The sequence below is a fragment of the Lolium rigidum genome, chromosome 4, assembly GCF_022539505.1.
Source record: "Lolium rigidum isolate FL_2022 chromosome 4, APGP_CSIRO_Lrig_0.1, whole genome shotgun sequence".
NCBI classification, from domain to species: Eukaryota; Viridiplantae; Streptophyta; class Magnoliopsida; order Poales; family Poaceae; genus Lolium; species Lolium rigidum.
In genome coordinates this window covers 200,849,343-200,919,490 of record NC_061511.1, presented here as the reverse complement: position 1 = coordinate 200,919,490, position 70,148 = coordinate 200,849,343, and the positions used below count along the sequence as shown (strand labels likewise).

At 46.0% G+C, this 70,148-nt stretch overlaps 1 protein-coding gene, 1 long non-coding RNA gene and 2 pseudogenes across 2 annotated transcripts; 3 read left to right on the top strand and 1 right to left on the bottom strand.

Moving 5' to 3' along the window:
* The first annotated feature begins 7,961 nt into the window (after window positions 1-7,961).
* Window positions 7,962-8,677, top strand: LOC124707241 (annotated as a pseudogene).
* An 18,409-nt stretch (window positions 8,678-27,086) lies between these two features.
* On the top strand, window positions 27,087-27,814 carry LOC124707312 (annotated as a pseudogene).
* A 1,788-nt stretch (window positions 27,815-29,602) lies between these two features.
* On the top strand, window positions 29,603-31,747 carry LOC124650160. Its single transcript, XM_047189714.1, has 3 exons — window positions 29,603-29,983; window positions 30,104-30,372; window positions 30,901-31,747. The coding sequence occupies exons 1-3, from the start codon at window positions 29,731-29,733 to the stop codon at window positions 31,684-31,686; spliced, it is 1,308 nt and encodes a 435-aa protein (XP_047045670.1). The 5' UTR covers window positions 29,603-29,730; the 3' UTR covers window positions 31,687-31,747.
* A 2,006-nt stretch (window positions 31,748-33,753) lies between these two features.
* On the bottom strand, window positions 33,754-36,508 carry LOC124706854. Its single transcript, XR_007004607.1, has 3 exons — window positions 35,676-36,508; window positions 35,483-35,581; window positions 33,754-33,840 (listed from the first exon to the last, which is right to left on the bottom strand). It is a non-coding gene; the product is annotated as an uncharacterized LOC124706854 (long non-coding RNA).
* Window positions 36,509-70,148: the final 33,640 nt, after the last annotated feature.

Sequence of the window (70,148 nt, the reverse complement as noted above, 5' to 3'; positions counted from 1 at the left end):
GTGGCCCCACTTTCTTAGCTCTTCGGTCTTCTGGAAGCTTCGTACAAAAATAGGACCCCGGGCGAAGATTTCGTCCAATTCCGAGAATATTTCCTTACTAGGATTTCGAAACCAAAAACAGCAGTAAAACAAAGAACCGGCTCTTCGGCATCTTGTTAATAGGTTAGTTCCAGAAAATGCATAAATATGACATATAATGTGCATAAAACATGTAGGTATCATCAATAAAGTAGCATGGAACATAAGAAATTATCGATACGTTGGAGACGTATCAAGCAGCAGGCAGAAATAAAATCGGCACAAACAGTAAAGGTTTTCCTTACCAATTCCACTTACTAATAGCGCTTCACTCCCCGGCAACGGCGCCAGAAAATAGTCTTGATGACCCACAAGTATAGGGGGTGTATCGTAGTATCTTCGATAAGTAAGAATGTCGATCCCAACGAGGAGCAGAAGGTGTTGACAAGCAGTTTCGATGAAGGATTCACTGTAAATGTTCACAGACAAGTATTCAAGGGGTTTTGATGTAACAGACGAATAAAGTACGAGTAAGTAAAGTGCGAGAGAAATAATTGCAGCGAGTGGTCCAATCTTTTTTAGCACAAAGGACAAGCCGGTTTGTTTACTTATAATGACCAAACGTTCTTGAGGACACACGGGGATTTTAGTCTAGTGCTTTCGCTTCATACAGCTAATTAATCTTCATTGTTTTGATAAGTGTTGTGTGGGTGAACCTATGCTAATGCACCGCCCTTCCTAGGACTAATACATACTTGTGATTATACCCCTTGCAAGCATCCGCAACTACAAGAAAGTAATTAAGATAAATCTAACCACAGCCTTAAACTCTGAGATCCTGCGATCCCTCTTGCATCGATATACCAACGGGGGCTCAGGTTTCTGTCACTCCGGCAACCCCGCAATTAGCAACCGAATACAAGATGCACTCCCCTAGGCCCATAAATGGTGAAGTATCGTGTAGTCGACGTTCACACGACACCACTAGAAGAATGACACCACAACTTAAATATCATAACATTGAATATTACTCAACCATAGTTCACTACTAACATTTAGACTTCACCCATGTCCTCAAGAACTAAACAAACTACTCACGAGACATCATATGGAATACAATCAGAGGTGATATGATGATGAATAACAATCTGAACATAAACCTTGTTTCAATGGTTTCACTCAATAGCATCAATAACAAGTAGAAATCAACACCGGGAGAGTTTCCCCTATCAAACAATCAAGATCCAACCCAAATCATTACAGCGGTGACGAGGTGCAGCGGTGGTGATGGCGGTGCAGATGGTGGAGATGATGATGATGATGATGGAGATGATGTCCAGCTCGATGATGATGGCGATGGCGTCGATTTCCCCCTCCGGGAGGGAATTTCCCGGCGGATTCCTGCCCGCCGGAGAGCTCTTTCTCTCTCGGTGTTCTCCGCCCCGCAGAGGCGGCTGTAACTCTTCCTGAGGTACCCTCTGTGGCTTAGGTTTTCGGGACGAAGGATTTCGCGAAGAAAAGGAGGCGAAAGGGGCTGTGGGGCCCCCACACCACAAGGTGGCGCGGCCAGGCCATGGGCCGCGCCGCCCTATGGTCTGGGCCCACCTTGGGTCCAGCTGGCTCCCCCTTCTGGCTTCCTTCGTCATCTGGAAAAATAGGATTTTTGGTATAATTTCCTTCCGCAGTTGATCTTCCGAAATATTGCGTTCTGACGGTGCTTTTTCCAGCAGAATCCTGGCTCCGGTGCTTGATCCTCCAATAATCATGAAATATGCAAAATAGATGAAATAACATAAGTATTGTGTCCCAATATGAAATATATCAATGAATGACAGCAAATTATGATATAAAATAGTGATGCAAATTGGACGTATCATTGGGGAATCCATCGTGGGACCCCCACCTCTCCAAACGTGACGTACCTTCTTGCAAAGGAAGGGAACACGGGAATAAACTTTTGTCTTTGCGTGCTATCGGTTATCCCTAACCGAACTCTTTACTTGTGATATAACTGCCTGTGAGAGCCTTCGTGCTCGAGTTACTTGTATCATCATATAGGGTGCCTCACCTAGGTTGCATTAGGCTCACCTTTACATTCCACAAAACTTAACATTGCAAAGAAAGAATTAAAACATGTAGAAACCTATTCACCCCCCCCTCTAGGTCTAACATCTCTGAACTTTTAGATCTTAAGCCAACTATAAGTACCAATATTCCTATAATTTGGATGATGTCGTATGAGTCTACTTAGTTTCAGGTATAATTGTAGTACTTGAGACTAGCTCTGATTGAGAACATCACTTGTTAAGCTTAGCTGATGCCGATAATATTTAGGTGAACCAACACTACATATTACAAATTGGGTCTAGTAGGTAGCATAATACAATGCTAGATGGTTCATTTTAATTGTTCTTAGACTATTGTTTTCGATAATATCGGTTAGATATAGGTGACACCTCATGTTTCCTTCTCCAATGTGAGTAAAGCTTCAATGCCCAAGATATTAATTTGTACAACACTAATACTCTTCACAGCCTCGTGAATTTCATGATTTGAATGCACGAAGATTTATTTCTTAATTTAGTGCTTTGGTTCATTATGTCATCCTTTTGCGTTTGTTTGTCTTCCATAGAAAAATTCTTGTATTTTGTTGTTCTAGGGTTCCTTGTTATAAGGGGCACATTAGAACTTTGCCATGTGTAGTCGATCATTGGCACTACTTTTGGTTTATTCAAAATAATTCCGGAGTAATGATGAGAACTAACTCATCAAGCTTGCATAGCTTTGATTTCTTGGTGTTTCCAATTAATATACATGAAGATAATGTAATAAGCTGGGTTCTCCATTGTCATGTAAATTTGTATGCTATTTTGTTAATAGTATTTATTGGCAAGCTTTATTCAAGTTTTTTAACCAATCTACCATTTTTCTGGAGGGTTTCTGTGATATTAGAAACTTCTCATCGTATTTGGCATGCGTACATTGATCAGCCAGTGATGCTCAGCATGAAGCATACAACATATACTTCTGTAGACCCTGATTATTATGAAATAAATAATTTGCTTGTGCCTAACTAATGGGATTATTATCTTTCTGTTGCTGCAATGAGATTCATATTTACAAATTTGAAATATGATGTGCCGTAATCCACATTTTGTTATTTCCATACTGCCTATTGGAACCATAAGCATGTTTTCAAAGGAGGACGGGCTCAAATCCACACTTACCTGAATCGATAGACCTCATCTAAATAATCGTAAGGGTAATAGATATTTTCCTGTTTGCAATGTGCTTATGGTCCAATCAATAGAAAAATAGCTTGATGTGATGACATAAAAACAAAATTAGATACATCAAATTATGGGCGAGGTATATGCCAATGAGTGTTACTGTGTTAGTGATGGTTCGGTTGCATTATCTTGTCTGATTTTATTCCTAAGGAGCCATATACATGGGGCAGAATGCTGTGAACAAGGAAGATAGAATGAATCTGGGAGAAAGAGATAATGCATCAGGCACATCAAATTTCACAATCTGGTCAGCTAAAGATAAGCCCACAGCAGTTGTGGAAGGAAATTAGGCTGGAATGTTTTTCCAACATCGATCATTCCAAGTGGGCGTTGTTTTACTCATTGCATCAACATTACATAGAGTAGATATTTTATTCATCTTAGATGGGGCATATCCTAAACATACTTCCTGATTGAAGTCTTCTTTAATGATGTCACTGGTGTGTACTTCGCTTCCTACAGCGTGATGGACATATATGCATGTTCCATCCGGAGACTGGATTCTCTCTCCTTTGATGTCGGATGTTGCAGTTATTCCCACTGTATGCACCATGTGCCCATCAGGAACATGACTTGTAGTTGTGCATGGACGAGCATCGATGATCGTCTTCTCACCAAAATAAAAATGAAATGCTCGAGGGACACCGTTTTAGACCTATATATCAACCGTGAGGGCTTCATCAATCAATTGTTCGTCTACGAATGCCCCCGGTACTGCTGCAGCTCGGTCATATGGTAAATGAACATGGTTGATGTCCTCTGCACCGCGAGCACACACCGAGCAGTGAATGTTCCCTTCCAGCTGAATTCCTTTTCCCAGTGCCGCTCATCCCTAAGGTATGATCATGCCAAAATAGCAATTGCAGTTTGTTTTTATCACTATGAAACTTGGATGAACCGGTAAAGGTTATACTTTGCATATTTGTTTGCTAGCTGGCTACATGGGTCATGTCACCACTCATATCTCTAATATTGTTGTCCTGTAAAGACGAGGAAGCTATATATGATGGCAGACTAGTAGGTGTAGCTTTACTCATTGTAATAGAATTATTGGAAAAGTCGTTGTTTTGATTTCCAATAAAATACCATGTGGGCGACAAGGGACTTGTGTCATTTCACACGCACATTGGGCGACAATTCATGGGTATACAAAAATAAACACAAAACTGACATGCAAAAACAAAACAAGATGAAAAAGTCACACCTTCCTCCCTCGCTCACATGTGTCGAGTCACCTCCTCATTCCAAAACGATTGATTGGTTGCAAAAAACTGGAAAGGGGAATAGTAGGGGAGCAACCATGGTTAAACCCTAGGTATTCTTTGTGATCGAGCTGCGGTTTTGATTATGTAAGTATGAGTTGAAATCAGCATGCGGTTTGTGTTGGCATCTCCATGTAACCTCAAGCATATTGGAGAATCTTCGAAAACCTAATCACAATTTATGTTAACCTTGCAGTCCATATGACTAGGGATGATGATCCTTGGTGAGAATTTGATATGCTAAAGCCGACTATTCCATGGACGTCAATTCGGTAAAGAACTCCTCTATTGGGGCATTGAGTGTAATATTTATATCTGCTTATTGTGATATTTGAGAAGAAATTGCTCCATCTTTTTACTGCAGTAAACATTTTCTGATGTCACAATCTCCGAACAGAAGGCAACATATGAGACATAGATGGTGTATTGTGTTAGAACTCTGCCTAGGGGTTAGCCAAGGTGTGAGGTAAAAAAAAATTGTACAGTAGGTTTTCCCACTATAATTATTAAAATTTTCAAATAAAATGTATGGTACAAACGGAGCTAGAGAGCCTTGAAAAAAAGCTAAAGCAAAACCACATGTATGTTAAATATACTATAAGAAAGGTCACCTAGTCCTTCATGCCAACATAAGCTTTCCTCTTGCCCTTGTGTAAAATCAAGGACATCTCCTCTATAAATTTCATCTTACTGCGATAAAGATTAGGAGGCAGACCCTTGAAGATAAAATCATTATGGTTGATCCAGATCACCCAAGTTATCAACATGATGATCTCTAAAGAGAAGGGCTGCCCAATAGCTTGCTTTGGGCTAACAATAAGTTCATGTAACCGAACTTGATGAGCAGCTACAGCTGCAAGATGCCAAGTAGGGCACATATATTGCCAACACATAACTACAAATGGGTATTGGAAAAATAAGTTGTTCCTTATCTGGAGGATGAGGAATTACACATAGCGTAAGTGTAATCAGGCAGAAAGAAATTCTTCATATGAAGTAATTCTTTAGTATTGAACATGTTCTGAAGAAGGAGCCAAAAGAAATTTTATGCTTTTGCTGACATCATGTTTTTCTATCTGTTTGTGTTTGCAGTAAACAAGCTGTTTAGGGTTCAAGGAGACCATGTAGACTAGCCACTTGACAGGTATGTCCCTTGGTTCAGATTGCCCTCCAATCTGTTTTATTTTATTTCCTTTTGCTAGTTTTTGATCGAACGAGAAGTTAGATAGTTCTAAATCAAGCATTGTTAGACTTGCATCATGATTTGTGCACATGAATATGCAATTGCACATCTTTTTTTATTTGTGGATGAATGGCACATGAAATAAGTCGACCGAGAATTAAGTTAATTTGAGGTCGACCCAGAACTAATCACGTCATATTTATGCTGACGACCTTTTAGTTTGCATATTTTAAATGACTATATTTTTGACAGGAAAGTTGACCTCCCCTTGTGGGTTTTTGCAGCGGCGAAAGCCACGCAGCTCAGAGAGCAAGCAGCTGCTTGTTCCATCTAGAGATCTCCTCTTCAGGACCAGCAGCACCTTCCGAAATATAACCAGGCAGTGGTGGATCCAGAGGGTAGACCACCTACAGCTTTCTACATAGCCTATATATCATAAAAAGTATAATTACATGGAAAACTACAATGTTAAACCACCATGACATGTTGAGCTGGATCCGCAGTTGTAACCAGGTAGTTACAACAGGAGCCAATTTTACTTTGACACACTAACAGGCGTTGCAGTCTCCGGGTGCAATATTTTGGAGCCCATCCAACTTTGCAGCTACCACAATCTTCTCCGATGGGGCATGGATTCAGTGTCAAGATCATCGTCCTACTCCCAAACTAGGCTAGCTCTGATCAGAGTTTAGTTACCTCCAGAAGCTTAGCCAGGGCCCAGTCAGATAATTTTTTTCAGAGATGTTCTCTGTTTTCACAGCGTTGCTCAGTGCAAGCTCATCTTTGTAAAATGTTGCGAAGTTAATAACAAGCTGGACCTGAAACTCATCATCACAGTCGTCGTCACTGACTCACTGTCGTCTAAAAACGTTATATCGTAATCGCTCATTGTTGGTGCGTTCGTCGGTGGCCAGAAACTCCAACCTCTTTGCTAAATTCTGCCAGAGCTCTGACAGCATCTCCACTCGCGTCCCCCAAACCGCGCCGGATTGAACGTTTGGGGGACGTGTTTCGTTTGTGCCGCGTTTGGAGGACGTCGCTTCCCAGTCGCGTCCCCAAACGCCGCCCCCAAACATTTAAAATACTTCTTATAGATAGAATAAAACTATTTACTAATATTCAAATCAGTTCAACATAAACAAATTACATATAAAACTTTGAAAAAACATAATTAAATTACATATAAATTATTTTAAACTACTTCTTTTTCTTCGATGATGGCCCCGCCTCGTCGTCGTCATCACGGTGGCGCTTCCTGCTCGTCACCTCTTCCGAAGAGGCGGTGTCGGCCGACGCGTCCGAGTCCTCCTCGTTGTCGCCGGTGCGCGCCGGCTGCGCCTTGGCCTTGGCCTTGGCCTTGGCGGTATTGGCCTTCGCGTCCGCCTCCGACTTCGCACGGGCCACCGCCGCCTCATCTGACCCTTCTTCCTCCGCGTCCTCCTCCACGCCCAGCCATTCCTCCGCGCTGTCAGGTGGCGGGAGGGAATCGTCGCCGCTGCTGGGCGTCCGAGCTCTCTCCCACCAATGGCGCCATCCAGCAGTCTTTTCCTCGCTGGAGGTGTCGGACGGGAGCTCGGAGATGTAGCTCATCATCGCTGGAGGTGTCGGATGCGGCCGGTGAAGATCCAAAAGCGCCGACATACGGGTCTTATTGAGCGCGGATGAACGGCGGCGCAGAAGTCGAAAAGAGCAGCGGTTGCTCTTCCGAGGAGTCCCGACTCCATTCCGGCGGTTGCCGCGTCGTCGACACGGTTGCCAATGCGACGGTTCCGCTTCCCGGCAACTGCACCGTCGCTACGTAGGCGGCGGCTGAGCGTCCGAGCCGCTGACGGGTCGGCCCCGCGTCGGTTCGCCTCGCTTTTCGTTGTGTCCGGCGTGCCCGGAGCGTCCCCTGTGGGACGGGGACGGGCTCGGGGCGCCGGACACCGTATCGGGCCGCGCCGGACAAAAATAGGCTTTGGGGGACGCGGCTGGAACGCATTTTTTGTCCGGCGCGCCCCAAATCCCTTTGGGGGACACGACTGGAGATGCTGTGAGACCTCCAAGTAAACTGCCTCGCCATTTCTCGTCCGGTATAAGAGAAAACACACGATGACACGAGCGCTCGTCGAGTTCTGCGTTGCCGCCGCCGCTGACACCGAGCATTAAAAGCCGCACGCAGCTCCATTCTCGCACACCAACCAACCCACCACCGATCTGCAGTCCACAATGTGCACCCTGGAACAGCGGGGCCGCGTGTTCGTGCTCACCCTTACGGGCGACGGGGAGCACCGACTGGGCATCCCGCTCATGGCCTCTATGCTGTCCTGGTGCCCAGGCCGCCCAGGATGGCACGGGGGCGGCCCTGGTGACCGTCGCCGAGGGGCGCTTCTTCTCCAACGGGCTCGACGTCGGGTGGGTGGGCACCTCCCGCGCGCGGCTCGCGGAGCTCATCGACGCGCTCCGCCCCGTCGCCGCCGACCTCCTCGCGCTGCCCGTCGCTGCCGACGAGCTCATCGACCGTCGCCGCCGTCATGGGCCACGCCTCCGCGGGCGTGTTCCTCCTCGCGCTCTGCCACGGCTACCGCATCATGCGCGCCGACCGCGGCTTGCATTACATGAGCGAGGTCGACCTCGGCATCCCCCTCCCGCGCCAAGATCACTGACGCGCAGGCGCTCCGCGACGTCGTGCTACGGGGCACCCGGATTAGGGCCCCGCAGGCTAAGAAGATGGGCATCGTCGATGTCGTGTGCGCCGGCGCGCCGGAGACGGCCGCGGAGGCACTCAAGCTCGCCCAGCAGCTCGCAGCCAGGAAGTGGGACGGCGCGGTGTAGTACTGTAGTCCTCCATACGGATATCCATGTTCCCTGACGCGTGCATGTCCGTTGGGATCATCGAGGAGAGCGATAAGGAGAAGGCCAGGAACTTTGCTTCCAAGCTCTGACGAGGAGAACATTATCTCAGTCTCCGCAGAGCCTCGGTGTGCAGCCATCCAGTGGCAAAAAATGCTACTGTTGGAGGGAGTAGCAACTGCAAGTGTACACCACACCAAATTTTGAGTGCAATTCGGGAAATTATATGTTTACAATTTTCTGAATTTTTTTGGGCGGGCGCGTGCCAAATCGAAGTCCTGGGCGGACACACTACACGACAGATGTTAAACCGTGCGTCCTCGGCTAGCTAATAATTAACACGTGTCGTTTTTTAAAAACTGTAACTTTTAAACCGTGCGGCCGAAATTACAATCTGTTTTCACTTCTAGAATCCTCGTGACGAGAGCTTCGAAACTACACCACATTTTCATATGTTTCGATGAACTTTTTAACAAGCAACTTTGATGCGCGACGAAGCAACTTTGTTGTGCAACAAAACAATTTTGCTGTGCGGCAAATCAAATTTGGTGTGCAACGAAAACACTTGATTCACAACGATGGTAGGCTTCACACACCTGCAGCAACAACTCCTAATGCACCAGAAAAAATGATACGAGCAACTCTAGGTCGTTGGCCGCACCCATGATACGAGCGGGTGAGAGGCGGCGACCATGAAGGCCTTCACGCCGCTGCTCCCGCCGCGGTCCTTCAGGCCAGACTGATTCAGAGCTGGGGCTGCCTCGGACATGGGTAACACTGCAGTAGATGGTAGTAGTAGTCCACCCTCCGCCCATGTCGACCATCGCCAGCCTTCCTCCATGAGCTCCGTCTGCGGCTGCCAGGTATGTGCCTCCAAAAGAATAGGCAACATGTGCGACCAGTTCAAGGCCCAGCGGGTGCAGCCAGAGGCCATCCAATTCTGCCACATCTCCCACATCAGGGCGACCTTGCCATCCAGACCATCGCGCCATGCCACACCGTGGCGTTTATTTCAGGTCAGCAGCTTCGGGGGAGGTAATCTCAAGCCTGCTTTGCAACTTTGCTGCCCAGCAGAGCAACTTCAGAATCCGACGGAGCAACTTTGCTGCCCAACAGATCAACTCTGGGACCCGACAAAGCAACTTTGGAACCCGACAGGGCAACTTTGCTGCCCATCAGATCAACTTTGGAACCCGATGGAGAAACTTTGCTGCCCAGTAGAGGAACCCGACAGAGCAACTTTGCTGCCGGACCGAGCAACTTTGGTGCTTGCGGACATTTTTGGTGTCCGACAGAATAACTTCGGTGCCTTAGTGTGCAACTCTAGTGACAATGCCCAACTGGCAATTTTGATGTCCGACTACACTACTTTGACGCACCGAAGTTGGTTACTTTTTATTTGTCAAGTTGCCTACCACTGCAATGAAGGTACCTAAAACTGCACTAAAGTTTCTTATTATTGTTAACTTGCTGGTTGCTTTTGTGATTATTTTCTAAGTTGTGTATCATTTTTGTATAGTTGCATGCCATTGCAATCTATCGTTATTTGTGAACATGCGAAGTTGCATTTAGTTGTTGTAACGATGTGAACTGTTGTTACGAAGTTGTCTACCATTGTTTTAAATCTTTTTTCCTCACGTACCAAAATTGCTTAGTCGCTCACCTAAGTTGTTTTGAAGCGCACCAAAGTTGCTTCTTAATTTTTTTTCTTGAAATATATGCAAGCGAGATCTAGTTTTGAAGATCTTGTCACGAGGATTCCAAATGTGAAAACGAATCATAATTTCGATACACGGTTTAAAAGTTATAGCTTTTTGAAATAGATCTACAATATCTAGCTGGCCTACGCGTTTCATGCACGTTTAGAAAAGAAAAAACATACGTGCAAAGCAGCAAATTAACTATGGAATCTTTCCGTTTTTATCAGGAGACAAAAACTTTCCTAATATAGAGGGTATGTTGGGCACTCAAACGAGCACATGACCGCCCGGTAGATGCGTCCTTACAATTTTTTTTTAAAAAAAATATTTTTGTAAAACTTGCGCTCTGGAGTACCTCAGCCTGACACAAAGTACAAGTTGACACGGTAAAATCCATGTGAGCCCTGTCAACTTTGATTTGTTGAGGGGGTTTTTCAAAAAAATCGCCGTTGATGTTAGATCATGCGGCTCAAAGGGCGTCGCGCGCTGCAGTGCAGAAGTTCACACGTTCACGGGTGATTTTGGTCAGGTTTTTTCCCGTTACTCCCGCTTGCTCTTCAGCCATCTTATCTAGGGAAGAATTTAAATTAACGATGTTTCAAGTTCTCCCGTTTTAGGCTGTTGTTTTGCTCAACTCTTCTGGTTTTATGTTGTTCTAGGCTAGGTTTAGAAATTTTGTGAACACTTCTGGTGTTTGCTATACATATCCAGGTTTTATGGAGTACTAACCTATTGGTTAACAGCTAGCTAATTAATTACTTTCTCTGTTTCATAATGTATGATTTTATTACAACATAATTTCATTTTGAATTATAGGACGGAGAAAGTAGCTTGCATTGACCTTTAGCTTAGTTAGCTGCAACGCCCGCACCCAACGAGCAGAATGCATTCATGACCGATGTTTATGTTCATGTTTTGCTAGTTTTTGGTCGATCGAGAATTGGCTTAGTTCTGTGTTAGTTGCAACCAACTGGAAACTTCCAATTAACACAAATAATAAGAAAAATGAAACGGCTAGGAACATTTTTCCCCAGTTGCAACTCGCTTGCAAGCAACTAACATGACACATGAACCACGATGCAAATTTAACGGTCATGGAGTCGATCAAGCTCTAAGCTAATTCTCGGTCGACCAAGAACTAACAAAACCTGAAAACCATTATTAAAATACTAGATCCCAAAGTGTGGCTACAGGAACATTGATCAAACAAATGATATAGTGGCTATCACGGTAAAGGGTTAATAGATTGATATTAGTTTGAGTCTGTTTAGAAGTTTTGAAGGGTTGCCTTTTAATTGAAAGCCTCAGGACCTCGATTGAATTGGGGGTTTCTTTTACTTTTGGTGACCTCAAGATTCATGCCGAACGCTTTTGGTGACTTCAATGAATGTTGATTTAATCATGGTTGGATGGTAATAGAATCAAGGATTTGAAAAACAAATTGTACCATTAGCGCCATAAAAGTGAGGATAATAATATATTTGTCGAGAGAATAAGAGCCATATTGTCTCCGGTAATTCAAGTGATTTATATAGAAGAAATCCAGCTCATATAAGTTTTATCATATTTCCTGATCCCTGTATTCCCAGACAACAACGCTTCGTTAGAAAACCAAAAAAAAAAGTTGTAAGAACAAACATAAACCAGACAAACCATTACCTAAAAGAAAGGACTGGGGTAGAGCTAGCAACAGCATTCGGTGCATCACCCGGCGAAATTGAAGCGAGGGGCGGGCAGAAAAGAATCGGCCAACGAAAAACAGGGACCCAAGAATCTCGGCGATACACACTTTTCTTCCATAGAGGAAGAGTCAGCGAGGGACCATATCCATCCACAAAACACAGGAAACTCGAAAGAAGTCCAAATAACCCCCTAAGTACTAGCCTTGGGACGTTAAACCCCCTCAAGTTTAGATTGGGGCAATTAACCCCCCTAACTATAGAATACCGGGCAAATGACCCCCTCTGGCCAACGATGGCTGTTTTGGTGCCCGTGGACTAGCGGTTTTCCGTGGTCGTGATGGCGGTTTCCCGGCACGTGGACGAGGCGCGTTGTCCCGCGCCCGCCGAACCTCTCGTTGGCCGCTCTCGCACGATCCTTCCGTGGCAGCTGTTGAGGCCATCGGACCCAGGCTGCTGGTGTTGTTGTATGAGGCAGGGAGCGGGCAAGGAGCAGACGGGCGCGCTCGGCGTAGCCCTGGAGCTGCTCGACTCGGCGGATGCTGGTGCTGCGTGCGCGCGCGTAGCGCAAGGTGCTAACCGGCGTGGTGCTGTATTGAACCAAGAGAAGTAGGGCACGGCTCGACGGCTGGCTGGCTCGCGCGATGTGTGTGTGCACCAAGGGAACAAGGGAGCGACTGATACGTCTCCAACGTATCGATAATTTCTTATGTTCCATGCTACTTTATTGATGATACCTACATGTTTTATGCACATTATATGTCATATTTATGCATTTTCTGGAACTAACCTATTAACAAGATGCCGAAGAGCCAGTTGCTGTTTTCTGCTGTTTTTGGTTTCAGAAATCCTAGTAAGGAAATATTCTCGGAATTGGACAAAACTTTCGCCCAGGGTCCTATTTTTGCACGAAGCTTCCAGAAGACCGAAGAGTCAACAAAGTGGGGCCACGAGGCAGCCAGGGGACAGGGCGGCGCGGCCCAGGCCCTGGCCGCGCGGCCCTGTCATCTGGGCACCTCGTGTGGCCCCCTGACCTACCCTTCCGCCTACTTAAAGCCTCCGTCGCGAAACCCCCAGTACCGAGAGCCACGATATGGAAAACCTTCCAGAGACGCCGCCGCCGCGAATCCCATCTCGGGGGATTCAGGAGATCGCCTCCGGCACCCTGCCGGAGAGGGGATTCATCTCCCGGAGGACTCTTCATCGCCATGATCGCCTCCGGAGTGATGAGTGAGTAGTTCACCCCTGGACCATGGGTCCATAGCAGTAGCTAGATGGTCGTCTTCTCCTTGTTGTGCTTCATTGTTGGATCTTGTGAGCTGCCTAACATGATCAAGATCATCTATCTGTAATACTATATGTTGCGTTTGTCGGGATCCGATGGATAGAGAATACTATGTTATGGTGATTATCAATCTATTGTTTATGTGTTGTTTATGATCTTGCATGCTCTCCGTTATTAGTAGAGGCTCTGGCCAAGTTTGTACTCTTAACTCCAAGAGGGAGTATTTATGCTCGATAGTGGGTTCATGCCTCCATTGAATCCGGGACGAGTGACGTAAAGTTCTAAGGTTGTGGATGTGCTGTTGCCACTAGGGATAAAACATTGATGCTATGTCTAAGGATGTAGTTGTTGATTACATTACGCACCATACTTAATGCAATTGTCCGTTGCTTAGCAACTTAATACCGAATGGGGTTCGGACGATAACCCGAAGGTGGACTTTTTAGGCATAGATGCAGTTGGATGGCGGTCTATGTACTTTGTCGTAATGCCCAATTAAATCTCACTATATTTATCATATCATGTATATGCATTGTTATGCCCTTCTCTATTTGTCAATTGCCCGACTGTAATTTGTTCACCCAACATGCTTTTATCTTATGGGAGAGACACCTCTAGTGAACCGTGGACCCCGGTCCTATTCTTTACATAGCATACAATTTACTGCAATACTTGTGTTTTACTATTTTCTTGCAAACATCTTCCACTCGATACGTTTAATCCTTTGTTACAGCAAGCCGGTGAGATTGACAACCTCACTGTTTCGTTGGGGCAAAGTACTTTGGTTTTGTTGTGCAGATTCCACGTTGGCGCCGGAATCCCTGTTGTTGCGCCGCATCACATTTCGCCACCATCAACCTTCAACGTGCTTCTTGACTCCTACTGGTCCGATTAAACCTTGGTTTCTTACCGAGGGAAACTTGCCACTCGTGCGCATCATACCTTCCTCTTGGGGTTCCCAACGGACGTGTACATCTACGCGCATCAAGCAAATTTCTCGGCGCCGTTGCCGGGGAGATCAAGACACGCTGCAAGGGGAGTCTCCACTTCTCAATCTCTTTACTTTGTTTTTGTCTTGCTTTATTTTATTTACTACTTTGTTTGCTGCACCTAAACAAAACACAAAAAAATTAGTTGCTAGTTTTACTTTATTTACTGTCTTGCTCTCTATATCAAAAACACAAAAAAATTAGTTACTCGTCTTTACTTTATTTACCTAGTTTACTTTTTGTTTATTTCATCATGCTTAATCCTAAGTTTACTTTGGAAGAGATACCGGTAGGACGAGGGTGTATCATTGGAAGAGATAATATAGAGGAATTTTTCACCTATGTTAGTATGGATGAAGATTTTAAAGATATACCATTGTTAAAAACTGCCCCTACTTATGAAAGTGATGCTGCCTGTCTAATACACATGTTGGAAACTAGATTTGTTAATCTCAATCCCATAATACAACATATGTTTCTTACACTTACGGATATAGAGATGGGAGAAAAGAGAAATTTTGTTTTAAAAATCCTTGCTAGAGAATTTGAAGATATAGCTAAAGAAGCTAGAAAAGTTTTTATCGAGCATAAGAGGCTTGGTTTCTTTCCTGATTTTAAACAAATACTTGAAAAGATGGATATGGATAGAATTAAGTATACTAGTAATGTTAATGATGGTAGGGAAATTAAAGCGCCAACACCTAGTAAGCTACTAGGGATGCATGAAGCTTTGGAAAATAATTATGCTTGGCTTGTTCCTGAAAATTTGTTTGATGAGAATAGTAAGCCTAGGAGTAATGAGAGAGGAGTTACTTATATAGACCAGATACAATGCATTGCTGAGAAAGCTCCCAACTCTGAAGGTAATAATGTTGATGCTTCTACTCTCGATGTTACTTGATTTGCACTTTCTGCGCCTAGCTGAAAGGCGTTAAAGAAAAGCGCTTATGGGAGACAACCCATGTTTTTACTACAGCAATTTTTTGTTTTGTTGAATCTTGGAAGTTTTTTACTACTGTAGCAACCTCTCCTTATCATGTTTATGTGCCAAGTAAAGTTTCTATGTCAAAGTTGATGTTATATTTGAGATCGCTGCGCAGAAACAGCATTGCTGTCTGTCACGAATCTGGGCACAGTTCTCTGTAGAAATTCGAAAAAATCTGCCAATTTACGAGCGTGATCCTCAGATATGTACGCAACTTTCATTAGTTTTGAGTTTTTCCATTTGAGCAAGTCTGGTGCCAGCTTTAAATTCGTCTTTACGGACTGTTCTGTTTTTGACAGATTCTGCCTTTTATTTCGCATTGCCTCTTTTGCTATGTTGGATTTATTTCTTTGATCCATTAATGTCCAGTAGCATTATGCAATGTCCAGAAGTGAAAATAATGATTGTGTCACCTCTGAATGTGTGAATTATTAATTATGCACTAACCCTCTAATGAGTTTGCTTGAAGTTTGGTGTGAAGGAAGTTTTCAAGGGTCAAGAGAGGAGAATGATATACTATGATCAAGAGGAGTGAAAGCTCTAAGCTTGGGGATGCCCCGTGGTTCACCCCTGCATATTTTAAGAAGACTCAAGCGTCTAAGCTTGGGGATGCCCAAGGCATCCCCTTCTTCATCGACAACATCATCAGGTTCCTCCCCCGAAACTATATTTTTATTCAATCACATCTTGTGTTCTTTACTTGGAGCGTCGGTTTGTTTTTGTTTTTGTTTTTGTTTGAATAAAATGGATCCTAGCATTCACTTTGTGGGAGAGAGACACGCTCCGCTGTTGCATATGGACAAATATGTCCTTAGGCTTTACTCATAATGTTCAAGGCGAAGTTTCTTCTTCGTTAAATTGTTATATGGTTGGAATTGAAAAATGCTACATGTAGTAATTCTAAAATGTCTTGGATAATGGGATACTTGGCAATTGTTGTGCTCATGTTTAAGCTCTTGCATCATATGCTTTGCACCCATTAATGAAGAAATACATAGAGCTTGCTAAAATTTGCTTTGCATATTTGGTCTCTCTAAGGTCTAGATAATATCTAGTATTGAGTTTTGAACAACAAGGAAGACGGTGTAGAGTCTTATAATGTTTACAATATGTCTTTTATGTGAGTCTTGCTGCACCTGTTCATCCTTGAGTTTGCTTCAAATAACCTTGCTAGCCTAAACCTTGTATCGAGAGGGAATACTTCTCATGCATCCAAAATCCTTGAGCCAACTACTATGCCATTTGTGTCCACCATACCTACCTACTACATGGTATTTCTCCGCCATTCCAAAGTAAATTTCTTGAGTGCTACCTTTAAAATTCCATCATTCACCTTTGCAATATATAGCTCATGGGACAAAATAGCCTTAAAAACTATCGTAGTATTGAATATGTACTTATGCACTTTATCTTTTATTAAGTTGCTTGTTGTGCGATAACCATGCTTACGGGGAACGCCATCAACTATTGTTGAATATCATGTGAGTTGCTATGCATGTCCGTCTTGTCTGAAGGTCTATCATTTTAGTGGTTGGAGCATGCAAAATTGTTAGAGAAGAACATTGGGTCGCTAACTAAAGCCATGAATCATGGTGGAAGTTTCAGTTTTGGACATATATCCTCAATCTCATATGAGAATAATAATCATTGCTACATGCTTGTGCATTTAAGAGGAGTCCATTATCTGTTGTCCATGTTGTCCCGGTATGGATGTCTAAGTTGAGAATAATCAAAAGCGAGAAATCCGAAATGTGAGCTTTCTCCTTAGACCTTTGTACAGGCGGCATGGAGGTACCCCTTTGTGACACTTGGTTGAAACATGGCATGCAAAGATCCGGTAGTCCAAGCTAAGTAGGACGAGGTGCGGACACTATTAGTATACTATGCATGAGGCTTGCAACTTGTAAGATATAATTTACATAACTCATATGCTTTATTACTACCGTTGACAAAATTGTTTCATGTTTTCAAAATAAAAGCTCTAGCACAAATACAGCAATCGATGCTTTCCTCTTTGAAGGACCATTCTTTTACTTTTATTGTTGAGTCGGTTTACCTATCTCCCTCCACCTTAAGAAGCAAACACTTGTGTGAACCGTGCATTGATTCCTACATACTTGCATATTGCACTTGTTATATTACTTTATGTTGACAATATCCATGAGATATACATGTTATAAGTTGAAAGCAACTGCTGAAACTTCATCTTCCTTTGTGTTGCTTCAACACCTTTACTTTGATTTATTGCTTTATGAGTTAACTCTTATGCAAGACTTATTGATGCTTGTCTTGAAGTACTATTCATGAAAAGTCTTTGTCATATGATTCACTTGTTTACTCATGTCATTACCTTTGTTTTGATCGCTGCATTCATTACATATGTTTACAAATAGTATGATCAAGATTATGATGGCATGTCACTTCAGAAATTATCTTTGTTATCGTTTTACCTGCTCGGGACGAGCGTGAACTAAGCTTGGGGATGCTGATACGTCTCCAACGTATCGATAATTTCTTATGTTCCATGCTACTTTATTGATGATACCTACATGTTTTATGCACATTATATGTCATATTTATGCATTTTCCGGAACTAACCTATTAACAAGATGCCGAAGAGCCGAGTTGTTGTTTTCTCGCTGTTTTTGGTTTCAGAAATCCTAGTAAGGAAATATTCTCGGAATTGGACGAAACTTTCGCCCGGGGTCCTATTTTTGCACGAAGCTTCCGAAGACCGAAGAGTCAACGAAGTGGGGCCACGAGGCAGCCAGGGGACAGGGCGGCGCGGCCGGGCCCCGGCCGCGCGGCCCTGTCATCCGGGCACCTCGTGTGGCCCCCCGACCTACCCTTCCGCCTACTTAAAGCCTCCGTCGCGAAACCCCCAGCACCGAGAGCCACGATACGGAAAACCTTCCGCAGACGCCGCCGCCGCGAATCCCATCTCGGGGATTCGGTAGATCGCCTCCGGCACCCTGCCGGAGAGGGGATTCATCTCCCGGAGGACTCTTCATCGCCATGATCGCCTCCGGAGTGATGAGTGAGTAGTTCACCCCTGGACCATGGGTCCATAGCGAGTAGCTAGATGGTCGTCTTCTCCTTGTTGTGCTTCATTGTTGGATCTTGTGAGCTGCCTAACATGATCAAGATCATCTATCTGTAATACTATATGTTGCGTTTGTCGGGATCCGATGGATAGAGAATACTATGTTATGGTGATTATCAATCTATTGTTTATGTGTTGTTTATGATCTTGCATGCTCTCCGTTATTAGTAGAGGCTCTGGCCAAGTTTGTACTCTTAACTCCAATAGGGAGTATTTATGCTCGATAGTGGGTTCATGCCTCCATTGAATCGCGGGACGAGTGACGGAAAGTTCTAAGGTTGTGGATGTGCTGTTGCCACTAGGGATAAAACATTGATGCTATGTCTAAGGATGTAGTTGTTGATTACATTACGCACCATACTTAATGCAATTGTCTCGTTGCTTAGCAACTTAATACCGAATGGGGTTCGGACGATAACTTCGAAGGTGGACTTTTTAGGCATAGATGCAGTTGGATGGCGGTCTATGTACTTTGTCGTAATGCCCAATTAAATCTCACTATATTTATCATATCATGTATATGCATTGTTATGCCCTTCTCTATTTGTCAATTGCCCGACTGTAATTTGTTCACGCAACATGCTTTTATCTTATGGGAGAGACACCTCTAGTGAACTGTGGACCCCGGTCCTATTCTTTACATAGCATACAATTTACTGCAATACTTGTGTTTTACTATTTTCTTGCAAACATCTTCCACTCGATACGTTTAATCCTTTGTTACAGCAAGCCGGTGAGATTGACAACCTCACTGTTTCGTTGGGGCAAAGTACTTTGGTTTTGTTGTGCGATTCCACGTTGGCGCCGGAATCCCTGTTGTTGTGCCGCATCACATTTCGCCACCATCAACCTTCAACGTGCTTCTTGACTCCTACTGGTCCGATTAAACCTTGGTTTCTTACTGAGGGAAACTTGCCACTGTGCGCATCATACCTTCCTCTTGGGGTTCCCAACGGACGTGTACATCTACGCGCATCAGCGACGACGATCCGTAGGATCACTCGCCCACGTAGCATCCGAATAGCACTGGAGCCGGAGAGAGCTGGAACAGGGAAAGAAAAGGCGACGAGTGATCGTGCCACGAAGATAACGAAGAACACGGAGGAGATGACTATAGTGAACAGTGGTAGGAGCGGAGACAAACTGACTCAGAATATGAACATGATAAGAAATATCAGGACGAGTGACAGCAAGATAAGCAAGACTCCCAACAAGATGGCGATAACGGGTGGGATCAGGAAGAGGATCACCATCGCAGGACGAAGCTTAACATTAAGCTCCATAGGAGTATCGACCGTGCGCTCATCCCCAAGAGCAGCACGAGCAAGAAGATCTTGAATGTACTTTTCCCGAGAGATAGAAAAGCCATCAGAAGTGGAGGAAACCTCAATGCCAAGAAAATAGCGAAGAGGACCAAGATCAGTCATAAGAAACTGATCACGAAGACGAGCCTTGACGAAGGCAATATACTCAGGATCATCACCAGTAATGATCATATCATCAACATAGAGAAGAAGAAGAGTATGTCCACGAGAAGAAGTGTGAACGAAAAGTGCTGGATCATGAAGACTAGGAGAGAAACCAGCCGCAGTCACCACAGAGGCGAAGCGCTCAAACCAGGCACGAGGGGCCTGTTTGAGACCATAGAGAGAACGTCGAAGACGACAAACCATCCCATCGGGAACAGAATACCCAGGAGGAGGCTGCATGTAAACCTCCTCACTCAACTCGCCATTAAGAAAAGCATTCTGAACATCAAGCCGGGAGACGGACCAGCGGCGAACGAAGCAACAAGCAAGAAGGGTACGCACAGTAGTCATATAAGCCACAGGGGCAAAAGTCTCATCATAGTCACGGCCGTGCTCCCGCTGAAAACCACGAGCCACAAGACGCGCTTTATAGCGCTCAAGAGATCCATCGGAGCGAGTCTTAATTTTATAGACCCACTTACACGTGATGGGACGAACACCGAAGGGGGAGAAACAAGATCCCAAGTGCCGCATGCGCTCAAGCGCAGCGATCTCCTCAGCCATGGCAAGCTGCCATTCAGGATGACGCTCGGCATCCCGATAAGAAGTCGGCTCGGAAACGACAGAGAGACCATACTGACTAGGAGAGTAACGAACTGGAGCACGACGCTGACGAACAGGCCGTGAAGGGGGAAGCTCATCTGCAGAAGACAAGGCATCAGAAGAAGAGGAAGAAGGGACAACATCGGAAGGAGCCGAAGCCGGAGAACGAGGAGTACTAGGTGGACTAGACGAACGAGAGGATGGCGCCGAAGGGGGCGCATCAGAAGTAGGAGGGAGGAGAGGAGGGACAGCAGGGGGTGCATCCAGAAAAAGAAGAAAAGAGATATCATCCACCGGGTAAGTACCCGAGGTGGGGCGAGGATAGAAGGGACGCGTCTCATCAAACGCGACGTCACGAGAGATGCGCATCCGACGACCAACGGGGTCCCAACAGCGATAGCCCTTATGCTCATCACTGTATCCGAGAAAAACACACTCAACAGACTGAGCGGTCAGTTTGGTGCGTTCACGAGGAGGCAGAAGGACATAGCAGACGCAACCAAATGAACGGAGAGTCGAGTAGTCTGGAGAAACACCAGAGAGACGCTCGAGAGGAATGCCACCCTGTAGAGCAGCGGAAGGCTGAATGTTAATGAGGTGGGCCGACGTAGCAATAGCCTCAGCCCAGAAATGTGGCGGAAGAGAAGAAGCAATCATCATAGCACGGGTGGTCTCAAGAAGATGACGATGCTTACGCTCGGCGACGCCATTTTGAGCATGCGCGCCGGGACAAGAAAACTGAGCGAGGGTGCCCTCCTCAGCAAGGACACCACGAAGGTGCTGGGAGATATACTCACCAGCAGAATCAGCACGAAACACGCGGATGGGTGAGGAATACTGAGTGGGGACCATGGCCGCAAAACGCTGATAAATAGATAGCACCTCACTGCGAGAGTGCATGAAAAACACCCAGCTGTACCGTGAAAAATCATCAATGAATAAGATATAATATCGATGGCCCCCTTTCGAAGCGAAGGGAGCCGGACCCCAAACATCTGAATGGACTAAATCGAACGGTCGCTGAGAGACAGAAACACTAGTAGGATAAGGAAGCTGAATCTGTTTGCCTAACCTACAGCCCTGACAGTGTAACGACCCATCGCCAGAGACAGACCCCAGAAGGCCACGATGAACCAAAGACGACAGGCGAGAGTCATAAAGGTGACCAAGACGATGATGCCACTGTTGAAAAGAGCCGGTGACAGAGGCAACAACCGGAGGAGAACTAGCAGATGGAGTGACAGCAGAAGGAACACGAAGCCAGTCTAACTCCCAAAGCCCCGGAGACTTACGGCTACGAGGGCCAGCTCCAACCAGGGCATGTGTGCGACGATCCTGAACCGCACAAGACTCAGCATCAAGAATGACGCGACAACCAGAATCGGTGAGCTGGCTAGAGAGAAAAGGTTCATCTGAAGGCGAGGAACATGAGAAACATCAGGGACGGAGAAAGAGGGAGTAGAAAGGGTGCCTCTACTAGAAACAGGAATAGAGGTACCATCTGCCCGTGACAACACGGACAGGAGAAATAAGAGACCGAAGAGCAGACAGTAATAGAAGACTCGGAGGTCATATGAAAGGAAGCTCCGGGATCCAGATACCACGGGGACGTACTCGACCGTGTAGAACCGGTGGTCGCGCAGCGCCGAAGAGCCGACCACAGTAACCAGCGAGCGCCCGGCGAGGAAGAGTCCGTAGTAGCGAGCGGACCACGAAGACCCCCGAGAATGTCCCGGTCGGAGAGTGCAACCGCAGAAGATCCTGAAGAGCCAGCCTGCTGACGATCCTGGAACTGCTGACGTAAACTGGGATCCCGCGTCCAACAGGTGGAGGAAGTGTGGCCAACCTTGCCACAGTAGGTGCAATGAGGACGAGGGCGGAGACTCGCACCGCGGGGCTGCTGACGTAAACTGGAATCCCAAGCATCAAGTAGGCGGTGAAGCTGCGCTATCTCATGCGCAGAGAGGGGCGCAACTGGAGAGGTCGACGTACAATCAGGTGCCGACGAGGAGCTATCACCCACACGCACAGAAGCCACCAAAGGGGGCGACGGAGAGCAACACGCCGATGAAGACAGAGTCGGCAAAGCGCGGTCATAACCACGTGAATAGGCCGCGAAAGTCGATGTAGAGCGGCAGGCCGACGTAGACGGAGTCGACGAAGCGCGGCCATAACCGCGGGAAGAGGCCACAAAAGTCGATGTAGAGCGGCGGGCCGAGGGAGACAAAATCAGCGAAGCGCGGCCAGAGCCGCGGGAAGAGGCCGCGAAAGTCGGTATAGAGCAGCGAGCCGACATAGACGGAGTCGGTGAAGCGCGGGCAGAGCCGCATGAAGAGGCCGCAAACGGCGACGAAGAATGACTAGCCGTCATACACGGAGGCAGCGGACAAATACCAAGGACCGAAGGGAGGCCCAAAGATAAGGCGGGATCAGCGGAAGAAGACATCGGATAACAACAGCCGACGACGGTATTTTTTTGTTTTGCTTTTTTTTTCTTTTTCTTTTTTTGCTTTTTTTTCAGATCAGGTCAACAGAGAACAACACGGACAGAACAGAGCCTCCAGGAGAGAACAGAGCCGAAGAACAGAACAGATCGGGCCGGGCCTGCAGGAGGCGTGCAGCAGCCGGATGCGTGGGGCGGAGGCTGTGAATCGGGAGCAAGCCTCCGGATGAGGATGCGAGCCGGATCCGCCGGATCCTGGTGCTGCAAGGGCGAAGATCGATGGAGCCAAAGGAGCGAAGAAGATCGAGGCCAGGCAGTCCTGGCGCTGGCGTCGGGTCAGCGAGCTGGAGATCGATGCCAGTGCTCGCGAGCGTCGTCGGTTCCAGGCGGAGAACGCGCGCGTCGAGGCCCAGATCGGCGCCTTACACTGCTGAGCTCGGCAAGGTGGACGGCGAAGAACTGGAGATCAGATCGAGGACGGGGGTCGGACGGACGGGCGACGGACGGATGAACAAGCAACGTCGGCCGGGGAAGAGGATCAATTTTGCTCTGATACCATGTTAGGATAATATGCTTGTTGTATTATCAGGGGACCAAACGCCACAATATATAGTACATGTACATGTGCACATATGCAGAAAGCCCCCTAACATATGAGGAAACTACAATAGGCAGATATATACATCTAATAATCTAACAGTAGCGTGGTGCTGCTCAGTGAAGTGATGGATCGATGTTAGCTTCCTGAATCGATGGATGCCTTGGCCAGCTGGTCTGGTGATGCAAAACCAAGACAAAGGATGCGGCAGGGAGCACGACAGGAAACAGAGAAGGTCAGCGGCGGTAGAAAACAATGGAGGATTAAGCCAGAGACGGCGACCCAAAACAGGAGGCGCGCCCGTGTGCTTGACATGCCGGAGTGGTCCGCAGATACGCGACGTGCTCGTGCCCAGTGCTTGTGTGGAACAATGTCGGAGATGCGCGAGCTTGGCACAGTGGCCATGCGCCATGGCATGCAAACTCGGGTCGCGACCACTGCCAAACTCGGGACGGAGACGACGTTTCCAAGGCGGAGAAGAAGGGGAGATGGGCGGAACCGAGAAGGAGGCGGTAGCTCGCCGAGAGGTCGATGGCGAGCCGGCAGTGGCCGGAGTGGACGGAGACATCGGCGTGCTGACGGTGCGCCTGGCCGGCGCCCGGGAAGGAGACCTTGACGATGAAGACGATCCCGAGCGTCACAGACTCTGATCGTCAGCACGGACGGAGAGCTTGATGCGGCGCTCCCTTCCCCGTGATCGGATGGGGACAAGGACGACGGAGGCATCGGGTCTGCGAAGTTTTTCCGGCCATGCGCTCTTGGTGGTTTTGGTTCAGTGGTGACCGGTGGGAATCTGAGAGAGGAAAGTGGCAAAGGCCACCACACAGGTTGGACAAATGCAAGGCAACGAACGAAAGCCACTCCTCCGGAGATTGAGGAAAGCTTGTTAGGAGCAAGTTTTTCCGGCGTGCGCGACGCAGACGTCCAGGCCGGCGGCAAAACCACTGGTCCGCACCAAAACAGCTACCAAAACAGCCTTAGGGCTTGTTTGGTACTAGAGTTTTACTGGGATTAGCAGAGATAATTCGCTTCAAACTTTAAATCCCCACTTATCCCCAATGCATGTTTGGTGCTAGAGTATGAGCGAGTTTAATCCCCACTTATCCCCACTTTCCCCCAAAATTTAGTATAATTTTTTCAATCCCAATACTCTACCCCTACCTAGTGGATTGGGGATGGGGTTTTGTGGGGATTGGGTGAATCTCTGCTATCCAATACTCTAGAATATTATCCCCACTAATCCCCACTAAAACACTAGTACCAAACAAGGCCTTAGGGGGTAATTTTCCTGGTATTTCATACTTATGGGGGTTAAGTGCTCCAATCCAAACTTAGGGGGTTTAACATCCCAAACCCAATAGTTAGGGGGGTTATCTAGACTTCTTTCCAGGAAACTCCATGTGTGGCGAGGTCAATCAGAGTGATGAGCACGTTGTCACGTTTCCTTACTTCCTAAATCGGGAGAGTGCTAGGCAGAACTCGTCAGCGAAGAGTCTCCCGTACTATGAGCCTTGCCTTTAGGCTTGTAAACCGAGATGATGCCTAGGCTCCTCTGGCCATGGACGCCCTCCCTCAAGATCCAACAGTCGAGCACGCGGAGCCGCCACCGCTTGCCAGCAGGAACAACTCGCCACCGAGACGGAGGCAAGAGGCGGTCGGAGGTCCATCCTATGCCCAGAGGAGCCAAGCAGCATGTGCCACTACAGCACTATTCGAAGTGATTAGTGCAAGCATGAGCCGAGGAGTAAAGCGCGTCATAGGGAGAAATATAAGTTCTGCAATGAATCATACTGACCCAGTTGAACAACCTTTCCCAATACCGCTCATTCCTATGACTTGATCATCCTACAAAGCAACTGCAACTTTGTTTTTGTCGCTTGTAGATATGAAGTTTGGGTGAACAGATTAAAAAAAAATAGCTTGCATATCTCTTTGCTTGGTTGCACGAGTGATGTCAAATCTCTAGTATATGTAAATAGGAAAAGGGTATGATACCAGACTAGTAGGTGTGGCTTTACTGTTGCACCAACATTTGTTTGGTGCAAACATTATCTCAAACTGAAATTTTGCAGCCCTAGCAAGTTACCACGCATGTGAGAGAAAGGTATGTTTCCTCTTGAATGTTAGCACAAACTTTCATCATCTCTCGTCCAGTAACGACTACGGGTGATTATCACTTTTACAAACTAATTCCTTACATGGTGCTTACACTGAAATTCCTTGCTTTAAAGAAAATAATAAAAAGAGTTAGAAAATGAGGGGCTCCTTTTGGGATAGCAGAGTGTTTGCTTATTTCAATTTTTCTGTTACAATGTGGACTGGAATCCTATATTTCAGTAACAAGTCATCGCCCAGATTCTTTCTTGAAGAAAGATAATTTTTTGCTTGAATTTATTTTTTGGAGAAAAGTTTCTGTTAAATGTTAAAAAGCAACATCAGCTTTGTGCCGTCTTACTAAGGATTTTCGCTTCCTCTCACCTTTAGGCAAATGCCTTAGTGTGGTACTTACATCACAATTTATATTCGTATTATTTGAAATAAATAGTCTGCTTTGTTGGTATCTTGCTTTGTTCAATGACATTCACCTATACAAAATTGACATATGGCATTCCTAAGTGCAACCATAGGCACGCATTTCTCTTGCTCGCGAAAAAAAAGAAAAGACTGATATGTAATTCGCCTTTTGTTTTTTTATAACTTTCATAATACTTGAGACTCGTAAACGACTGTGTGCATCTTAGCTATGCAGAGACCGGGTGTAATTGCTTCACAAAAGTAATAAAATGCTCATGATCGACAACTTGAGAGGTATGTCCCTTGGACCAGATTGCCCTCCAGTCTGTTTTATTTTATTTCATTTTGCTAGTTTTAGATCGATAGAGAAGTAAGATAGTTCTAAATCAAGCACTCTAAGACTTGCATCATGATTTGTGCACATGGATGTGCAATTGCATATCTTTTTTTATTTGTGGATGAATTGCACATGAAATAAGTCGACTGAGAATTAAGTTAATTTGAGGTGGACCACCCTCAGATAACCAGGCCGTGGTGGATCCACAGGGTGGACCACCCTCAGATTTCTACATAGCCTATATATCAAGGAAAAAATATAATTAAATGAAAAATTATACTGTTAAACCACCATGACATGTTGAGCTGGATCCGCAGTTGTAACCAGGCAGTTACAACAGGAGCCAATTGTGCTTTGACACATTAACAGGTGCTGCAGTCTGCAGGTGCAACATTTTGAAGCTCATCCAAGTTTGCAGCTACCACAATCTTCTCCGATGGGGCATGCGTTCAGTGTCAGGATCATGTTTGTAAAATGTTGCCAAGTTAATAACAAGCTGGACCTGAAACTCATCATCGCAGGTCACTGACTCACTGTTGTCTAAAAACGTTCAATCGTAATCGCTCATTGTTGGTGCATTCGTCGGTCGCTAGAAACTCCAACCTCTTTGCTAAATTCTGCCAGAGCTCTGAGACCTCCAAGTAGACTACCTCGCCATTTCTCGTCCGGTATAACAGAAAACACACGATGACACACGAGCGCTCGTCGAGTTCTCCGCCGCCGCCGCCGCCGCCACTGAGGCCGAGCGTTAAAAGCCACACGCAACTCCGTTCTCGCACATCCTGAGCAGTCGACAATGTGCACCCTGGAACAGTGGGGCCGCGTCTTCGTGCTCACCCTCACAGGCGACGGCGAGCACCGGCTGGGCCACCCGCTCATGGCCTCTATCCGGTCAGCAATCTCCTCCGTCGCGTCCAAGGCCGCCCAGGATGGCCCGGGGGCGGCCCTGGTGACCGTCGCCGAGGGGCGCTTCTTCTCCAACGGGCTCGACATCGGGTGGGTGGGCACCTCCCGCGCGCGGCTCGCGGAGCTTATCGACGCGCTCCGCCCGTCGCCGCCGACCTCCTAGCGCTGCCCATGCCCACCGTCGCCGCCGTCACGGGCCACGCCTCCGCAGGCGGCTTCCTCCTCGCGCTCTGCCATGACTACCGCGTCATGCGCGCCGACCGCGGCGTGCTCTACATGAGCGAGGTCGACCTCGGCTTCCCCCTGCCACCCTACTTCGTGGCCCTGCTCCGCGCCAAGATCACCGCCGCCCAGGCGCTCCGCGACGTCGTGCTACGGGGCACCAGGATTAGGGCCCCGCAGGCCAAGGAGATGGGCATCGTCGACGTCGTGTGCCCCGGCGCGCCGGAGACGGCCGCGGAGGCACTCATGCTCGCCGAGCAGCTCGCCGCCAGGAAGTGGGACGGCGCAGTGTACTCCTCCATCAGGATATCCATGTTCCCTGACGCGTGCATGTCCGTTGGGATCGTCCAGGAGAGCGATGATGAGAAGGCCAGGAACTTTGCTTCCAAGCTGTGAAGAGGAGATGAGATGTCAGTCTCTATGTGCTGCCAGCCAGCGGCGGACAGCAGCTTTAGCATTGCACTTAGTTCAATGTCAATAACCTAGGATATTGAGATTAAATGCCAATATTTCTATGGATATTCAGATGCCAGACTTAATATTGAGGGTGAATGCCAGATGTTGTTTGGCGTGTCAAAGTATTGCACTAAATTGTAGTGGTATTGGAGTATGATCATTTGTATCACATAAAAATAAGAAAAACACGAAAATATTATATAAAACAGTCGGATCAGCTTTGAATTTCTGAAAAACTGAGAAACAATGTGTACAACACTACAACATTCTGCTACATACATGCAACTGAGTAATGCAAATATCTTCAGTACTTCGCATTTTTGTGACATACAACAAGCACTTATTCTCTGAGCATCGATTCATTATTTAGGCATTATTAAAAACTAAAGTTTCCAATCTGAAGAGAATAGCTGAACAGTGGCAATTTTAAGTTTTAAACACTTAACAGTAACACACAGTATAGCACATAGAAATAGAAACAGAGAATGGGGAGGCGGGAGCGGATGCGCAGACCTGCTGGAGCGCACTGATGTGGCGGCCGGTGGGAAGAGCCGTGGCGGCCGAGCCCAAGCCCGCTTCTTCTTGAGCGCTGAGCGGCGGTCATCCCCAAGCCCGCAGAAGTACAGAGGATTTCTTGGAAAGGAGGCAGCGACCGGCGGACAAGCGGGCAGCAACCGCCGGCGGCACAGAGCGCACATGGCCGAGTGAGAGAGGGACAGCGGTGCGGCGGCAAGGAATATTGGGCCTTTTTCCAGTACTTAAATTAGGGATATCAAATTAGTTTTTAGAAATTCTGGGTGGGCCACGCCCCCCCCCCCCCCCCCCCGCTGGGTACGCATATGGTCTGGAGTACCTCAGCGACAGCGTGACAGAGAATACAAGTTGACAAGGTAAAATCCATGCGAGGCCTGGCAACTTTGATTTTATTTTAGAGTTTTTTCTTTAAAAGAACTCTCCCTCGATGGTAGATCGTGTGGCTCAAAGGGTGTCGCACCGCAGTGCGAGAATTCACACATTCACGTGCAAATTTGGTCGTATCTTTTTGCGTTACTCCCGCTTGCTTTTCAGCCATCTCATCCGGAGAAGGAGGGTCTTCCTGTTTTAGGCTGTTTTGAGTGCATTTTAGGAAATTCTATGTTTATAACTTTGGAAAATTATGTTGGGAAAACTTGCGCTACTCGGTCCTATCTTTTTGCGTTACTCCCGCTTGCTTTCCGGCCATCCCATCCGGAGAAGGATTTGCATTAGCTATGTTCATGTCTTCGTGTTTAAGGCTGTTTTGAGTGCATTTCGGAAAATTCTATGTTTATAACTTTTGAAAATTATGTTGGAAAAACTTGCGCTCCGGTGTACCTTAGCGCGACACAAAATACAAGTTGACACGGTAAAATCCACGTGGGCCCTCTCAACTTTGATTTTTGAGGGTTTTTTCCAAAAAAAAAATTAAATCGTAGTCCATGTTTTTTTTTGTGAAACACATTATATACGCAAGCATATACCTCGTGCATACACTTTTGCACGCATGCACAATCTACCTCTGTAAGCACTTTTGATAGATTGAATCCAATAAACTGATCCAACTAGTGTGATACTTGACAAAAATCGCAGAATCAAAAGCCTAAACCTTCGGTGAGCGCTGTATAATATTGGGTGAGCGCTGTATAATATTGGGCCCTGAATCCCTGATACTTGACGGCGTGCCTGCTGCCGCCCGCCTGGGCGGTCTATATGACGATACCACGGTCGATCCAATCCAATCGATCCTTCATCCCCACCTCCGCAAACCCTAACCTCCGCTTTTTCGTTTTGATTACGGGCATGAAACAACGGAGCCCCACTCATTCTTCCCCGGCCAGATGACGTTCCCGTACGAGGATTTGGTGGCCGAACTGTCCGGCGAGGCGGACAAGCAACCCCCTCTGAAGATCCAACGTACGGATCGGCCCATCGATGTTCACGAACTGGTGGAGGGCATGGATGCGTGTAAACTGGATGATGTGCACAGGCAAAAACTCAAGGCCCTCATGGTCTACGATCCCAAGAGGAAGTGTGATGTCCCTAGCCGCTTCTGCAGCATCCACCTAGCTTGCTTCGACCTTGATGAGAAGTGTGAGTCTCTATGTTCAGAAATCATAACCCCCTCTAGGTGTAGCTATTGACTCTGAAGCATTAATTCTATTGTTTGTTCTGATTTGTGATTTGTGATCTTTGATCTTGTTTGATTCACAGCAAGCGGTGAAATTGGGCCACGCTATGAACGTGACCGCGACCCTTTTTCCTCAACGACGAGGTTGACTAAATATGTTACAGGAAATACACATTATGAGCTGGCGGATTATTCCACCGAAGTCATTTCCATTAGGGTGGTCAAAGTTGGTCCTGATTACACATACCCGGTTGAGGTTTATGGTACAGTTATCGCCAGGGATGAGATTGACTGCAAATGTGTCTATCTGTTCAATCGGGAAAGAAAGGATGCCCAGACCATCAAGTCAAAGGTAGTTCTCTCACTTGATTCTGTTTACTCACTTGAATCTGTTTACACGAATGTCATGAGCTGTCTAGTCCAATATGTTACTGAGATAATTCTTTGGTGCAAATTTCATGAGTCAGATACTTACTGGATAGACTTTGTCAAGAAAAAAGTTTAATGAATTTCTATTTCAAATTTGATCCTTTTAAATACATTTTAATCTCAGCATTATATTGCTAGCAGCTTGTCATCATGTCCAAGCTTTTGTTTGTTGACATAGGTTCCTAATAACCTGCCTTTTTCATTGTATAAACAACGCATTTTCATCAATTCTTATTCCTTTTATTTTTTTGTGAGATTTTCTACACTGAGTCCTGCACTTGTTCAATCTGTTCCTAGTCACATAAAATATTATGTCTTGCTCATTTTACCATACAAGCCACATATGTTCAGTATAATTTTAAAACCATTTAAGTTCATCTGGCTAGTCATGGTTTTCATGTCTTGTAGTCATGTTTTGATTCTAACTGTTTTTTTCTAAACCCTTGTGCAGAAGGATATGTTAGCTCTGACAGGTCCATACCGAGCATTGGTTACATTAAGTTATATGTATTTTGAGTTCGATTTAAAGACCAAGGGCAAGAATCCTGATGATGAAGTGGAGTTTAGCAAAGGTGTAATATCGTACTTTTGCAACCCAGATCGGAGTCGCATCATCGATCAGCTACCTAGTTTCCAGAGTACAGTGAAATTGGTACTGCAAAATGTGAAACTTCCAGTGGCAGCTATCCTGAAGGTCAGTGTTGAGAATAAAGAGCCCAATGACCCTCTTGTCCACTTCGATGGTAAAATAACAGCTGGGACTACTAAAAATTATAGACATCATATGGTTCTATATGATAGTAGTGTGCGTAGCGGCAACTTGATGGGAGAAAATGGCTCTCTCGTGTTGAATCGTAATCTGGTATCTGTCAATGGGTATCCACAAGGACGCGCATTCAATGAAGGTGAAATACTGGTGTTGTATGTTTGTTTTCTTGATGCTAGTTGTGAGATTGAGGATAAGGATAAGGTGGACCCTGAGGAAGAGGATTATGGGCAGGAGGACGAGGACGAGGAAGAAGAAGAGGAAGAGCAAGAGAAGGAAGCTAAGAATATTGTCACTCTAGAATACCCTGCAACTGAGACTGTTTGGGAGCATGGTTCCACCAAACTGACAGTGAAGGTCGATTGGACTGCTGTTCTTGATAGGCTGGTGGGTACTGATTGCTTGCATGGATATCCTTCTGTTCCACAAGGTTGCTCGATTGATTATCGATATGGTATTATCTATGAGTGAGAGTGGCTGTACTTTCTTGGTTGATATGTTTATTCTGCTGGTAGAACTCTGTAAAAACATTGGAGAGCAAGCCAGCTTCTCACCCAACTATGTCATAGTATTGTGCCTACTTTAGAGCGTACTCCTGGTTTCCTTACAAATGGATGTAATTCTCATGTTTAAAAAGCTGGATCTTTGTGCTGGTATCTGTAAGTCTGTTTGACTCCTACAGTTGAGCTAAGATTTACGCACCACTATAACAATTCTTGTATCGCTCGTTCCAGTTTCGCTTAAAGTTGTGTTTGGATGCAGTGAATTTGGCTTAGAATTGGGGAATTAGAATTCGGGCCACCAATTCTATGGTTTGGATGCACATGGAATCATTGTGTGGAAACGTACGCAAATTCCAGCACCGCCCGCTCGGATCCTTTTGCTTCAGTTGCCAATTCGGAGGTCTGACCCTTCGTATCTGCCTGGAATTGCCTCCCCGAACTAGCACATACTAGATTTTGATGTGCGCCTTGGCGCACGATCCCGTGAAATTTGTGTCAATATTTATTTTGAAACATCAATGATAAGCAAGCATCAAATAAAGAGTGAATAATAATCCGTTTCATTTCTTGGATGCAGGGAAGAATTATCGATTGATTTAGAGGAGCAAAAAAACACAACTTATCATGGATTAAACACACTACAAATTATAAGTGTTAAGTAGAAAAATATATTACTCATAGGCACGAAGACATGGTTATGAGATAACGGTAATCAGACATAGATAGACATCAAGGAGTTTGCTAGGCAGCTTGATAGCAAGTGAGAGGAGAACCTTGGCTAGCGGCCAGCAGGTGCATCTCGTCACTGGGGAGGAGCGGGTGTACAGTATCCATGCTCTGCTCCTCCACCGTTGCGGCCGCTCTTCCGCTGTTCCGCAGTACGACAGCTCCACGGCGAGGGTCATCGCGTGCATGGTGGCTTAGCCAGACCGCACTTTCACGACAGCAGGTGGCAACCATCTCGAGCACGCGAGTCACTGCTGCCCTGGTTGCCTCCACAACGGCCATGTACAATGGTTCACTCCACTGATGCAGAGGGTCGCCGGCATCCGCGCCCGCTCTGGTGCACCCCGTTTCTGTTGATCAGAATCTAATGATTGATGTGCTCAGTAAAGGCTCTTCTGCACACCTGTGTACGGTCTGTATGTTTTTCTCTTGCAAACTTTCAGTTTTGCAGGTGTTGTACTTGTACTGGGTATATGCAGCGGCTCTTCCAGCGATTAACTGATGTTCTGAGTTTGATTCATACTGACACAACATCCACGGAATCCTAAAATACAGCTACACCAGAAAGGTAGAACAAGGAAGAACGGTCAAAGAACAAATATGTCAACCCCAGAGTTTCGCAATGTGTACAGGGGGCTACATAGAATACACACAGAGAAGAACAAATATATTACGGAGTACTATTAATATTACATAGATAGCTTACAATTTCTAGACCTGTAGACAGAGAGAAGTTGCATTTTTGTTTTCTCTCCTTCTTTTACACACAACAGTAACCTTAAATTCCAAAGACTTCCTCACATAAAACATGGGCAAGCTTTTGAGCAAGCGCCTTGATTTCTACTTTATCGTTCCTGTATTTACCATGCTATATAGACTCTGTAAAAAAAAATTGTCTGTACAACCAAACCTGCTCTAATGGATAGGATGGTACTGCATGATCCCATGTTTTGGTGGCACTTTCCTTAGGATAAACAGAACCTTAGCTGAAAGCACAATCTCCACCAGCTGCATAGCAAGTTAGTGAACCCACTCAGCAATCAGAAAATAGTTTGGTTCAGAAGACAAATAATCATTGCATAAATGATATCTTTCAAGCACTCCACATTTAACTAATGTTCTCTATTTCAAAGTATATGGTGATGCCCCTGATAATCCACTCCAATGGGCTCACTAAATTTGAATCTGCAAATTCCAGCGATACATATTTTAAAGAGTTCCCCAAACTACCAAATATCTATCCCCTATATCTCTCTCAAATCAGCACAACAAAATCTAGAAACAATCTGTCTGCAGCTATAAAAGCTCTCTAGATCTCTCAAACTCAGTGTGATGATACGAAATTGAGAAGTTTATTTCCGTGCTCCTCACTTTAAAAGGTTAAATATCTTTCAACCTGGATAAAATTTGAGGATCAGCAAATCCTAATAATATGTATTCAAGAGGTGGAGAAAAATCATCTTGCATGTAAATTCTGCATGCAGCAAACTATATTGGATGGCCTTTTATTGCAATTGAGCTTTAAAGTCATTTTGTTATATAATGCACCGTAACCGTCAGCTGTAAATACTCCAACGTGCAAGTATAAATGGGTGGAAGAAAGGGGGATCACGCCAATGAACTCAGTGGTGAACGGGTTCCACTTGTTCTCCCATAATTCACTCACTGACAGATGCAGAAGTTTATATCAGTATTTAGATAGTCTAGGACAGAAGATTCCTCTCTCTGTTTTCTCTCGCCACCTACCTTCAATTTCATCTCCTTTCTCTCTCCCGAGCAAAAGGACAAGCTACGTGTTCCAGGATTCCCCCAGTGCTACATCTCCACCCCAGCTTGGAACAGAGCCGTGGACACTGCCAGCCTCAGTCCATGGTGCGGTTGGCCACCAAATCCCCTTGATGCTCTTCCTCGATAAGCACATGTGCGCGTTTGGCCACCATATCCCCTCGCTGCTCTGCCTCGATGAGCATACCTTCCTGGGCAGAGAACTACTTCACGTGGAGCAACAACACAAAGAGAGAAAAGATCCATCAAGCAGAGCGGTGCTGCTTGTTCCGCTGCAGCATATGTGTGTGTGGATGCCAACGATGGCATAGCTGCGGTGTACTCGCGGAACGCGCCCGTTCTTCTCTAGGGTGAACTTGCAGGCGGTGGAGTGGTGAAGCAGATGGGGCAGCTTCGGCAGGGCTTCCACACTCTACCGGCGGTGGCCATCGAGGTGAAAGTCATGTCCATCTTGACCGACGGCATGGCGGCCAGAGCCTCCTTCAGATCGGTACGTTTTCCTCTACTGATTTGATATAAACACTTGTTTTTTGGGTGTGTCTTTTTTTGAGGGTCTGTGTCTTGATGTGTTAGATAATTGATAAGAGATCGAAATGGTGTCATTTCAGTGCTTTGAGATTCACACAATAAAAATTGCATGCATGAAAGAAACCATAGATTGGACACTATTATTACACAGCTTAGATGTAACTTAGAAAAACGAGGTAGGTGAAAGGTAAGCATGTGGAGGAGAAAACTGATCAAGTTATATACAATGGTACGGGTAGGCATGCTACATAACTACTCTAAACTGAAGGTGCACAAGTTAAAAGCAAAACAGTCAGGCATGTGTGTAGCGTTCATTTCATCGGTGGAGGATTACACAGTGTTCATTTCATCGACGGGTGTACTTTGGTGGAAAACGCTTAGCACAAGATTACACAGAGGAACAACAAATTGAAGAAAAGTTAGGACAACATATTTTGAAAGGAACTAAGCTTGAGGTAGAGTATGATAAGAAACCGAATGGTAATGAAATTAGTTTCTAACAGATAAAGACAACATGCTCTCCTCAAATAAATTACTGACATGAAAAGAATTGGAGGAGAAGGATCACACCAACAGTAATATGCAATATACGACCTAAACCATGAATCCCTAGTGTATACATAAGACTCCGGAAATGCATCAATAGAACGATGCTTTCTTTGAATTTTTCTACAAAACACCACATAAAAGTCTCGTAGAAGACGGATGGTCAGATCGAGACAAACCTCAATACGAAAAAATGGCGCATCAGACGTAGAAGCTCCATGTTGCCGGTCCCATTATTCTCTTCATTGTGAAATCCAACACCGAAAAGCTTGTCCATGCTTGGAATTCAAAAACAATCGAGGTAAGAAAACCAATTGCAGCACAACAAAATCAGGAATATTATGTTGATAGCATCATTGCCCTCAAACTTACATGTGATCGAGTTCCTATTAGGTCACATCTCCTGGTGTGTATCCATGGAATGAAATTAACATGACCAATATTAGCAGTCATAACTTGGCTCTTAAGCAAGAGCGCCCAGCGGGATCATGCATACATTGAATACTGAACATTCATAAAGAAAAGCTGTGAAAATTAATGAATATCCCTAAAATCATGATTAGGATGGAACAACAAAATCTAGCAAGAAAGCAATCATGTAAAATTATAAAGAAAGCCTCTAGGGAAACACTAAAATTGTCGAACACATGATATTGGTGCACTAAAAAAGATCTGAAGTAAACAAATTATCTGTGCTAGAAGATCTCACCCATGTGAAAAAATTAGAGATGCATTTATTTCACCATTTAGAACGAAGGAATTTCCTCGTTGGTACGGAACAAAAATAATTACTCCAACTTCCCTAAAAGCTAGCCATTAGTCCAAATGGGTCCTTTTAGCTATATTGCATAAGTTATTTAATGAAAAGAGCCTCTGAAATTTCTTGTGCTAGAGTGATTATAGGCGACAATCACTGTTTTTTCATGCTTTGTAACTGAAGAGATAACACAAATGATATAAGCCCATTTGAAAACGTTGTATTACCTAGGCAATCAGGCAAAATGAGATAGATATGGAAACCAAAAGAGCTCTTCACATCTGCGCTAACAGCGAGCATGAGTTACGATTTGTCTACAATGCACTTATGTCGAGAAAGTAGAATGCTCTACCACCAGCAAGTGGTCAGCCTGCACTATCAACACCCAACAAACGGTCTGAACTGTCTGACTCAGTCAAATGTGAGGCTCCATCCGACAGACAGAGGAAAGAATGTCTAGAGAAGATTATCCATATTGAAAGATTTGCACTATCCTTCTACTACCAGGCGGTCAGCCTGAACAACCTGCACTGTCAACGATCATGGATAGGATTAAGCATTTTGTAAGGAAAAAAAGGCATAAACCAGACACTAGCGTGCTTATCTCTCTACGTTGAATTTGAAATAGTATATTCTTATGAACCAGACATTTAACTAAAGCCCATCAGTTTCAGGTCACAGGGATTGAATCTTAAATAGCATATGCATCTCTGAAATTAACCGCGTTTACTATCTTTCATAAATTTTTAGGCCCTATTGCAGTAAGACAATATGGAGTAGGTACCATCGTTAAAATTTGAAGTTCAGTAAAGACTTGGAGAACACAGACTTTTTAGGCCACTGATATTTTAGTCCATTCAAAGCTATAAGAATCAACAGCATATATCTATTATCTGGTTCATAAGCATCAGTCAAAAGTGAAAACTCATAACTCACCAAACACGAAAGTAGTCATTAGAATTATGCGGACCCATGTCTATTTTCATACTGAATTCATTTCTGGAATAGGAGAGCATATACTATCTGTTGGTATTATTATGTAGCTATACAACCGTTTACTATAGCAAACATGATACAGATTTTCTTATTAATTACTTTGGATGAAGGTTGAAAGTTTTTTTCCTTATTCCCATAACCCACCTGCCAAAAATGTCAACACATGGTCAAGTTTGCATCTTAGATATTAGGAATATCACAAGGAAACCAGAATGAAATTGACCCATACATCACCAATAGATTAAAAGAAACCAGAATCCAAGAAGCAAATGTATTCAGCGTACCATTTCCAAGATCTCTTGGTGATGTAACACACTCCCTGACATGACCTACAGTCCATAGACAAACCAATACAGAGACAAGGAAGTAACCAAGAGAGGTATTCCTGAATATTAACTGAACACTACATATAACTGACAGTGCTTATTTTTCTAGCACCTGTTCAAAACATTCACTGTGTTGTAGGAGTGTTGCTCATGAAAAAGAAAAAGCAACATAGCTTACATACCTACAGTAGAATTAGAAGACAAGCTCATAAAAGTATATTTGCATCTTGAAAGCATCAAAATGTCCCAGAGGCAAGATCATAGCAGACATAATAAGGTCCTAGCCAATGTAAAAATAGAACCGTCAAAATGAAAGAGAGAAAATGTCCTGCCTCGTGCATCTGCAAAGTATACCTAATCCTAAAACACATATATTTCCTCTAATTGCCAGCAAGAAATTCATCTAAGGAAACCTGAAAACCATTTGCAAAATCTGAATTTTCATGGAATATAATTTATAGAATACCCTATGCGAATGTTCAATAAACGGTACCGAAGTTCAGTAATAAGCAGCCAAATACCTGAATCACTACATCATGTTTTGCAGAAAAGCATAGCATCAGGTGAAGCAAGTTAAATATTAAACCTAACTATAAAGAACGGATGGATTCATACAAGTAGAAATGTCTGAACATTTACTGTGCCTCTTCTCTTCTCTAGTTTCTATTAGCCATGGAATGCATTTCCACATTTTTTAATCAAAGGAGTAAAAAAATATTATATATACCAAATATTAGAAGTGTGATAATCATCAACTTACAAAACTGGGAGGCTGGACACATATTGTAGTTCCTTGATGTCCCTGCAACAAATGATCCAGGTTGATGAAGATGGTGATTATAACCGCAAAGGCACCACCAAGAGCTCTGCCCAGTTAACTTCTAGATCTAACAATTAACAAGTACCAAAAAAATTAATGGTCAAATAAACAATTTCGATTCATTGCAAGTAGGAAAAATGAAGAACAAAATCAAGAATTTATGAATGAATTTGAAACTACTAAATCCAAAGGAGAAGACGTCTAGGTGGGTTGGGATTTTGGATCTTGCCCAACATCCCACCAGCTGACTCCTTTTCACCCGTGAGCTACTGCAGCAAGGAGTTATCTGTGAGTGGATCAGAGAGAGAGAGAGATAGAGAGAGGATGATGCACTGGGAGAGGAGAAGGCACGGGGAGCACATGGGTGGAGGAGAAGAATGTGGCGACCCTGGTCGCGCTGGTGGCCGTGGAAGCCCATCCCCACCCGAGCTCGGCCACCTCGTCCTCCTCCCTCCACAGCCGTGGCCTCCCTCATCCTACTCCCTAAGATCCACCACGAGTGAGTCCTACCCGACCTAGGTTGGGGGCGACGAGGAGAGATGCGTCTGTGGGGGCAAGGGGAAAGGCGAGAGGCGGCGAGGTACGGCCAGCGCTCCGCGGAGGAAGACCGCGGCCGACACCCATGGCCCTGCCTCGCCGGACCCGAGGAAGACGAGGCAAGCGCGGCCGGCCATGCGAGCCAGAGCCGCTCTTTCTTGGCTGGCTCACCCCTCGTTCTTGGTCTTCATGACCCAGAGCGGGAGGACGCGAGCGACGGCGGTTCGCCAGAGAGGAGGCCGACGACGGCGTGGAGCAGGAGGTGGGAGGCGGCGGCGGAAGAACGAGGAGATTGGGGAGGAGTAAACGAGAGGGGATTGGGGGAGCGAGCGCACGAATGGGTAGGGTTCTGGACCACGGGCCGAAGTTTTATCTCATCCGATCACCGCGCGAGGAAATACCGAATCTACCCCTGCGGGTGGAGATCTTTTCCACGCCCGGACGACGAGCCCGACCGAACGAAATCCACCCGCAGTGACCGACGTGCGGGCCCAGACGAAAGTGGGACCCTCACGCAGTCGCTGGCGGGTAACACATGGTCGTTTCATGGGGTTAGCTAGCGGGAGGGCCAATCAGAACACTCGCTTTATGCCCAAAATAAACGGTTCGGATGCATCTGATGGAAAGATCCGACGATCCAGAAGTGAGGATCGCTGTGAGACCCCCATGGGGGCATCTATTATACTTTTAGATTAGTCTTTCTCCTGACCCCGAGCGAAACAGGAACGAGATTGAGGAGTAATAGCGAGCGAGCCCTTCCAGGATTAAGTCACCGGCGGCCGCCCTCCTCCGTGCTCTTCCCTCTCGTCATCATCCCCGTCCTCGTCGGCCCACCTCCCCACCCTCCGCCCTCGTATGCCCTCGTCCGCCCTCCTCCCCGCCCTCAAACCCTAGATCGAGGAAGATCGCCACGAATTTGGGGCTGGCGCGGGATGCTCGCCGGCGGCGATAGCAATAGCGGCGGTTGCCCTCGCCCCGTCGGTCTATCCCTTGGCAGTCACCCCGCCAGCCTGCCCCTGCCATGCACCGGTCCGACTTTGCCCGTCTCTGTCTAATTCACTTTCTGTGTATGTATATTCAGTTGATGTTATCGACCGGTTGCAAAGACAGTAGCAGCCTTGCCGTTTCTCCGGAGAAGCAGGCAGCAAAAACTACAGATGTTGCCGTTTCTTCGGAAAGTTTGCATGTGCACGTAGGTTTCTTGTTACTGTGTTAGGATTCAGCGCTAAGGGAAGAAAAGACGTTGCCGTGCGTCTCGTCTTTGCCGTGCGGCTCTGCACGGCAAAGATTTCTTTGCCGTGTATCAACACAGAGGGTGCACGGCAAAGAACCTTGCACGGTAAAACGACTAATGGCGCACGGCAAAAAACCATTGCACGGTAAAACGACTAACGACGCACGGCAAAGAACCATTGCACGGTAAAACGATCAGCGGCGCACGGTAAAAAAAATATGTCACGGCAAAAGCCCAATTAGCGCACAGCAAAGAACGAGCGTATAGCTGAACAGCCGTAAACACACGGATAGGTGATGTGGCCTACCCACCGTGGCCCCCACGACCCACACCAAACTCTCTTATACGTGCACGCTGGAGACTCCAGTCCAGAATCGAGATAGCACGCGGGAGGCTCTAGACTCCACAGCACGCGGGAGGCAGCGCCATGGCCACACAGCACGGGCGGCGCCCGTCCCCGGCCTGCAACGCGCCCTTCCCCGACCTACGGCGGCGCCCGTCCCCGGCCTGCGACGGCGCCTGTCCCCGGTTGCCGCAGCGGCAAGGCGCTCGACTCCGGTTCACGAGCTTCTCATCCCTGACTCCTCCTAGAGATGGTGCAGGAGCTGAGGACGGCGGCGCCGGAGCTATGTGGCGGCCATCCTCGAGCGTCGCCGCCTCCTCCCTGTCTCGGCCATCCTCGAGTGTCGCCGCGGCGAGCGGGCGTGGGCAAGCATGCGGCGGCCAGCGGGCATGGGCGGGCGCGTGGCGACCTGGCGTGACAGTGGGGCGTCATTTTTTTTAATTTTGCTAAACCTCTTTGCCGTGCGTCCAGGTAACACGGCAAAGGTCGTCCGGCGCACGGCAACGAAGTGCCTCACGGCAAAGACGACAGGCGCACGGCAAAGAACGCCCGCACGGCTAGACTCTTTGCCATGCACATTTGCTAAAACGCACACCAAAGATCCTTTGCCATGACAGACGTTGTCGTCTAATATTTGCCGTGCAAAATAACCTTTTCCGTGCAAATTAGCCCTTTGCCGTGCAAAATGGCCACACGGCAAAGCCAGCTTCTGCCGTAGTGGCAGGGCCTCATCTTTACTACTCCCTCCGTCCCAGTTCGTAGGGCTTGCACGTATTTCTAGATCGTAAATTTAGCAATGATAATATGAAATATATATTACAAAATATATATCATTAGAAAGCTTAGATAATCTACTTTCTAATTATATACTATTTTTTGTATTATACAATTGTTATTATGTTGGCCAAATTTAGAAATTAGGGATACGAGCACGCGACAAGCCCTATAAATCGGGATGGAGGTAGTAGTCTTTATCTTTACTAGTATTAAAGTGAAACATGTAATGTCACATTTCTTATTATTTACATGCCAAATGTTACCGCACTACCTAACAACTCATCCGCCTGATCCTCTCTACAGATTTTCATTTCGAGCGTACATGGCCGAGTTTAACTCGCATGCAGGCCGCAACCCACATGTCTATACCCTCCTTAGAAACTACTAGATCATTAAGGCGCGCGTTGCCGCGCCCGTCCATCTTAAAGAAAGAACTACATAATGTTAAATAAAATTTAGACATTAAAATTTTGAAATACAATTTATCGATATAGGTGGTGGGACATACTATGATGTTGAAGTAGAAAAAAGATCATTCAGCCTGCATTGATCAAATCAAGAGCTGAACAATCGGTCAACAAACCACATGAAATGGCTCTAGGCGACAAAAAGGAATTTCCTTTCTGCACAACACATGCTTTGCCAGAAATGAATCAATGGGAGCTTTCAATAACTGAAACAAGGAGCAGTTAAATAAGGATACAAAATATGAACACATATAAAATGAGCAAGCATCGTGTACAATATACCAAAGATGAAACGATCAAAGTCAATCCCTATCATGTTGAATCATATGATTGTACCTAACTTACCTTAGTAGGGAAAACAGTAGTCCCTTAAATCCTCGATTTTTTCGCCGTGCGAGGCATTGCAAATTAATTTTTTATAAGATGATTGTGAACATATGTGGATGGTATTTGGATATGTCCATACTTGCATGCAAGAGAAACGATATAGAAAGTAGTAATATTTCTAGGAGTAGAATTATCAATTATGGTTAAGTTGATAAACCTAACTGAATGTTTGAAGCATTGTTGAGCACTACTGCAAATTATTATAATGGATAAAGCTGAATATCAATATGAAGTGCAGCACCTAAATAGGAGAAGTCTAGCGCCCATCACAAATAATCATTTGAGAAATATGCAAGAAACCTAGCCATCATATGCCAAAGATGAGCACATATCTATCTAGCAACAAAACCATACATTCATAGTTGCTATCTGCAGTAGACTCTCGACTATTTTGGTCAATCACAAAAAGCAAAGATCGTAGAAACGAACTTTCATTTAGAAGTATGCACAAAGCTAACCTGCAACAGAAGTAGATAACCATCACTCCATCGGACCTGCTCCACACTACACATAACTGCATCAGCAATAGCAGAGTATCCTTTATTCTTGGTTAGTTTCTGGACACCATATATGAATTTTAAATAAGCCATAGAAATATGATTGACTTTATAATTTTTACATCTCCGAACCAGCTGTATAGAACTAAAGAAGGCTTATTAACCCTTCTAACATATCGAAGCAATAACTACATACATACGCCCTCCGTTCCTAAATATTGAACGTTTTGGGAGTGCAATTTGTACTCCCAAAACATCTTATCTATTTGGGAACATAGGTTGTAAGTAGGAAAACTCCAAAAATAAATCTCACATATACCTGTGCTAAAGATTCTTCTCTCCATGAAATGTCTGATATGTAGTACTTCTGGAGGCACAATAACATTTGCATATATACAGGATTCCAACTCGCTAATAGAAGTATATTATTGTGGTGAACATGACCTATCAATAGTCACATTAGCTCATTAGTTCCTAGCCTAAACTTAAACTAATAAACTACTCATGGTATAATGTCCAAATGGTAGCAGCACCATAAAATTGGAGGTAAAAATGAAAATATAAGACGTTCACCACATCTGGGACAGAGACGGTAAATGTCTTTCCAGTGGGAAAATAGCTACCCGATTAGCACCTCAACGTTTGTGCCTATGTACAGCAATCAGTTCAGAGTTTGGAGTCGTACACCTTGTAGGAGCAGGCTCAATGTTGCAATATCAGCCAATTGACCGTTAAACTCAAGAAAAGTATCTAGGTTCTAAGAAAATTTCTCCTACAACTTGTTTCTAGACTATTCTGTGTTATAGTGAGCACATATATATTGAAGAGCTTCGACAAGAGAAATGAATATTCACTATTTTTCTGTGAAGGAATAAACGAAAGCATAATAAGACACTCCTTACAGGTAGTCAAGGGGTCAATTTGAGGTGTATGGTAGAGAGAGCTGTTGAAATTTATTTGTATAAAACATGCACATTGTATTTTGCATCCAAGGACAACCTAAACGGCCCATACAGAAATAGGGAAATTCATTGCAATCAGGAATTCAGGGAATTCTCTTCTTAGTCGTGACAATTGTTTCAATGCACCTCAAGAAAGTTCGATAAATCCCGCACAATATATATTGTCAGTTCCATGCGTGTGATTTGCAGACAATAATCAGTTTGGAACCTAAATATGAACTTTTATAATGCTCTATAATAACTCGGTGGTCTCAGTCTGCCATCCTCCTGGAAAGACGATGAACTGGAAAGGAGAAATACAGCTAGGACCACATTGCTCGTTCTAAATAAAACATACAATCAGCAAACTATGCAGGTTCCAAAAAAAAATACAATCAGGCAAGAGATGCTAGATAGTTGTCTTTGTAGTACCTAATTCGGTGGTGTCTTGGGCAGACATGTTCAAAGCACAATGAGAGACTTGTTGAAATTAACCTTTAATCCAGTGGATCTAGAAGATCTGTCAAGGATATTCACTGGTAGAAAAATGGCCTTCCGTCCAGCCCCATTAGTCGCCAAAATATAGGAACCGTGACTAATGGGGCCTTTAGTCGCGGCTCTGGTGGCGAACCGCGACTAAAGAGCTGGGCCCAGCGCGCTCGCTGGCCAGCTGGTGGACGGAATGGGCTTTAGTCGCGGTTGGCCGGGCCAACCGCGACTAAGGTCCTCGAGCTGGCCCAAAGGCCTTTAGTCGCGGTTGGCCAGGCCAACCGGGACTAAAGGCCCATCCCTATAAAAGGGCCTCAGCTCACGCACTTAGCCATTTGGTGCCACTTCTCTTCACAAGCTTCACAAGGGGGTGTAGGTTTGCTTTTGGTTCCTCTTATGCACACAAGGTGTTTGATAAAAATGCCCCAAGAGCATGAAACAAACATGATATGAAGTGTTGGAGCCACACTTGAGCTTCCTTATTTATTTTTTCCTCCTCGATCACGGTTAGCAACTTGAACATTTCATGTGTCATTGATAAAATATGCATGTGTGTGTAGTTCATTGTTTAATTTATATTGTTTGTAGCTAGTTAGTTTAACAAATGCATGATGGTTAATTATATATTTTATATTATAATAATGCAGATGAATCAGCAATGGATGTACGGTAACCGACTCTCCGGCGAGTTCACTACGGGTTTGGAAGATTTCCTCGTAGTGGCTAATGCGAACAAGCAGGGGGGTTTTGTTATCTGTCCATGTGTTAACTGTAAGAATCAGAAGGGTTACTCTTCCTCAAGAGATGTTCACATGCACCTGCTTCGGCACGGTTTCATGCCAAGCTATAATTGTTGGACCAAGCATGGAGAAAGACGGGTTATAATGGAAGAAGATGAAGAAGGGGATGATTTCATCGATGAAAACTATCCTGATCATTTCGGTGATACTTTCATGGAGGATGCTGAACGTGGGGAAGGTGAAGGGGGAGGTGAAGGGGAAGGTGAAGAAGAGGCACGTGATGAGCCTGCTGATGATCTTGGTCGGACCATTGCTGATGCACGGAGACACTGCGAAACTGAAAAGGAGAGGGAGAATTTGGATCGCATGTTAGAGGATCACGGAAAGGCGTTGTACCCGGATGCGATGATGGTCCGAAAAAGCTGGGCTGCACACTTGGATTTGCTAAAATGGAAGGCACGAGCAGGTGTAGCTGACTCGACATTTGAAAACTTGCTGAAAATGTTGAAGAATATGTTTCCAAAGAATAACGAGTTGCCCGCCGATACGTACGAAGCAAAGAAGGTTGTCTGCCCTCTAGGTTTAGAGGTTACGAAGATACATGCATGCATCAACGACTGCATCCTCTACCGCGGTGAATACGAGAATTTGAATGAATGCCCGGTATGCACTCGCATTGCGTTATAAGATCGAGGCGATGACCCTGGTGATAATGTTGAGGGCCGGAAACCCGGGAAGAGGGTTCCCGCCAAGGTGATGTGGTATGCTCCTATAATACCACGGTTGAAACGTCTGTTCAGGAACAAAGAGCATGCCAAGTTGTTGCGATGGCACAAAGAGGACCGTAAGTCGGACGGGGAGTTGAGACACCCCGCAGATGGAACGCAATGGAGAAAGATCGATAGAGAGTTCAAAGATTTTGCAGCTGACGCAAGGAACATAAGATTTGGTCTAAGTACGAGATGGCATGAATCCTTTTGGCGAGCAGAGCTCCAGCCATAGCACCTGGCCCGTGACTCTATGCATCTACAACCTTCCTCCTTGGTTGTGCATGAAGCGGAAGTTCATTATGATGCCGGTGCTCATCCAAGGTCCGAAGCAACCCGCCAACGACATCGATGTGTACCTAAGGCCATTAGTTGATGAACTTTTACAGTTGTGGGGCAGACCTGGTGTCCGTGTGTGGGATGAGCACAAAGAAGAGTAATTTGACCTACGAGCGTTGCTTTTCGTAACCATCAACGATTGGCCTGCTCTTAGTAACCTTTCGGGATCTGTCAAATAAGGGATACAATGCATGCACGCACTGCTTACATGAGACCGAAAGTGTAGATTTGCCAAATTGTAAGAAGAACGTGTACCTTGGGCATCGTCGATTTCTTCCGAAAATTCATCCGAGTAAGAAAGAAAGGCAAGCATTACAACGGCAAGGCAGATCACCGGCCGAAGCCTGCGGAACGTATTGGTGCTGAGGTATTTGATATGGTCAAGGATTTGAAAGTCATCTTTGGAAAGGGTCCTGGCGGACAATCAGTTCCGAAGGGAGCTGACGGGCACGCAGCCATGTGGAAGAAGAAATCTATTCTGGGAGCTAGAATATTGGAAAGTCCTAGAAGTCCGCTCTGCAATCGACGTGATGCACGTTACAAAGAATATTTGCGTGAACCTCCTAAGCTTCTTGGGCGTGTATGGGAAGACAAATGATACAAAGGAAGCACGGCAGGACCAGACAACGTTTGAAAGACCCCGATAACCGGCATCCGGAATGGTTTCAAGGTCGTGCCGCCTACGCTCCGACCAAAGAAGAGAAGGTCATCTTTTTTGAATGCCTCGAGCGAGTATGAAGGTCCCGTCCGGATTCTCGTCCAATATAAAGGGAATAATAAACATGGCGGAGAAAAAGTTCCAAAACCCGAAGTCTCACGACCGCCACGTGATTATGACGCAATTGCTTCCGATTGCTTTGAGGGGGCTCCTGCCGGAAAATGTTCGAGTAGCCATTGTGAAGCTATGTGCATTCCTCAATGCAATCTCTCGGAAGGTAATCAATCCAGAAGTTCTACCACGGTTACAGAACGATGTGGTCCAATGTCTTGTCAGTTTCGAGTTGGTGTTCCCGCCATCCTTCTTCAACATTATGAGGCACCTCCTGGTTCACCTAGTCGAAGAGATTTCCATTCTCGGTCCTGTATTTCTACACAATATGTTCCCCTTCGAGAGGTTCATGGGAATATTAAAGAAATATGTTCGTAACCGTGCTAGGCCGAAGGAAGCATCGCCAAGGGCTATGGAAATGAGGAGGTAATTGTGTTTTGTGTTGACTTTGTTCCCGACCTTAAGCCGATTGGTCTTCCTCGATCGCGGCACGAGGGGAGACTAAGTGGAAAAGGCACGATCGGAAGGAAATCAACGATATGTATGGACGGCCATTCTCCGACCGAAGCACACCACACGGTTCCGACCAATTCCAGCTTGGTGGCTCCGTACTTTGAGAAACACAAGAATATTTTACGCTCGGACAACCCGGGGAAGCTCGAATCCTGGATTAGGAAGGCCCACATGGAGACTTTCGGTAGTTGGTTGAGAAAACATTTAATGAATGACAATAAGGTTGTAGATCAGCTGTACATGTTGGCCAAGACACCATCTTCGACTATAACGACTTTCCAAGGGTACGAGATAAATGGGAATACATTTTACACGATCGCCCAAGATAAAAAGAGCACCAACCAAAACGAGTGGTGTCCGCTTTGATGCAGCAACCGAGAATGGGCAAAAGGTCACATATTATGGTTACATAGAGGAGATATGGGAACTTGACTATGGACCCTCCTTTAAGGTCCCTTTGTTCCGGTGCAAATGGTTCAAGCTAACAGGAGGTGGGGTAAAGGTGGACCAAGCAATACGGAATGACAATGGTGGATTTCAACAATCTTGGTTACCTTGACGAACCATTCGTCCTAGCGAAAGATGTCGCTCAGGTTTTCTATGTGAAGGACATGAGTAGCAAACCGAGGAAACGAAAAGATAAGAAAACGATCAGTACATCATGCGATGATCCAAAGCGCCACATTGTTCTTTCAGGGAAAAGAAACATCGTGGGAGTGGAGGACAAGATAGACATGTCAGAAGATTATAATATGTTTGGTGAAATTCCGCCCTTCAAAGTGAACACCGACCCAAGCATTAAGTTAAATGATGAGGATGCTCCATGGATACGGCCCAATCGTAAGCAAGCAGGGACACAAGGGAAGAAATGATGTGTAATAATTTATTATACCAAACTTTGTTGAATGGATCATGTGAATTATATTATCCGTGATGTGTTATGGTGTCCATTTTCGAATGATTCGATTGATTCGAGATAGCACTGATGATAAATGAAATTTGGAGTGATTTAGTCATACTCCTGCCTAGGCGTATAATATGCATACTCGTAGTCTTCATAGTCGCCGTCGTTGTACTGGTAGTCGTCGCCTTCTAAGTTGCCTCCGTCGTCGTCGCTGCTGTCGTCGCTGTCGTCGGGCGGCGCTCGTGGCTCGAACTGAGGGTAGCGCAGGCGGGGGATATCGCCGGCCGTGATGTAGTCCATGACGCTCTGAGAGTCCGGCTGTACCACCATAGCCGACGGCCGGCCTCGTGGAAGTTCCCAGGAGGCAGACCGTCCTCCTCATACCTGGCGAGCGCCCTCTCACGCCGATTGATGAAGAAGGCGTCCCAAGTATGCTGGTTATCGGGATGCCAGCGGGGATTCATCCGCTGCTCCGGCGTGAGGTCAAGGTAGTAGTGGTTCGTGATGGCCGCCCGGCGCGCAGTACCCGAGGGACGGGAGGGACCGGCACGCCGCCGGCGCTTAGGCTCCAGCCGGCGGGAACGCGGTAGCCCGGTGGGCAAGGGTAGTTCTAGGCGCAAAGCTCCTCCACCTGCTGGTAGGTTAGAGTGGGTGCGGTGGAAGCCATGAGAGATTGATGAGAGATTGTAGAGATGTCATAATGCTGGCCAAGCCGGGCTACATATATGTAGTGACAAATGGCGGGAAAAATGGGAGCGGGAAGATAGGAGGAGGGAACAAAGTGGCGGGAAGAAAGAGGCGGGAAGAAAGTGGCGGGAAGAAAGTGGCGGGAAGAAAGAGGCGGGAAGAAAGAGGCAGGAAAGAACTGGCGGGAAGACAGGCCGGGGAGAACTTATGGGAAGACAAAGGTGGCCGGGAAGAACTGGTGGGAAGCGGGGGGCAGGAAGACAAATGAGGGAAGAAATTGGTTTTTCTGATTTTTTTTGTTATACTATTTGTATTTTTAACATTTTGAATTGAATTAGTTTTATTTTTCTAATTTTTTTGATATACTATTTGTATTTTTAACATTTTGAATTGAATTAGTTTTACTTTTCTTAATTTTTTGATATACTATTTGTATTTTTAACATTTTTAATTGAATAAGTTTTATTTTTCTGAATTTTTTGATATATTATTTGTATTTTTATGATTTTTAAATGAATTAGTTTTATTTTTATGAATTTTTTGATATATTATTTGTATTTTTAAGATTTTTAAATGAATTAGTTTTATTTTCTGAATTTTTTGATACATTATTTGTATTTTGAAGATTTTTAAATGAATTAGTTTTATTTTTCTAAATTTTTTGATATATTATTTGTATTTTTCAGATTTTGAAATTAAAAGGAATTTGAAAAAATACCTTTGGTCGCGGTTGGCCTGGCCAACCGCGACTAAAGGGTGTTTTCGCGGGAACCGCTGAAATTCAACGAAACGACCTTTAGTCGCGGTTGGCCACACCAACCGCGACCAAAGATACCCCCTTTGGTCGCGGTTGGCCACACCAACCGCGACTAAAGGTCCTTGGCTATAAATTCGCGCGCGGCCCTGGCGCGTTTTCTCTTCTTCTTCCTCTCGATCGAAACCGCGCGACGCCTCAAACGCCCGCGCTCATCGACGCCGCCGACGCCTCGTTGCGCCCAACGCCGCCGGAACACGCCGCCGCGCCGCCTCTCGCCGCGTCGCCTCGCCGTTTCTCGCCGCGCCGCCTCGCCGTACGTCGTCTCCCGCCAGCTCCCGCCGCGCGCGCGCCGCCCGTTTACCCTCCTGGCTGGTGTACCACAAGACGTCGACGACGACCGCGGGCCGCCGCGCGCCCGCGCGCGTAAGAACGACGACGATGACCGCGCGCGCCCGCCGCCGCCCTGCCAAACGCGTGCCGCCCGCACGCGCTCTTCGCGCCGCCACCAGACGCGCGCGCACAGAGAGAGAGGGAGAGAGGAGAGATGGGCGCCGGCCGAAAAAACTTTAATTTTTTTTCTTTTTTTAATGTTTTGTTTGTTATTTTTAATTTTAACTATACTTAACAAAAAACTTAAAACTTTGTAATTAACTTCATAAAAACTTTAATTAACTTAACAAACAAATTGAACTTCACAAAAACACTTAACAAAATTGCCGATTTCACAAAAACTTTAACATATATAACAAAATTTTGAATTAACAAGAAATAACTTAACAAAATTTAACAAAAATAACTTAACAAAATAACTTAACAAAAGTTTGTCAAAAAATGAACTAAATTTTCCCTTTTGTATTTTTTCAATTTTAAAAGAACTCAAAAAATGAACTAAATTTTCACTTTTGTATTTTTTCACTTTAAAAGAACTCAAAATAACTTAACACATTATTTGTATTTTTTCACTTTTAAAAGAACTCAAAATGACTTAACTAAAATTTGACTTAACCACCGCGCGTATACGGAGGGGGCCGGCAGCGCTCGTCGCCCCCTCCGTATACGCGCGGTGTTTTTTTTGGGATCGAGAGGGGGCGGCGAGGGTTATGTGTCATCGGCACCGCCACCACCACCGGTCTCTCGGTCACGCGGTCACTGCGAGGTCGATCGTCCGCATATACACATCTAATACACGCGTCCCCCCTCTCGCCTCCCTCGTCGCCCTCTCTCTTTATATGTAGAAGTGATGTGATAATGCTGGCATATACACAATTAATTTGTTTTTACTACATGTTTTCAGGACTGACATATGGCGGACGATAGAGCTAACCCGATTAGGGACAACTATGATCCGGACGCTGAAGACCATATGTTCGGCATCATAAACGGCGATATTCTATATGTGCCGACCGGACAAGAAGAAGATGATATCTCTTCTTATCTGAACCTTGACGGTGAAGATGAAGGGCGCCGTCAGCAAGATGATGCCGAAGAAACGTCGATAAACGACAATCTTCAATTGGAAGTAGCAACCACCTCCGGCGCCGAGGTATATATATACATTGAGCCTCTGGTGATACAAACTAACTGATTTGAATAAATATGTGTGTACTAACGCGCGCGACTCTCTTTCTTATTTTAGCCCTCGGCCGGATCATCGAAACAATCGAGTACGTCGTCAAAGCATGGCGCAACCAAGACGCTGAAACAAGGAGAAATATATACCATCGAGGTTGTCGACGAGTGCAACCGGCAAGCCGCTGGAGCCCGAGAAGAACGCCACCAAGTTTATCAACCAATGCGGAGCCGTTGTTAGAGACAACGTCTCGATCACCGTCCAGGAGTGGAATGAGCCAAAGAAGGCACGTCTTGGTTTCACTTTTGTCGAGAAGAGAACAAAAAAAGATTGCTTGCAAAAGCTTATGGAACATGTCGTCCTACCTCCGGAATACCACAAATTCGATGAGGAGGGTAACAAGATTGAGGAAAACAAGAAGAGGAGGAAGCTACTCAAACAGTTCGCTCTTCAAAAGATGGCCAGTGCATTCCGGAAATTCAAGCAAAATCTTGCCCGTGACTATGTCAACCAGAACAAGACTCCGGATTTCAAAGGACAATATGAGAAACCGAAACATGATTGGCCAGAATTTGTGAAGCAAAAGAAATCGGAGCAGTTCCTTGAACTATCGAAAAAAATAAGGAAAATGCGGCTAAGAAGGAGTACAATCATATTATGGGGCCGAGGAGGGTATCGCCTTTGGGAGCCTAGGTGGGAGAAGATGGAGAACGAGCTGAGGGCGCGAGGAATCCGTCCAGGTACGGAGGGATGGGACCCAAGGGCCAAAAGCTGGTGGTACGGGCATGGGGGATCGCTGAACCCGGAGACAGGGAAGTGTGTTTACCAGGGCAAAATAATTAAACCCACCGAAAAGCTTATTGAGGCAATGAGGGATGCTCAAGAGGGGAAGATCAAGTTCAACAGAGAGAACGACGCGCTGACAAAAGCCCTCGGGAATCCTGAACACGGAGGGCGTATACGAGGCATGGGGCACATTCCGTGGAAAATAGGGTTCCCCCAGAACGATGACCCGTACGGTTACAGAAGCCGTAAGAGAAAGATGGATCGGGATGCAGATGTTGTGGCGCGGTTGGCATCGGAAATGGATGTGATGAAGAAAACCGTGAGTGTACTAGTAGCCGAAAGAGATGCAGCTCGGACGCAGCATGAAGATCATCCAATGGATCTCGGAAGCCAGCAAGAGAAGAAGCAGCGTGGCTTCCACGGAGGCCCCACCGGCTGGTGCACCGACGATCGAAATTACTGCACCGGAGCCTCTGGTGGTCGAAATTACTGCACCGGAGCCTCCTCGCTACCCCGTGGACGATATAAAGGAGATGAAAGAATGTCATATGTATTATCCTATCGGGAACATGTCCATGAAGGTAGCCATCGGCAGTGCTTTACCATGTTTACCTGGAGCACTCCACCACAACAACCCCATTCAAGATGGCTATGCTCGTGTCACGGTGGAGGACATAGTCCAAGGGTTTGAGGACCTGGACATTGATATTGCTACACCTGAAGGGGCGAGAAGACTTGGAGATGTCAAGCGCCAGTTCATTCTATGGCAAAAGAAGTTTATCAAGTTTCCAGGCGAGGCTCCAAGGCGAACAAGTCCACCCCCCTCCGGTGGTGGTGGCGGCGGCGGCGGTGGTGGTTCACCTACACCTCCTTCACGTCAGCCGACGCCGCCCCCCAATTCACCTCCGGCGGGTAAGCAGACGCCGCCCCCCAGTCCTCGTCCAACGGGTGATCAGACGCCGCCCCCCAATCCACCTCCGGCGAAGAAGCAGAAGCAGTCTTGGGTTATTGAGCCTTATGTACCTGCAACCACAAAGATACCAGAGCCATCACTAAAGCCTCTCATCCCGAGGCCTTGGGAACTTAGTGTCGAGGAAAATGCAGCGGCCGTGGCTGCTCAGCATGAGAAATGGAAGGCGGACTGCAAGAAGAAAAGAGATCCCGAGCCCAAGCAATTATTTTCTGAGAAGGAAAAGAGCTGGGCTAAGTCATTTTTGAACACACCGTCCCAAGCCGCGAAGAATCTGCCTGACGACTATGAACATGAACTTCGTAGGCAAGCACTCGCGGTCAAGAGGAACCAAGAGTTGGCGGAGAAGCAGGAGGAGGCCGAGAAAGAATTAGAAAGCAAAAAAGGGGGGAAACAATTTGCCCAGCTCGGGGAACAAAGTAAACAGTCGATCGCCCCGCTCATAGTGAAAGCCGCCGGTCCGGACGATGCCCCCTATATCATAGCAGCTGCGGCAGCACAGGCCGGATTGACTGTAGCGAGTGCCACAGAACAAGCGGCCAACTTAGGTTTGACTCTTCGTGCACTGTTAGGCCTTGATGAGGCGCCAATGAAGGACGTAGTATTTACATATGTGCGGAATGGGCCTCTCGTCGAGCCTGCGCAGGAAGAGGATCTACCTCGACAAATGACAGGTCTGCTAAATTGGTACAAGGCTTACATAAAACTTAAAAACGCCAAAGACTATATTTATGCGGAAGTTAGACCTGAGCATCACTTCAAACATTACTATATAACAATTCATCGGAGTGAATTGTTCTAGCTGTTCAATCTGCGCGAGCTCGACAAATCTATCATCAGTTGCTATGTTCTGTAAGTGATTTATTAATTTCTACCCCATCTCGTTCATTGCCTGCACTATAAATATATATATTGTCCTAACTATCTTGTTGTGTACGCTATTATGCAGAATGAAGAAGCGGGAAATGCGAATAAGGCGCATCCATGATGTTGGGTTCATTGACCCACAAATCGTTAATTCATATGTGTTAGAACACCACCCCGCCGACGTGGAGGATGACCTGTGGTGGTTTCTTATAAAACAGGAACTCAAAAGTGATATTCTATTTCCTTACCATTTTGGGTGAGTGTTTCGTCTTGAGCACATTCTCTTTTGTTTACTCCATGCATGGTATGTGGCTAATCGATGAGTTATGCATGACTGTGCATGTATCGTGTCCGCAGGTTCCACCGGATTCTGCTAGTAATTCAAATTCAGAACTCCACAGTTCTCGTCCACGACTCTCTCGAATATGGATCCGAAGCATTGGGCCGACATGAGAAAAATGATGCAAAAGTAATTATTTTCATTCGTTTGCGCTCTATATCGATCGGCCTATTTCGTTCATCATTTCCTAATATCAAGTAACTAATTAATAACTCTCTTGTTCATTTAATTTTCCTTGCCTCGTAGGGTTTGGAGACGGTTCGTAGATCAAAAGGTCGGTGAATTCAAAAAAGAGCTACAATTTAAAAGGGCAAAGACTGCGACTGGAGATATTCAGCCACCGGGGACCAATCTATGTGGATACTATGTTTGTGAGAGGATCCGGAGATACACCACTGAGCGGCAGCCGTCTGAGAACAACATCAGGAGGAATAACCTCCGGACGACGCTTAGTCCGAAGCTCGCTTCCGACCACTTCAAGAGGAACTAGCTGGATGGTTCGCGAGGGAAGTCATCGATCCTAGAGGAGAACACTATGTAGAGGACGTAGAACTTTATATGCACTAAATTATGTATGGAAACTTGTTCAAAATTGTATATGGTCATCCGATATTGAATATATATTGTATATTCCTCTTGAATTCTTTTTGGTTCTAATTTCAAATTTGTTTGAAATTGTACATTCATATGCATGTATGTAGTACCGTAGAATATGTGAAACTCCTTCAAAATTAAAACTCAAAAGAAATAAAACAATACAAATTAAAAAGAAACCAGATTTAGGGGGGAGGGGGGGCTAAACCCTAAACCCTGCGGAGGCATTTAGTCGCGGTTGGCCAGAAGAACCGCGACTAAAGGTCCTCCGCCCTGGCGCTCGCCTGCCGCCCACGTGGACGGGCCTTTAGTCGCGGTTCGTAAGGAACCGCGACTAAAGGGGGGGCCTTTAGTCGCGCCTAATTGGCCGCGGTTGCGCAACCGCGACCAATGACAGTTGCGAACCGCGACCAATGGCCATTTTTCTACCAGTGATCCTTTAAAGCAATGACTTGATCCATTTCAGCAATGGTACCTTTCACGTTGAACAACTGAATATTAAAGAATAGATAGGGCGTTAAACATGCAAATACAACATGTACTGTAAAGAAGCAACGCACATTCTCTTGATTTTTTGAAAGAAAAGGAAAATAGCAGTGCCAGACAACGTACAGATAATAAATGCAAACTAATTTCTTTATGCAATTTTAACAAAACCCTTGGGCAGGCAAGAAATGGCAACTATTACAACTGACTCACTTATTCAAGGTGCAAAACTTAAGCTACCTCAGAGGAAATATAACTTAATAAAGAAAGCACTTAATTTCCAAGAGAGCCTACCGAAAATGTTATTGCTATAGTTAATTGGCATGGGTATGCACTATGCAGTATTTAGCCTCTATGCATGGATATATAAACTTATTTCAGTGTAGCTGAAAATCATTGTAGCCAACCAAAGTTTCATCGTCCTTGTTCACTATGCAAGCTTGTATATGTTTCATCCTTGAAGAAGACAATTTAAAAATATCCATTTTGTATGAGCAGCAGCTATCCTTGCTCAACAGACATCAGTGCATAGAACGACTACTCTGAGAATATTTTTCTATAAATATTGATACAGAGTTTGCCTGCGTCGGGCAAAAATCATAGATTACCTGACCAACTGAAATATCCATATACATTGCACATGCTACACTGCTCCTTATTGATGTCAAAAGAAAAATTACGGAATAGATTCGAGGTAACATAACTCTGAAGGAAGGGAAATAAGGTAGATCTGAAATAACCACAAATAAGAGTAGTTCAAACTAATACTTGCACATAATGACATCCTATTGCTTTAGCAGGAATCGTCAATATATAATGGATGGAAAATCAAAAAAAGGTGGACTACCTGAAGTATTATGCACACAATTACATGAACAAGTAAATTCCCAAAAAAAATCCAAATTGAGCGACACATGAATGAAGAATAAAGTAAAGACATCATACAGCACCTGTACAGCAAAAAAAATCGTATGCTTATTCTGTAGGAGCTGCAAGATTCAATAACAGCACCTGACTTGCATCTGCAGTAGAGCCCGTTCTTTTTTCTTCAATACCAGCAAAAACATCATCTAATCGAAGTTCATCTTCAATCTAAGAACTGATTTTCTCTTAAGAGTAAAAAAACAACATCTAATCGAAGTTCATCTTCAATTTAAGAACTGATTTGCTATTAAGAGCCAAAAAAATCATTACAACTTGTGAAGCCAGGCACCGAAACATTGACAATTGGAAGGCGTCTCCTTAAGTTGTGGAGGGTAATCCAGGTCGGTCTTCTGGATGGCACAATTCACTTCTATCAACCACAACCCACCGGGGAAAATCAGAAACCTAACGCTAGGCATCGCGAAACAATTAGTGCACCTGTCCAGCTGCCTTCTGGATGGCACAATTCACTTCTATCAACCACAACCCACCGGGGAAAATCAGAAACCTAACGCTAGGCATCACGAAACAATTAGTGCACCTGTCCAGCTGCCATATTTGCAAATAAAGGATACACAGCCGCCGCATCTCCATCCTCAAATCATCTTGCGTATCCAACGTAACCCGCTCGGCGCCTCCGCATGCTGATCGAGGTAGGGCGCGCTGCCTCCAGGCCGATCTGTGTCGCGGAAGGTGGAGGGGAGACGAATAGAAAAGGATGTAGATCGACACAGAGCAAGAGAGACGAAAGGGGAGAAGGAACGCAGCTTCACTTTGGGCCTGCTTTGAGGGTTTCATATTTTTCGGCCCGGTAAACCACAAGGCGTCCAACTTAGTGTGCGGAGTAGCAGCCCAAGCAACGTTAGGCTGGCCATTCATCGCGATTTAACGAAGTAAATTGGTCTAGCGACGATGCGGGACAACCGGTACGATTGGAGGAGCGGATCGGACGGCTCAAAACTCTAAATCGTTGTGGAGCCTCCTAGCCAGGTGAGTTTTACTGTTACTCAATAACGCCCAGATTTCAGTTTAGATGCATGGGCAGAGCAAGTCCAGCAGCACCCCTATAACCACCCCTATATCAAACATAGGGGAGAAAGAAGGAAAAACATTGCTCCAGCAGGTCCCCTATAGCCTCCCCTAAATATTGGTGTCCCCAACTCAGCCCCCCTCTCTCCCCTATGCATTGGGGTTGTGGAGGTGTCCCCTACACATGCCCCAACCCATGTTATGTCTTGTTATAATCTTACATGTGGGCTCTACACTATTAAAATACATGTGAATATGACATTAGGGAGGAATTATAGGGGGAGCTGCTGGAAAGAAGAAAAATATAGGGGAGGAATCTTTTTAGGGGTGTCCCCTACATGAAGATATAGGGAAGAAAATGTAGGGGTCCTGATGGACTTGCTCTAAGCTAACATGCATGTTGGCACCCTTAGTTTTCTCACACGGCATGCGGCACCGTCAGTTCAAACAATGACTCTTCAAATTTGTTAGTCCCCTGACCGTTGTGCGTCGCCTCTGCAAGCGGCAGCCGTCAATCTTCTTGATTCCATGGATATTGGGTTTGAAACAATAGAAGCAGCTCGCACAACAACAACGGAAGCTTGAGCCGTGGTTGTGAGGTTATACCCATGGGCGGAGCCAGAGGGCCAGGAGGGGCCACGGCTCCCCCCAACATTCGGAATTTTTTTAAGACCCCCGGGTTTCCTATCGCACTAATTGTGTATCATCATCTATACTGAATGAAATACACGCATGCTGCTCACAGAAGATCTATCCTATGAAAAGTGAGAAGACTTTTTGACTTTTGCTCCTTCCCATCACAGCTCACACACACCACACGAGCTTGCACTCTCCCATGTGCTTTCTTTATTCTTGTGGCAGCTTCTCTCTCTCTACTCTCTTGTCTCAGCGCTCTCTCTGTTCTTGCTTATTCGAAGCAGCGACCCGTCCAAGCAACGACGGAGCCAGGAAAAACACACGGGGGGAGGCGAATGCAAGAAAAATGTATGGTTGGATGATGATGAACTGACAATTTTCAGTCAAATGGCACACGGCGTGTCTCTGTGTTAAACTCATCAATAATTTCTTCCGTTGAGAACCCCACGGCAATCTCTTTCTCGATATATATATATTAATAAGCAGTCTCTAAGAAATCCGTCTTCCATTTTATTTCGAAGTCTTGTTTTAAATAGTTTCATTGCGGAAAATGCTCGTTCGGTCGTTGCGGTCGAGACGGGTAAAGTAAGGGCAAGCCGAATCAGCCTGCAAGAAAGATAATCAGTAATCACTGCTGTAAGAATGGAAGGAACTAAAAGGAGTGAAAATATTGCATGGCCTGTCAATCAAATTATAATCAACCGACTTCCTGGTTTTCGCTAGTTGATGACAAAGATCTGCAACACTTGACAGGTTCTGAAACCTTGGATTTGTAGGTACATCAAGCTCATAATGTTTTAGTTGACATCTCAGATTATTTATTTCCTGCTCTGAGTAGTACTTTGAAGCAAGAGAGCATACATCATCAATCTTTAATGAACTGAATGAGTCCCTGGGATCCAAAGCATTGCATAGAATGAGAAGCTCTGTTGCTTGTTCACTAAACCTGCAATTCAGTTCATGTGCTTGCTAGTCAACAACAATTGTAAAGATATCATATCGATAATGATGCTCGCTCATCCTCTGCCCGGGACCTTATGAAGTCAACATAGTATTCAGTCATATTTGGAGCAGTAATTACATGTTTTTTGGCAAAACAACATCACATCAGTAATCAGCTTTCGCCAACCATCATCTCTCAGCCTTTGTATCAACTTCTTTGTAGTCGAAACATCATCCATAGCATTGACAATATCCTGAGATTTGTGCTGCAGTTTTCTGCATAATATGTCTGTTATTCCCATCAACTCTTTCATCACATGAAGGATAAATATAAAGTCAAATGACATCATCAACCTAACAGAACCAGCAGCCTTAGCTCGGGCAGAAGGTGAAGAACCTGATCCACTAGTAGTTGCAATACGTTTTAGCACCAAAAATGTTGGACCATAACGCTTTATAAGGCTACATACTGAGGCATAGTGAGAACTCCATCTAGTGTCACAAGGCCGCTGCAAAGTTCCAATCTGCTTAGCTCCTCTTCCGGCTTCAAGCTCACAAAGCTTCATTAGATGCTCCATTTCAGCCACTTGGTGAGCACGCAACGCATCATTTCTCTTGCTAGAAGACACTACTGTATTGACAATAAGTGCAAGGTGATCAAAGAAATTTCCTTAGATGCAGCAAGAAGAGCTAATTGAAATTGGTGAGCAAAACAATGAACATAGCATGCATATGGACAATCTTCCATGAACTTGGCTTGTAGGCCATTCCACTCTCCACGCATGTTACTAGTCCCATCATATCCCTGTCCCCGAATATTCTGAACATCTAAATCATGCTGAGATAAAACAAAATCTAGTTCTTGTTTTAGAGTTGCTGAAGATGTATCCTGAACATGAACAAGATTTTAAAAAAAATCGCTGTCGAATGAAACATTGTTTATCAAGAAAACAAAGAACAACTACCATTTGCTCTCTTCTAGATGCATCTCTTGATTCATCAACAAACAAGCAAAATTTTAGCATCACCAATTCATTATGGATTGACCTTTGCACATCACAAGCCATAATCTGCAGAATTTCTTTTTGAATTGTTGGTGAACTATACTTTGCATTTTGTGGAGCATTACCTAGTACAACTGCACCCACCTCCTCGTCATAAGAAGCTACCAGTTTCACCATTTCAAGGAAATTACCTTGATTCTTTGAATCCACACCTTCATCATGACCTCGGAAAGAGCAAGCTTGAAATGCTAACCAACGCAACACATCTATTGTTGTTCTAAGTCTCAGCCTATTGCCTCTTATGTCTTCTACTGATTGTCTCTCCACTAGCGGGTCGATATGACATGGTTGATTCTTCAAATTGTCATAGCATTTGACTGCATAATTGTGAGCTGAGTTACAAGTAGTTCCCATGTGAGTTAAAAAGGCACAATTCTTTCCGTTGTTAACTTTTCTCCAATTCTGAAACCCTATCACCGTGAACACATCTGATCCAACTTTTCCAAGAGGCTTCTTACAAAACAAATAGCTTGGCAAGCAAAAGACCGCATCTTTCATAGGAGAGTATTCTAACCAAGAAAATGCTTTGAACCAATGATATTGAAATCTGCGAGGGTGCTTTTCTATGGAAGCAGGGTATACCTTTTTCTGAAATCGATATGGACCATGTTTAACATATGCTTTTCGAGCTTGTTCTTGGGCATTAACTGGATAATCCCAAATTTGGCAACGCAAGCCTGGGTCTCGTTCCACTACCAAAACACCACTTCCATCATAGACTTGCTGCACTTGAGGTGTGTTTTCCTCCTCTGCCTCCCCCTCCTCTCCTTCTTTCTCTTCAACTTCCTCCTCTAACTCTTCTTCTTCAACTTCCTCCTCTACCTCTACCTCTTCTTCTTCTACCAATACCAAAACAGTGCAAGGAACAACCAAATTGTTCTCAACAGGTGCCCCATCAAGTCTAATTTTCTTCTTATAAAAAGAATCAATGGTCTTCATCTTGTTTTTAGCCATGATTATCCTACAAAGATTTATCACCATAAGTTAAAAATATGGATTTTATATATGAATTTTATCCTATCTAGGAAATGGGGAATCAGTAACCTAAAAAAAGAAGAAACCAGATCCACAAATGTATACTGCAAATTAGGAGACAAAACTGAAATATCTTTCACTTTGTACCTGTGAAGGTGTATTGAGGTGCTCCAAATTGAAGAGGGTGTAAATGATCAGGCAATTATTGGGGGCATTGCCGCCTTGGCCGCATGGGCCGATCTGTATTTTGTTTACATACAACTCCATATTAGACCTTTCGGCCCCCTGTGTGTTTTTCCTGGCTCCGCCATTGGGTGTACTCCTCCATTATCAGGATATCCATGTTCCCTGACGTGTGCATGTCACGTTGGGATCGTCGAGAAGAGCGATGAGGAGAAGGCCAGGAACTTTGCTTCCAGCAAGTGGCATGCCCTGATACAATCAATCGATGATCAATGTACAATCAATTGCAGTCTGTTCATGTGGAAACAAGCCATCCATTGGTGGAAAAAAGACCTCGTCCACTCAAAAAGGTCTCATGTCATCCTGATACCATATGCCCGTCGCTGAAAAGTGTCTTCGTTACCTTCTTGGAGGTCATAACTCACCAGGAGTTCCGATTTGGGAAGCCAAGTATAAAGAGACTATGAGAATCACTAGCACCTAAAGCCAAGAGAAACATCATTGCCTTGAACAAACCAACCAATTGATGAACAAAGACTCGTGGGACTATGCCACAAAATAGGCAACACCTCCATAACACTGTCACCACCGGTACGGCAAACTGGACCAAAAAAATTCACCTAGAGTCTAAGGTAGGGGACATAGACCCATGACGATGCCTTAAGAGCATCGCCGATAACATATATTGGGCAAGTATTTTTGGCTAGGCACCGTGACCGACTGTCAACCACAAGAAGACCCTCACCGTCGAGACTAAGCTGAAGTTCATAACATACAACTGTTCCGCATGGACTTAGATGTTGCAGGTTGATACGCGTAGATGTACACGTCCGTTGGGAACCCCAAGAGGAAGGTATGATGCGTATAGAAGCAAGTTTCCCTCAGTATGAAACCAAGGTTTAATCGAACCAGTAGGAGCCAAGAAGCACGTTGAAGGTTGATGGTCGCGAAATGTGATGCGGCGCAACACCAGGGATTCCGGCGCCAACGCGGAACCTGCACAACACAACCAAAGTACTTTGTCCCAACGAAACAGTGAGGTTGTCAATGTCACCGGCTTGCTGTAACAAAGGATTAAACGTATCGAGTGGAAGATGTTTGCAAAGAAAATAGTAAAACACAATTGCAGTAGATTGTATGCTATGTAAAGAATAGGACCGGGGTCCACAGTTCACTAGAGGTGTCTCTCCCATAAGATAAAAGCATGTTGGGTGAACAAATTACAGTCGGGCAATTGACAAATAGAGAAAGGCATAACAATGCATATACATGATATGATAAATATAGTGAGATTTAATTGGGCATTACGACAAAGTACATAGACCGCCATCCAACTGCATCTATGCCTAAAAAGTCCACCTTCGAGGTTATCATCCGAACCCCATTCAGTATTAAGTTGCTAAGCAACGAGACAATTGAATTAAGTATGGTGCGTAATGTAATCAACAACTACATCCTTAGACATAGCATCAATGTTTTATCCCTAGTGGCAACAGCACATCACAACCTTAGAACCTACTGTCACGATCCCAGGTGTCAATGAAGGCATGAACCCACTATCGAGCATAAATACTCCCTCTTGGAGTTAAGAGCAAAAACTTGGCCAGAGCTTCTACTAATAACGGAGAGCATGCAAGATCATAAACAACACATAAACAATAGATTGATAATCACCATAATCATAGTACTCTCTATCCATCGGATCCCGACAAACACAACATATAGTATTACAGATAGATGATCTTGATCATGTTAGGCAGCTCACAAGATCCAACAATGAAGCACAACAAGGAGAAGACGACCATCTAGCTACTGCTATGGACCCATGGTCCAGGGGTGAACTACTCACTCATCACTCCGGAGGCGACCATGGCGGTGTAGAGTCCTCCGGGAGATGAATCCCCTCTCCGGCAGGGTGCCGGAGGCGATCTCCTGAATCCCCCGAGATGGGATTCGTGGCGGCGGCGTCTCTGGAAGGTTTTCCGTATCGTGGCTCTCGGTACTGGGGGTTTCGCGACGGAGACTTTAAGTAGGCGGAAGGGCAACGCGGGGGGCCACACGAGGTGCCCAGGGGGTAGGGCCGCGCGGCCAGGGGCCAGGCCGCGCCGCCCTGTCCCCGGCTGCCTCGTGGCCCCACTTCGTTATCTCTTCGGTCTTCCGGAAGCTTCGTGCAAAAATAGGACCCCGGGCGAAAGTTTCGTCCAATTCCGAGAATATTTTCTTACTAGGATTTCTGAAACCAAAAACAGCGAGAAAACAAGCAATCGGCTCTTCGGCATCTTGTTAATAGGTTAGTTCCGAGAAAATGCATAAATATGACATATAATGTGCATAAAACATGTAGGTATCATCAATAAAGTAGCATGGAACATAAGAAATTATCGATACGTTGGAGACGTATCAGCATCCCCAAGCTTAGTTCCGCTCGTCCCGAGCGAGGTAAAACGATAACAAAGATAATTTCTGAAGTGACATGCCATCATAATCTTGATCATACTATTTGTAAACATATGTAATGAATGCAGCGATCAAAACAAAGGTAATGACATGAGTAAACAAGTGAATCATAAAGCAAAGACTTTTCATGAATAGTACTTCAAGACAAGCATCAATAAGTCTTGCATAAGAGTTAACTCATAAAGCAATAAATCAAAGTAAAGGTGTTGAAGCAACACAAAGGAAGATTAAGTTTCAGCGGTTGCTTTCAACTTATAACATGTATATCTCATGGATATTGTCAACATAAAGTAATATAACAAGTGCAATATGCAAGTATGTAGGAATCAATGCACAGTTCACACAAGTGTTTGCTTCTTAAGGTGGAGAGGAATAGGTAAACTGACTCAACAATAAAAGTAAAAGAATGGTCCTTCAAAGAGGAAAGCATCGATTGCTGTATTTGTGCTAGAGCTTTTATTTTGAAAACATGAAACAATTTTGTCAACGGTAGTAATAATGTTGGCGTCAGAAACCCACCGGCGGGCAGCGACTGGCCAACACGGTAGAGCCGGGAACGACTAGGGCTGCGGCTGGCCCCAGTCCCTCAGAGCGACGGCCCGCAAAGCCTCCTGGTCGCGCGCCGATGCTGGGTCGCAAGGGCGTGCCACCTGACCTATACCTGGTCAGGAAGGTGTGGATGATGCCTCGCTTAGTTTCCTGCAGGGCACACACGTACACGTGAAATACGAGCCTCGATCGGCTCTCAGGTTGTCTCCGTGAATCGGCTCGGGGAGCCGATTCACCCATGATTCGTCCAAGGTGGCCGAATATATGGTGGTCCTGCTTGATCAATGTAAAGCGTATGAGATCCACGACGATCTAGGGTTTTCACCGCATAATCGGATCATCCTACTCACGATTGGGCCTCGCGCTCACGCACGGTAAACGTAAGCCAGCCCTAGACAAGGCCTAAAAACCAACACTAGGTTGATCCTCGGAACGTCCTGTCTAGGGGCAGCAAACTACACCCCGCATGCCGCTGGATCCTCCAACCCTTTGTAAGGCCTAACTATTGCAGATATTAAACTAATCCTTGATGAATCAAGGATCGACCATAACGGATCAGATCTACTAAATAAAGACCAAGCGGGGTGCCGCCCTGCACCCATGATGAGGCACAAGGACGGCTAGACGCGCAAGGGTTGCACTACGCGAGCATATGATGCTAAGAACGATGCTAACCCTAACGCGTCTACGATAACTACGTTGCTCGCCATCAAAAGCGCTTCCAGTACGAGCAACGCGTGAACAACTAGGCAGGCTTGTGCTGCCTAGATCGCGAGATGCGATCTAGGCAGCATGATGCTTACCGGAGGAACCCTCGAGACGAAGGAGTTGGCGATGCGCCGAGATTGGTTTGTGTTGAACGTTGGTTGTTGTTTATTCCATAAACCCTAGGTACATATTTATAGTCCAGATGGACTTTCTAATGTGGGCGTGCACTAAACCGTGCACGAGATAAACTTTAATTTCTACGTAACCTACTATAAAGATACACGGGCCAATTAGCCCAAACTTGATACACAAGGCCGATTCACACATCTGTCCACGCATATATCTTCAAGTCCATCTTGATCGCGGCCCACCTCTGACTTGGCCAAATTCTGGTGATAACACATGCCCCCCTGGTTTTGGAAATGACATTTCCAAAATCATTACGCTTTCTTTCGCCGGGTCATGTCGTGGCAGAAGCGTCGCAGTTCTTTCCTCGAGGGGTCCTCTATGATGACGTCTTGCTTCCTCGCCCTCTCTGCACGACTTGACGGTTCTGGCACCACGTCCTCGGGAACTGCTTAGGCATTAAACCATAGATTCCCCCCTTTTATTTGGCCACTTCCTGTAGCCCCCTCCTTCATCCCCTTTTCGCACTAGTACTTCCAAAAGCCCTCCTCCACCGCCATGTCTTCTCCTTCCTCCTCATCGGGTCTCTCTACCCAGTCCTCCCCCTCTCGCGAGCCGACTCCAGAGTGGGACCCACAGGAGGCCCAGGCGGCCAACATCCGCCGCGCCATCGAGGCCGGGGACGAACCAAGCCACGACTTCTCCACTTGGTCAGAGGACGATCAATCTCTGACTGATGGGGAAAGCGTCCTCCGCAGCCTTGCCAATGGGGCAGTGGAGAGTGATGAAGACGACCTTCTCTGGGAGGGAGTAACCTCCTCCGAGGAGGTGGAGGAGGAAGAGGATGAAAGCTCCTCTGACGAGCCGCCGGCCAAGCGCCACTGCCCCTGGCCCGGCAATCTCAGTGACTTCGACAGCGATGACGATGCTGACGAGGTGGATGAGGACAACGAAGGTCCCGCCGGCGGCCGCCACAGCAGCGATGATGAGCCGGACGGGAGCAGCGCCGACGACAGTGATGAAGACGACGACGAGGGGAGCAGCGGCCCCTAGATAGGGTAGAGCTAGGAGTAGTAGACGGGGCAATGTTCCCCCTAGCAATTCCTTTTGAGAGCAACCGGCTCTTTATGTAAGAAATCCTTGTTCATCAATGAAGAATTCCCCAATTGATCTTACTGATTTCCTTGGTGATGATTTAGCCGATTGCCCTTCGTACTGAATCTGCCGATTGTTGATTCGGTCGATGCTCAATGAGCCGATGGCAATGCATCAGCCTTTCCAATAGATTGCAAGACAGATCGATCTAATTGCCTTCTCAGATGTTACCTTGCAACCCATGAAATTCAGACCCAAACTTTCCACCGGACAGGTCGAGCGCGCAGCCTCGTGACCCTTGGATTTTTAGATTTCACAATCATCCGATCGCGGTGTTTGTTCTGACGGCAAAACTCCTGGACTGACGCCTCCAGGAAAGCTTCCAAGACCATGGCTGAAGCATCTTGACGTCAAAGCTGATGCACCTGTATAACGAGTACCATTTGCCCACAACTTCCCTTGTGATGCTCGTTTCCTTGCAGCGACAAAGCTGGTCTAGAGCCTGATCAACAACGATGGCTCCTTCTCCAAACTCCTCCTGCCAACCCCGGCGGTTTTGTTTCTGCAAGAGCCCGCCACCTTTCCACATGGTTACAATGTAGGGATAGCCGACTTCAACACCATCGGCTCTTCAGAGTGAGGAATTTTCAAGGCCATCTGCCCCCCGAGCCTTAGTCAAGGCGAGAATGAAGGTGCACCAGCCGCATTGGGCCCTTATCAGCTTCTCAATGGTGGTCCAGTACTAGCCGATTCTAACCAAACCGACTCTCAAAAAGCAGAGAACCTTCAAGGTGAGCTGCCCCCCGAGCTTCTTCAGTTCAATAACGCAATCTCTGGTGAGAATGCAGTTTAGTTTAACTGGACGACCGTCGGTTGTTCTCATGATCCTGGCCTGATATGCACGTTCATACTGTCTCATCATCTTTGGCAGGCTGATGCCGCTCCCGGTGAGGATGTTTTCCTGATGCTCTCCCCCACTTTGGTCGCAACAACCTCTGACAGTAACGCCGACCAAGTCGCCCCTTGAGTCGATGGCCGTGCATCGGCTTTGCTCCAAATTTTTGTATCTTGTTTTTTTTTTTTTATATTAGCCGATCGATTTATGGATCGGCTTCCCCCAGGTACGTACTTCGTGGCTTTGTACCTTCTCCGTGTGCATATGCCCCCCGAGCCGAATCCTTCAAGTGATTGAAGATATCGGCTTATCAGCCGATTCAAGCTTTTCTCGCCACTCACCATACGAAATAGCACACCAGTAAACAAGGGAGGTGCGAGTAATTTTAGCCGATCGCTGGGATCGTCTTCCCTCGTAGTCGTTGATCCGACGATTTACAAAATGTTGAGATTTCGAAAATCTATGGCAACGCGCCACCGGCCATCCTTTTGCTCCACAGGCATTACATTGGAAATCCTCTCAGCGTACCTGCATGGCTCGATGAACTCAGCGTCCAACAACTTCGCGATCTCCTTCTTGACTTCCTCAATCTCTTCTAGCTCGCTGGTCGATGAAAACCCATACCCCAGCTTTCCATCGCCTCCTAGGTCAATGCTGAACATAGGTAACGCGCAGGTTGAGGATAACATTGGCCAATTGCTGGAGTTGTCGTCCCTCTTCATCGTTTGGGGCCGATTGTGTGGATCGGCCACCACTTCACCTTTTCCGCGGGAGCGACCGCTCTCGGGCTTATCCTTGCCATGGCGATCTGCGAGCCCTGCCCTATTGATATCAGACGAGCCAGCTGGCTCGCGTCTCATGAAGTGGCTGGGGTCGACCATGTTGACCTCTGGAGAAGGCTGCGTGTCAACTTTCATGGCAAACTGATCGAAGAGTAACCGGCCTTGCTCTATCGCCATCTGAATTTGTCCGCGCAAGGCTTTGCAATCGTTGGTGGCATGGGTGGACGTGTCATGCCATTTGCGGTAAGGTCCGCCGTTCATCTCTTGTAACGTGGGGATGTTATGGCCGTCGGGTAACTTCAGCTGTTTTTCCTTCGAGGAGCCAATCAAAAATTTGCTCTGTTTTGCTCAAATCGAAGTCGAACCCTTTTGCAGGCCCTGGTTGCTTTGCCCACTTGCAGGACACGGGTTTCGTCCCCCGGATCCGCTCAGCACTGGTGAACTCCTGATTTCTTGCAGAACCTTCATCTTTGCTCTTCTCGATCAGGGCGACATGCTTGTACTTGTCCTCGTACGATTCTGTACGGCGCTGTTCATACGTCGTCCACTTCTGGACCATGTCTGAGTCTGCCGACGCGTATGCATCGGCATCAGCCGATGCTTGTGCACCGGCTTTCGCCTGTTTGGGGCGCCATACTTTCTTTGGCGGGCGCGCCTTTATCCCTACTATTTGTTGGATCTCCGCGGCCAGATCGGGCCGCGCCCTTCTCAAAATGTACAGGTATTGTGCCTCGGCTTCTTCCAAGCTTCGCGGCCGCTGCACCCGGCGCTCCTGAGACTGGCTGAGTCTACCAGGGCACCACCTTGGTCGGTGGTACCTATCTTCCTCTCCTTCTGACCCCTCGAAGTTTTCTCCTTGAGGTGACTCAGTCCGTTTGTTCTGAGGTGGGGGAGGTCCTAACCGATTGAACACTGAAACTTCGTCCATCCTTCTCCCTTGCTGTGCGCATTCTGGGCAGTTCTCGACTGTCGGCAACCGGCTCATCCCTGAGTCCCAGCAATGTTTGAAGAAGGGGCAGTTCCAGTGCTTGCCCATGTTGTCTTGCTCCCTTGACCTCCCTCTGGCGCGACGTTCATACCCGTCGTCGTCTCTGTCATGTTGGCGATACCTCCCGTTTGCATCAGACCGACGATATTCTTCATTGTCGTCATCGTAGTGGTGCTGTCGGTCGTATGGCTGTTCGTATTTGCTGAGGAGATGCTCGGATAATAGGCGTGGATGCCGTGTGCTTCTCACCTCCTCCTCGGCCAGGTACCGTTTATCGTCGTCTTGGGGCCGGTCACGTGGAACGGCCTCGTTTTTCCCCTTGCCACGAGAATGGCTGCTCTTCGTTTTGTCCGCGTCATGGCGAATTACGAACCCGGCCATATTGGCATCGAAAGAGAACCCTGGTTCTCTTATGGAGTGGCTGAGATCAACCGTGTCGATGCCAGGCAACGGACGCGTGTCTCCGTCGCGCTTGAGGCCGTGCGAACGGGTCTTGCGGAGAGAGCCGATGAGGTCGGCTTCGAGGAGGACCTTGGCCTCGTCATATTTCTTCTCGAGCTTGCCAGTGAGGTCCTCGTAAGTGACCGGAGTCTCTTCCGCCATCTTGGATGTGGATGGCGAGATGGTTGTCGTTGAAGATCGTCGTTGAAGATTGTCCCACCGGGCGTGCCAGAATGTGTTGGCGTCAGAAACCCACCGGCGGGCAGCGACTGGCCAACACGGTAGAGCCGGGAACGACTAGGGCTGCGGCTGGCCCCAGTCGCTCAGAGCGACGGCCCGCAAAGCCTCCTGGTCGCGCGCCGATGCTGGGTCGCAAGGGCGTGCCACCTGACCTATACCTGGTCAGGAAGGTGTGGATGATGCCTCGCTTAGTTTCCTGCAGGGCACACACGTACACGTTAAATACGAGCCTCGATCGGCTCTCAGGTTGTCCCCGTGAATCGGCTCGGGGAGCCGATTCACCCATGATTCGTCCAAGGTGGCCGAATATATGGTGGTCCTGCTTGATCAATGTAAAGCGTATGAGATCCACGACGATCTAGGGTTTTCACCGCATAATCGGATCATCCTACTCACGATTGGGCCTCGCGCTCACGCACGGTAAACGTAAGCCAGCCCTAGACAAGGCCTAAAAACCAACACTAGGTTGATCCTCGGAACGTCCTGTCTAGGGGCAGCAAACTACACCCTCGCATGCCGCTGGATCCTCCAACCCTTTGTAAGGCCTAACTATTGCAGATATTAAACTAATCCTTGATGAATCAAGGATCGACCATAACGGATCAGATCTACTAAATAAAGACCAAGCGGGGTGCCGCCCTGCACCCATGATGAGGCACAAGGACGGCTAGACGCGCAAGGGTTGCACTACGCGAGCATATGATGCTAAGAACGATGCTAACCCTAACGCGTCTACGATAACTACGTTGCTCGCCATCAAAAGCGCTTCGAGCACGAGCAACGCGTGAACAACTAGGCAGGCTTGTGCTGCCTAGATCGCGAGATGCGATCTAGGCAGCATGATGCTTACCGGAGGAACCCTCGAGACGAAGGAGTTGGCGATGCGCCGAGATTGGTTTGTGTTGAACGTTGGTTGTTGTTTATTCCATAAACCCTAGGTACATATTTATAGTCCAGCGGACTTTCTAATGTGGGCGTGCACTAAACCGTGCACGAGATAAACTTTAATTTCTACGTAACCTACTATAAAGATACACGGGCCAATTAGCCCAAACTTGATACACAAGGCCGATTCACACATCTGTCCACGCATATATCTTCAAGTCCATCTTGATCGCGGCCCACCTCTGACTTGGCCAAATTCTGGTGAT

What these genes read in the sequence shown, in the direction of transcription:
- LOC124650160 (XM_047189714.1), top strand. Translation starts at nt 29,731, where the DNA reads ATGACGTTCCCGTACGAGGATTTGGTGGCCGAACTGTCCGGCGAGGCG. An exon ending in CTTCGACCTTGATGAGAAGT is followed by an intron (nt 29,984 to 30,103) that starts GTGAGTCTCTAT and finishes TTTGATTCACAG; the next exon opens with CAAGCGGTGAAATTGGGCCA. An exon ending in CCCAGACCATCAAGTCAAAG is followed by an intron (nt 30,373 to 30,900) that starts GTAGTTCTCTCA and finishes ACCCTTGTGCAG; the next exon opens with AAGGATATGTTAGCTCTGAC.